The 72,089-nt window shown below is 36.3% G+C and overlaps 1 long non-coding RNA gene across 3 annotated transcripts; it reads right to left on the bottom strand.

Moving 5' to 3' along the window:
- Nucleotides 1-31,245: 31,245 nt before the first annotated feature.
- Nucleotides 31,246-52,265, bottom strand: LOC107865281. Of its 3 annotated transcripts, none has more exons than XR_007052970.1 (3): nucleotides 51,910-52,265; nucleotides 43,102-43,244; nucleotides 31,246-33,334 (listed from the first exon to the last, which is right to left on the bottom strand). It is a non-coding gene; the product is annotated as an uncharacterized LOC107865281 (long non-coding RNA). The 3 variants fall into 3 exon arrangements; XR_007052971.1 differs by lacking the exon at nucleotides 31,246-33,334 and adding an exon at nucleotides 41,921-42,103; XR_007052969.1 differs by lacking the exon at nucleotides 31,246-33,334 and having other exon boundaries at nucleotides 42,954-43,244.
- Between the last annotated feature and the right edge of the window lie 19,824 nt (nucleotides 52,266-72,089).

Here is a 72,089-nt window from a genome sequence, read left to right as displayed (position 1 = left end):
ATGGAATTTATTTCACTTATGACTCAACAACCTGAACCTTACCTTTATCCTTGAAACATCATCATTACCACCTATTGCCTTTCTGAATCTACAATAGGTATCTCATCAACAACAACTTCCTCATGCCTTGGCATTTCTGCAGTAGGTAATAGGGGATCCACAGTAGACATACCACTCTATGTGGTAATAGCAAGAACATGATCATCATTTTCTTGGATTTTGAACAGTGTTACTTATAAGGGTACTTGGCTGCCTCTAATTCAGCGTTGTTGACATCTGCCCAAAATGGTGCTCCAACTGCTTGATAGCAGTGGCATGAGATCCAACCATCTGTGTCAACCCTAAAACTTCAGCCTTAATTTCCTTAAGGATGTTCTCCAAATTTTCCTGACCCTTGACCAACTTGGTCAGCATCGCCTCCATTTTAGATTCAATATCCCTACTGCCTGGTTAAACGTACCTATCTACCTTCTCTATGTAGTCATTGTTTTTTATCCTATTACTATCTCACTCCCTACTACAATCTTTGTATCTGTCATAATAGTTCCAACCTTATTTTCCTTGCCCTTGGGCTTAAAAACCTGCCAACTGACGATCCAGATATTTTGCTTCCTCCTCTAACTCTAACTCATAAGCTTTGGAAGTTGAACCCTCAGCTCCTATTATGTTCATATTCTCAGAACATACTACTACAAACTGCTTTGACAGTATCTCAAGATTAGTTCTCAGCAGCACAATTTCTTGCACCACTTAATCATCAGTTACTTTTTGGTCGTAGGAGTAACCAACAACATACGTTCTAGATCCTCTCTCAACCTCCCAAGTTTGCCACCCTCGATTAGTAAGAAAGATATGATATAGGATATATAAAGCTATTTCTAAATGTAGTCTCATAAAAGCTCCTCTAGAAACAGTGTATGCTATGGCTCTAGAACTGATGGTCAGTGCTCTGTAGAATATCTCCAATAATCTCATCCCTAAAATCCGATGGTTGGGAAGCATACTCAGCTTTTTCTTGAACCATAACCAAACCTCGTACATAGATTCTGACAGCAGCTACCTGAAATTATAAATCTCATTATTAAGCTACAACATCCTTGATGGAGAAAAGAACTTGTTCAATAATTGCCTACAAAACTCATTCCACGTAGTGATAGATCCTCTTGGAAGTTCCCCTAGCCAAAAAGATGTTTCTCCAGTAAGCGAGAAAGGGAACAAACTCAATCTAAAAGCCTCCTAATTTATCCCTGGATTTATATGCGAACTGAATCCCAATGAAATTTGCAAGGTGTATGTTTGCGTCATCTATAGGCAAATCCGCAAATACACCCTTCATATTTAAGAGTTGAATCATTACACTCGTTATGTCAAACTTAATGACAGAGGGGAAAAATAGAAGGAATAATAGCTCCAGTCTTTGCTGACTCAACATACCCCAGATCCTCTTCATCATCCTCATAGGGATACAAATACTGATATGCTAGGATCACTTAAGCAAAACCACCTCTAACTCTATTCTGATTACAACCGAGTATTGCTTGGTGGTTTGTTTACCACCTCTAACTCTATTCTGATTACAACCGAGTGCTTCTCGGTGGTTTGTTTCTTATCTCTAAACAACTAGCTCTGCCTCTCAATCTATATCTTGAGCATCTTTTTCCCTGCTCTAATTAGCAACTTGTGCTAACAACGCCTTCATCTACTGGTCAATAATATCTTAAACTCTTTCAGGAGAATGGGGAGGCACCTGGTATGCATCATCATAAATTCCTTCAGGAACATTACCACATTTTGGCTCTATCATCCTACTAGGTGTTTGTAGGATCCGATCTATATTTAGATTAAATGGGAATAATGGATTTCCTCTACTATATGTGCTAGGCAGTGTACCCAACTAAGAATAAAAATAAAAGACTTGAAGACTACAACAACCTCAATTCACAACTCAACACTATATTCCTCAGCAATGATGCCAAAAATTGGATCACGCCAAAGCTACACCTTCAATCTGAAGATATACAATCGTAGTCAAATATAGTAACCCTATAAAGGTCGGGGTCGAATTCCAAGGGAATAAGTGGAATCGTGGATCCTAACTATTGTAGTCAATAAGCAGAACTGGAAAGTAAATGGGGTGTTTGAAGTGACAGTATGGAACAAGTAACTAATATCAATTTTTGTTGTAATTCAGTTATAGACAAACACTAGGGTTAGGTTCCCCCCGGCTGCTAACTCAATAAGCTTCTCGCACTCAACCTAACTATACAACTGTTGCACATGTAGAGTCTAGTAAGATAGGTATCACCAACTGCCTATTGGCACTATTTATTAAATTTCACTCATCTTTTATCGATCTCAGAGTGTCGCCTTACTAACCCTTACATTAGACCCTACTTACAACTATCTCCGCTCAATCTCAAGTTGATTATATGGGAGTTAACTGACTTAAGAAGATAGTACAAGTAAGCTTATTATGGTAATTAACCCTAAATCACCATTGCAATTTCCTTTTCCTAATCTCTACCTCCCTCTCGAGTTCATAGAGAATACAGGTTGGATCCTAATGTGCGCACACATTAAGAAATCAATAAAAGTAAAGGAACTCCAAATACAAGTAGCACCAATGGTTGAGAAGGATTGAACACCTCCCCTACTTTATTATGTAGCTCGGGTTCCCACAACCATAGGTAAGGGAGATTAGCCTCTCATGTTTGTATAACGATTAACGGAATTCCTATTTGAAAACATTCCACAATCACAAAATAACCAACAATTGAAAATCCCAAAGCTTCAACTTACTTAACAACCAAAATCAATACAAAATAATTCTAAGACCTAATACGGATCTCAAAATTAGAATATATGTTTGTGAGTATAAAGAGTTCATAAACTGAATTCAAAATGTCATTAGGGTATTTATAAAATACATAGAAACCCTAAAAATCAAATTCTGAATCAAAAAGGAAAAAAAGCTATTTGTTACTTACTAAGTCAACATGCTGACCGTATGTTGAACAAACGAATCGTATATTGGATTTAGTATGTTTCCACCCTTGAATCCTGGATTTTCAACTCTCTGGACTTTTGCATTTTTGTACAGAATAATTCCATATATGGACCGTATGCTAAACATGTCAACCATTTGTTGACTTAGTATGTTGATGTTCTTGCTTTTCCTGCAGATTAGTCTCTGGACTTTCAGATTCTCAACATGCTTCGCTCATATATACTAAAGTTTGCAGTACATACGCCCAAAGTTGACTTTGTATGTACTAAAAAATTTCACTTTTCTTCTTTTTCTTTAGAATTGCATCCAAAACCTAGTTTCCTGCAAAACATACCAAAAATGCGTCATATCTAACAAAATATCCTAAGAAACTTGCATATTTTCATAGTTTTAAGTATCAAAAGTGGTATATTTCTATAGCACATCATCAATTAACAAAATCTCAAAGAAACTAAATATAGTTTGAATACTCGGTTTATCAAATACATGAACGCGATTATGGAATTAGTCAACCCAAATTACATCACTAAGAACTTATAGTGACCATAACGGGTCCCAAAAGCTGTCTTTGGGATATCCTCATCCCGAATCCTTTACTAATGATAACCAGATCTTAAATCAATCTTAGAAAAAACTGTCGTACCCTAAAGCTGGTCAAACATATCATCAATGCGAGGTATAGGATAACGGTTCTTCTCCATAATCTTATTAAGCTTCCTATAGTCAATAACATATGCATGGAGTTATCTTTGTTTTACATGAACAACACCGAATCTCCAAAATATGATACATATGGTCAAAAAAAAACCTTACCAAGAAGATCCTGAACTTGAGAATTCATCTCCTTAAGCTCGACAGGAGCCATATAGTAAGGTGTCATAGAAATAGGTTGGGTGCCAGGCTTGAGACCAATAGTAAATTCAATCTCACAGACAAGGGGATTGCTAGGCAGGTTGGTAGAGAACAAATTCGAAAACTCACTAACAACAACAATAGAGTCAAGCAATGGACTCTCCACACTAGTATCACAAATATAAGTAAGATAAGACTCACAACCCCTCAAAATAAGCCTCCTAGCACGAACATAAGAAATAATCCCCATTGGCTCGCAGTTAATCGCTCTCTTCCATATGACAAGGGGTACGCCGGGCATAGCTAATGTAACGGTCTTGGCAAGACAATCCATGACTGCGTGATATTGGGATAACTAGTCCATGCTCAGAATCACATCAAAATCCATCATATCAAGAATAATAAGATCAATATAAGTATCAACATAACTAACAGTCACAACAAATTATCTAAAAACTTGATCCACTATTAAAGAATCACCCACGGTAGTAGATTGCATTATGGCGTAGATAAAAAGTCATAAGGCAACTATAATCATGGTACATAATAAGTAGATATATAAAAATAACTAGATCCCAAATCAAATAAAGAAAGGTCCAACTAGTGGCACACCAAAATCATACCTATCGCAATAATATTCAAAGTCTTATCCTCGAGTTTAGTAGGTACTACATACAACTGACCATGCCTGCCTCTTGGTTGGGCACCTAACTGTCCTCCTGTCCTGTTTGCTTGAAAACCTCTTTGAGTACCCTGAAAAAACCACCCCTACGACCTTAAGAACCACTTCTAGCTGAGGGATAAACTATTCAAATAGGGGGAACACTCTGAGCTGAAGCAACAATCACCCTACAACTAGGGCAATCTTGCGAATAATGACAAGGAGCTCTACAACTATAACATAATGCCAGAGGTAAACCAGAACAACAAATTCAGCTGACCCAAAATGACCTCTATTTCTAGAATTACTAGATGATAAACCTCTTAAAGACTAACCACTGGCTATATTAGGGGATCACTAGCGGTAGACTGACCTCTATCAGTAATTTAAAGTGTTTCCTAAATAAACTAACTAGGCTAACTCTGAGACTAATAGGATGGACACGGAGGTTACCCACCATGAGAAATACTACCTCTGAATCAGGAATTACTATGGTACCCATTAAATCTACTCTAAAACCTAAGCCTTTTATCACGACCTTTATGGTGCATCTCCTATATCACCCAAGCATGATCTGACACCTCAGCAAAAGACCTACCCACGACAACTAAACTCTTAGTAGACATACAAATGGGAAGTCTAATCCTCTAACAAAGCAATGAACTCTCTCATACTTAGTGTTCACAATAAAAGTCACATGCCTATCCAACTCATGAAAATAAGCCTCATACTTTGCAACTATCATAGAGCCCTACTCTAATCCAGAAAAATGATCTCTCAAATGATCACTAAGGCTGCGAGGTATGTACTTCTCTAAGAACACCTCAGAGAACTGAGCCCATGTTAAGGGAGAAGACCTAATTGATCTAGAATCCATATAACCACTTCATTGATGTCGAGCAGCCAAGTCCAACTAAAATATGGTTTAATCCACACCATGAGTTTCAATAAGGCTCATATTATGGAGCCTATCTTTACAAGCAATCAAAAACTCAAATGCATCCTCACTCAGTGAACCAGACCTAGGCAAAGCCAATCTTAATAATCTACCCAATATTTTCTAATCCTTAGCATATATAGTAGGCTAAGAAACCTTTGGCTGAGAAACTATCAATAAAAGAGGAAACACAACTCTAGGATCTATAAATATAGTCTGTACTACTGCCTCAGTACTACTCTGATCAGTAGTTTATGCACTATCAAATGGTGTACAACCAACTAAACCCAAAAGCTAAACCAATGTATCTCTGAGCACTAAAGAAAAAATAAACCCTAGTAGAGTATGGGCTTTCCCCTGGCATACTGCTAGCTGAGGTGGATGAATCTCTGGCTCAAGAGCTTGAATAAGACTTAGGAAAGGCAGTTTATCCTATCTCCTAGATGGATAAATGTCACACAGCTTTCCATGACCTCTAGGTCATCCAAGAATAGGAGTAGGATCCCTAGGCTTAGTCTTGGGACCCTTGTCTTATGTAGAAGTAGCACGTGCCCTGGCCATCTACAAAAGTGTAAAGTCAGGGGAATACTCTACAAACCAACTCAGACTCTTAGCATAGTATGAGCAAAAGAAGTGATGAACTCTTAAAAATATCCCATAGCCTTTTAAAGAAAGGAAACGGAAATCATCATTCTAATCTGCAAGACTCTACTAGATACTTGCTTTTGTCCTAATATTATCAGTGAAACCTAGGCTCTGATAACAATTTTTTATAGACTTGATTTATGAGTCATGATGGAACCTACTCTACTTGAAACACCCCGAACATTGGCCCTTGCAGAATTCTTGATTCTTGAACTCTCTGTCTATTATAGGACTCACACCATAAGTCGTATGGTATGGTAATGGGTCTAGGGACACTAGTAGTATGTGGTTTAGTTGTTGTTGGAAAATTCTGTCCTATTTACGAGGAACGATATGAGTCATATAGTGATATAACGAGAAGGTAGGGTTAATCATATGTTTTCTAGCGTCTCACCCTTGATGTTCTGCCTTGGATATGACTTGATGGTACTAGTCATATGGTGTTGTGATAGGTAAGGCTAGGGAGTCATATGTTGGATAGAATATAATGTCCGACTTTCTTATCTTGTGATGATATGGGGGTACTACTCATATGTTGTGATGACGAGTCGGAGGGTCCAATCATACCCACCTCTAAGTTTTCATAGCCTTTATGCTGAGGGTATTTTGGACATTTCCCAACCAAATCCCTTCAGTCCCTAAATCTTATAAAACTTATTGGGCATTCATTCTACACTTAAAAATACTAAAACACTCTCTAAACTCTCTCAAAAACTTCTTAAGAAATATTGGGCTAAGGTTTCTTCAAGGTGGTTATCTAAAGGCTTAAGGATCAAAATCTCTCTTTGAATCTTCATAATGTAGGCATGTGACTCTTCCTTCATTATTATTTCACAATTATCATTTGGTTTAAACATTATTCATGAATCATTAATGGTAGTTTTAAAAACCATGGAGGAGGGTTTGAATGCATAATGTTGAGTATTGTTTTCTCATGGTTTAAATTATGATTATACATTTTTATAATGGTTTTGCACATTAAACTAAGGGGTTATGGTTAACCCTAACTTGATGCTTTATGGCTTGAATAATGGTTTGATAATGCCCTCAACCTATTTGTAAAATTGCCTATGAGAATGATCTTGTCACATGTTGAATTATGTTTTAAATTAAGGCATTGGCCTAATAATGTAAGTGATTGGTAAATGGTTTTATGAATGCCTTGTTAGCCATAAATTAGTATGAACTGATAAATAGGTTTGAGTCCTAAATGTTTAATTAAATTGATATCTTTGTTTAGACGATGGGTTCTAGTCCCAAAGTTGATTAATAATGGTTATGGCATGTTGTATGCTTGCAAGTGGTGATGGTATGTGTAACGACCCAAAATCACCTCTCGGGAAGTCACACGATGCTTAGGGCAACAAATAGCCCAAAGCTAACCCTTTGAGCCTATCACTTCTCACAATAACTCATGCAAGAAGAAATATACAAATCACTGGCATTGTCATATCAAATAAAAGGATATACGAAGGTAATACTCAGTCCAAACGACCACAATACTGGAAATCTCAACAAAACCACAGTCTAATAACTAGTTTGACAAAGCCTCTATTACTCCATGAACTTGAGAGACGTTGGGATAGGTCCCCAACTGACTCAAACTAAACTGAAAGTAATAACATAAACACTCGAATACTGAAATGTTTGAAGATAGGTCCTCGAACTATAAGGACTCACCACTGTAGAAATATAGACGAAGGTACTCGGGAATCACAGACGAGGCTGGGACTGAGCACATGAACCTACATTATAAGACAATGTAGCACATAGACGTATATGTGGATCAACACTTGGGAATGTACTCAGTAAATGGGGTGTATGCATTTACATAAAACAATGTCAATACTCTTTAATCAAATCATGCATGCAAATAGGAATGACTCACATCGCCTGAATAAGTCTAAAATGTAAAGATCATAAATCAAGTAGAATGAAGCATGTAACAAAAATCTCGTGAGTCATTATACTCTGGCTTTAAAATTTGTGCTCTCCTCTTATTCTCCATTACCATAGGATGAAGGAAGCTTTAAACAATACTTTCAAATCATGAATATGTCTCATGGAGAGTAAAGCTTCTTTATTGCTCAAGAACTTAAAACTCTTTTGAACTCAAACACTTGGAGCTTGGAATCATATGATAATGGTTTAAAAACTGAAGATTAACTCTTATTAATAGAGAAACTACTTCCTTCTTTGGAAAATACTCAAAAGCAATTCATTCACTTTATAAAATATCAATTCTCAAAGCTTTAGGGAAAATATTCTATCTCAATGGAAAATACTGTAGTTTAGGGATGTTCTCTTAACCGACATAAACCATGCGAGCTACATGGAGTCCAACGTCTTGTCCTCCTAAGAAAGAAACCTCATGTTGGGGAGAGGCATCATACTCTTGCCAAGGAGTATAACCTCAACTCAGTGATCACTTATCTCGGCCTTGGGCTCAATAATCTCGGCCTCAGGCCCAATATCTCAAACCTACGGTGGTACGTAGTTAAGGGATAAGAAATCATGGTAACTTACCCAACTTGATGCTAAATACTACTCCCTTTAGTTTATCTCTCTCATCTTATGGAAATCCAATTTCAAAATAACCCCATGGTTCATAATAACCCAACAATCAAATTTGTAATCTTATGTGGTAGAGTGGATTTCAAAACTCTATGACCATTAGGTCAAAACATTTCTCATTAATCTCAAAATACTAAAATCATGGGTGCTTATAGCACAATGGTTCATAAAATTGCAAGTCTCAAGTAGGGCTTAATGACCTATAATTCAATCTCTAGTTAAAACTCATCATAATGCATAATAGATAGCATATAGATTCACAATTCATCTAGAAATCTAGAAGTTACAGCAATTTGTCTCAAAATATCAACATACTCATAGACTTCAATTTCTAGAACATTGAAACTCTTAAATTCTCAAGGAGTCACAACATAGGGTATAAACCCAATTTCAATTTCTTAAGAAAACATGGAAAATCATGCTATTTGACTTTCAATTCATGGGAAACATCAGGATATTGCAATCAATAACAATGGGAGAATAACCCTAATTCAATATCATGTAAAATCTCATAGATTGCAGAAAATTATAGTTTAAATAAGCCTTTGGGAACAAGGGTGAGAGGATTACCCTGATTCAAAACCCCACATACCTTAGATTATGAAATTGGATAAACAAGTTTGCTTCAAACTGTTCTTCTTGCTCTTGAGAGAGGGTTCTTGCAACCCTCGAACTTAGGGAACTTTAATCTCAAATCAATTTGTAGAATCTATGGTGAGTTCTTGGATTTCTTAGAGAAGGGTTTTTGATTTAATCTTAAGGGAGAAATCCTAGCTCTCTTGGGCTTTGGATGATGAATGAAGTAATTTGCTTTGTTTGGAATATATCTGGTTGATAAAAGAGTGGAAAATACCTAAAATTCCCTTTTAAAAATGAATTAAAATACTGAATGGGGGCTGCAACGATCGAAGCGATGGTCCGTCGCTAGCCTGATGGTCCGTCGGATCGTTCGTCACATGTCGGTAAGAAAAAGAAAACACTGCATCGATGTGACGTTCTGAGCGATGGTCCATCACAAACTTGATGGTTCATTGGATCGTCCGTCCCATGTTGGCTAGGATGAGGACACACTGCCTTAGCTGCAATGGTCTCAGCGACGGTCCGTCAAAGTCTTGACGGTCCGTCATCTTGGCCGTTGCACTTGGGCCAGAAAAGGGAGTTACTACCTTAGTTTCGATAGTCCGGGCGACGGTCCGTCGCACACTCGACGGTTCGTTAACCTGTCCATCGTACCTGGGCAGTTCTGATAACTCTCGATAAAACGGCCATAACTTCCCACCCTGATGTCGGATTTGGACAAAATTGGTATCGTTGGAAAGCTAATTCAATTCCTTACACTATAGGAAGTCATTTTCAGGAAAATTCAACAAGATCAAAACACTAATATCTTAGGAAGTATCTTCTCAATCTTCTAGAGCTGAAATTACATTTCACTTGACACACTCAACGCTCAAACTACAAGGGAGCTTTGCGGGGTCTTACAATATCCCCCCTGGGAAAAATTCTTCCTCGAATGTCGCTAGTTAGACTAGGAACACAGGAAAACAGAGTACACATAGCTAAAGCAAGTTGCTAAACGGGCTCAAAATCTCTCTAAACTCTTGAATACCTTGGAAATTAAAAGAACTCATGCAAGAATAGATATATAGCTGAACTTTAGATTAGAAGGGCTGAATTAAGGAAGAATAATACTTTCTGATCGATCTGAACTCGCAAAAAAGAGGTGCGGGTACCTAGCTCGCATATTAGTTCTGCCTCCCATATACCACCCTCAATTGATTAGTTCCACCACAATACTTTGACCAAGGGAACCTATTTGTTCCTCAGTCTACGGATCTGAAAATCTAGGATCTCAACAAGAATCTCATCAAAGAAATGATTGTTCTTAATATCAACACTCTCAGAAGGGTCTAATACAACGGAATCACCAATATGATTCTTAAGCATGGAGACATGAAACACAAGATGAATGGCTGACAACTCCGCAGGCAACTCAACCTTATAGGCTACTTACCCAAGACAGCTCAAAACTCTACACGAGCCAACATAACAGGGACTCAGATTTCCCTTCTTACCAAACCTCTTCACCCCTTTCATGGGTGAAATCTTCAAGTATACCAAATCACCCACTTCAAACACAAGATCTTAAGAGTTTTGATGACTTTGGGATGTCTTCAATCTCTCCTTAAGAAACTTAACTTTCTCCATAGCTTCAAACACTGCATCAGGCCCAATCACGGTAGCTTCACCCACTTCAAACCAACCTATGGGTGATCTACATCTCCTACCATAGAAGGCCTCAAATGGAGTCATCTCGATGCTAGCATGGTAACTATTGTCATAGGCAAACTCTATCAATAGCAAATGCTCATCCCAACTACCTTTGAAATAAAGAGCACACGCCCTCAACATATCTTCAAGAGTTTGAATAGTCCTCTCAGCCTTACCATCTGTCTGCAAATGAAAAGTGAAACTCAAAAGAACTTGGTTACCAAGACCCTATTGAAATGCCCTCTAAAACTGAGAAGTAAATTGAGTATCCTTATCCAAAATAATAGACGAGGGAACTCTGTGCAGCCTGACTAACTCCTGGATATACAATCTAGCATAATCCTCTGTTGCATAAGATGTATGTATGGGCAAGAAGTGGGTGGACTTAGTCAGTCAGTCTACAACAACCCAAATAGAATCATGATAACGACGCAATAGAGGTAACCCGGTCACGAAGTCCATATTCACTACCTCCTACTTCCAAGTGGCTATACCAAACTCTTCCATCATATCACCAGGTCTTTGGTGCTCTACCTTAACTTGTGGGCACGTTGCTCACTTTGCTACAAACTCAGCTATATCTTTCTTCATACCATTCCCCCAAGAGATTTTTGGCAAGTCACGGTACATCTTGGTAGTGCCGAGATCAATAGATACCGCGTGCCATGTTCTTTAGCCATAATCCTCTACCTCAAATCATCAACACATGAAATGCACAATCTACCCTGCAATCTCAACACGCCATCACCCTCTTGGAAGAAAACCTCAGCCTTTTGGTCCTTAACTGCCTCCTTCGGTTTGACCAAACTAGGATCTCCTTCACTTCCAAAACTAAAGATGATTCGGAACTACTTTGCAACAAAGTACTTACCTCAGCTGAATCAAGAAACCTAACACCCAATCTAGCCAGACAATGCACATCACGAGCTAACTCTTTCTTACCTTCCTCTATATGCGTAACACTACCCATAAACAATCTGCTAAGGGCATCCGCCACTACATTGGCCTTGCTCGGGTGATACAACACACTCATATCATAGTCTTTTAACAACTTTAACCACCTCCTCTGCCTAAGATTCAAATCCCTCTGAGTAAACACATACTGCAGGCTCTTATGATCAGTAAACACATCAACATGAACACCATAAAGATAGTGTCTCCAGATTTTCAAAGAAAAGACCTCATCAGCTAACTCAAGATCATGGGTTGGGTAATTCTTCTCATGCGGCTTGAACTGTCTAGAGGCATAGGCTATAACCTTACTTCTTTGGATAAACACACAACCCAAACCAACTCTAGAGGCATCACGATACACCACAAAACCATTTGTACCATAAGGAAAATTCAACATAGGGGCTGAAGTAAGTCGATTCTTCAACACCTGAAAACTCTTCTCACAGGAATCTGACCACTGGAACTTAACTTTGTTTTGGGTCAACTGGGTCATGGGAGATGCAATAGAAGAGAAACCTTCAACAAAACAGCAATAATAGCCCGCTAGACCTAAGAAACTTCTAATGTCAGATGGGGAGATAGGTCTAGGACAATTTATTACAGCTTTTGTCTTTTGGGGATCAACTCTAATACCTTCGGTTGAAACAATATGACTCAGAAAGGCTACAGACCTTAGCCAAAATTCACACTTACTGAATTTGGCCAACAATTGGTGACCTCTAAGAGTTTGCAAGACAATTCTAAGGTGATCTGCATGGTCATTCTTAGTACGGGAGTACACAAAGATATCATCTATGAACACTATGACAAACATATCAAGATATTGCTTGAACACTCAATTCATCAAGTCTATAAAAGTTATTGGGGCATTGGTTAGCCCGAAAGTCATGACTAGAAATTCAAAGTGACCATAGCGGGTTCAGAAAGCTCTCTTTGGAATATCATATTCCCTCACTTTAAGTTGATGATAGCCGAATCTAAAGTCTATCTTGGAGAAATAAATTACACCTTGCAACTTATCAAATAGGTCATCAATTCTCGAAAGAGGATACTTATTTTTTACTGTAACCTTGTTAAACTGACGATAGTCAATGAACATACGCAAAGAACTATATTACTTCCGCACGAATAGAACAGGTGCGCCCCAAAGAGAAATACTGAACCCAATGAAACCTTTGTCTAAAAGATCTTGGAGTTGCTCTTTCAACTCCTTAAGCTCAGCAAGTGCCATACAGTATGGCAGAATAAAAATGGGATGAGTGTCGGGGAGAACGTCAATCCTAAATTCTATCTGTCTATCGGGAGGTACCCCTGGGAGATATTCTAAAAAAATATTTGGAAACTAATTAACAATAGCGACTGACTGAATAGTTGGAGCTTTGGACATAGTGTCTTTAACTCTAACTAGGTGATAGATACAACCCTTGGATATTAGCTTTTTGGCTTTGAGATAGGAGATAAAATGACTTTATGGAGATACCAAACTCCTGGACCACTCAAAAACTGGCTCATTAAGGAACTGAAACTTGACCACATAGGTACGATAGTCTATAGATGCATAACAAGAATGAAGCCAGTCCATACCCAGAATAAGGTAAAAATCCACCATGTCTAACTATATCAAATCAGCAAGTATGACTCTATAAAGAACAGTAACAGGACAATCTCTATACACTTGCTTAGCAACAACTGACTCCTATACTGGTGTGGAGTCTAGAAAAGGCTCAAGAATCTTTTTAGGACTCATTTTGAAATTTATAGCCACAAGTAGTGTCACATAGGAGAGACTTCACCCGGGGTCCAACAACCTATAAACATCAAAACAAAAGACGCGGAGCATACCAGTAACAACATTGAAAGAATCCTCCTGCTCCTGACAGGATGGTAAGGCATAGAATCTATTCTAGCGCTGATCGCCAGCAGTGCTAGGTAAAGTGCCCTGAATAGGGGCGGGACGAGGGACAGGAGCTAGTGTACTAGTAGTCTATGCCTGAGGTTGGGCATCTCTGGTCCCCTGCCTAGCATGTGGATAATTTCTAAGTCTGTGGCCCTACTTGCCTCAACCAAAACAGCCCCTCTAATATATGAAACTCATACCGGGATGATCCCTACCACACTTAGCACAAGAAGGATAACGGGGCCTGTTACCAACACTGTTATGCGACCTAGACATAAAAGACCTGCTCCCTTGCTCCTACCTCTAGGCACGGGAGAACTAGCTGATGAAGGTACTGGAATAGAAAGACGTCTCTCAAACTGAGGGAGATTTCCTATATGGAACCTAGGCTAACTATACTCAGCTGCTTAGATCTATCTCTCTTGTTGCCCCTCACTCTATCTTTCTCTTTAATCTTATCTGCCTCTATCTGCTAGACAGATCTATATCCTTATACAGCATCTCAGTCCTATACTCTTTCAGCACCAAACTAGAAACACTATCACGAACTTGCTCATACTAGCTCAGGTGTCAGAAATCAAATCAAGAGAATATATGGCCAACTGGTTGAACTTCAATCAGTACTCCTTAACAGTCATGGAGACCTGCCTCAAGTTTATAAACTCCTTAATCTTTGCTTTCCTCATCTCAAGCAGAAAGAACTTATCCAAGAATGTATCTTGGAACATCTGCTAAGTCATAGGAGCAGCATCATCACTTCTACCCTTCCTCCAAGATACAACCTAGTCGTAAGCTATGTCTTTTAACCTGTAAGACTCTAACTCAATACTTTCTTCCTCAAAAATATGCATCACTTGCATGATCTTTCTCACCTCTTCAAGGTATAACTAAAGGTCCTCACCTGCCTTAGACCCATAAAACTCTGGCAGATTCATCCACATGAAATCATACATCCTAGAAGCATCTACATCACCCCCTATTAATTTGCAACTGTGGCATGGTTATTGGCCAAAACATTAGCGGTGATTGCTTAGCTAACGCCTAAAAGGCCACCCGAAACTCAGTATGGGATACAATCATATTCAAAGGATCAATAGGTAGGGGTTGCTCATCATCATTTCCATGGGCATTTTCTTTCCAGAGAGGCATTTTCTAAAATAGAAGAGCACGAATTATTAGATGAGAGGGACAACTATAGGCACAATGAGTCGAAAAGAAAGAAACAACTTTTTCCTAATACATCTTATAGCCTCTTGCTTATAGATGTGGCGCGCTACACACCGATGATCAAGAATCTACTCAACGCAGCTTGTCAGACTCCCTAGAAATCCCTTAGAACCTTAGGCTCTCATACCAAGTTTGTAACGACCCAAAATCATCTCCCGGGATGTCACACAATGCTTAGGGATACAAGTAGACCCAAGATAATCTTTTAAACTAATCACTTCTTACAATAACTCATTCAAGAAGAAATATACAAAACACTGGCACAGTCATATCAAATGAAAGGAAATACAAAGGTAATATTCGGTCCAAACGACCATAATACTGAAAATCTCAACACAACCACAGTCTGATAACTAGTTTAACAAAGCCTTTATTACTCCATGAACTCGAGAGACGTTGGGATAGGTCCCCAACTAACTCAAACTAAACTCGAAGTAATAATATAAACACTCAAATACTGAAATGTCTGAAGATTGGTCCTCAAACCATGAGGACTCACCACTGTAGAAATATAGATGAAGGTACTCGAGAATCATTGGCGAGGCTGGGACTGAGCACCTGAACCTACATTATAAGACAAAGTAGCACATAGACGTATATTTGGATCAGCACTTGGGAATGTACTGAGTATATCAGGGTGTATGCATTTACATAAAACAATATCAATACTCTTTAATCAAATCAGGTATGCAAATAAGAATGACTCATATGGCTTGAATAATTCTAAAATTTAGAGCTAATAAATCATGTAGAATGAAGCATGTAACACAAATCTCGTGATTAATTATACTTTGGCTTTAAAATCTATGCTCTCATGTTATTCTCATTACTCATAGGATGAAGGAAGCTTTAAATAATACTTTCAACTCATGCATATGTCTCATGGAGAGTAAAACATCTTTATTGCTCAAGAACATATAACTCTTTTGAACTCAAAAACTTGGAGATCGGTATCATATGACTTTGGTTTAAAAACTGATGATCAACTCTTATTTGTAGAGAAAACTACTTCCTTCTTTGGAAAATACTCAAAAGCAATTCGTTTACTTTACAAAATATCTATTCTCAAAGCTTTAGGGAAAATATTCTGTCTCAATGGAAAATACTTTAGTTTAGGGAGGTTTTCTTAACCGACACAAACCATGCGAGCTACATGTATTCCAACGTCATGTCCTCTAAGGAAGAAACCTCACATTGGGGAGAGGCATCATACTCTTGCCAAGGAGTATAACCTCAACTCAGTGATCACTTATCTCGGCCTCGGGTCCAACCATCTCGGCCACAAGTCCAAAATCTCTAACCTATAGTGGCACATAATACAGGGGTAAGAAAATATGGTAACTTACCCAACTCGATGCCAAATACTACACCCTTTAATTTATCTCGCTCGTCTCATGGAAATTCACTTTCAAAATAATCTTATGGTTCATAAGAACCCAACAATAAAAGTTGTAAACTCATGTGGTAAAGTGGGTTTCAAAACTTTATGACCATTAGGTCAAAACATATCTCATTAATCTCAAAATACTTAAATCATGGGTGCTTATAGAACAATGGTTCATAAAATTGCAAGTCTCAAGTAGGGCTTAATGACACATAATTCAATCTCAAGTTAAAACTCATCATAATGCATAATAGATAACATAGAGATTCACAATTCATGTAGAAATCTAGAAATTACAACAATTTGTCTCAGAATATTAACATACTCATATAGTTCAATTTCTAGAACATTGAAACTCTTAAATTCTCAAGGAGTCACAACATAGTATAAACCCAGTTTTAATTTCTTAAGAAAACATGCAAAATCATGTTATTTGACTTTCAATTCATGGGAAACGTCAAGATATTCCAATCAATAACAATGGGTGAAAAACCCTAATTCAATATCATGTAAAATCTCATAGATTGCAGAAAATTATAGTTTAAATAAGCCTTTGGGAACAAGGGTGAAAAGATTACCCTGGTTCATAACCACACATACCTTAGATTATGAAATTGGATAAACAAGCTTTCTTCAAACTCTTCTTCTTACTCTTGAGATAGGGTTCTTGCAACCCTCGAACTTGGGGAACTTAAATCTCAACTCAATTTGTAGAATCTATGGTAAGTTCTTGGATTTCTTTGAGTAGGATTTTAGATTTAATATTGAGGGAGAAACCCAAGCTCTCTTGGGTTTTGAATAATGAATGAAGTCATTTGCTTCATTTGGAATATATCTGGTTGATAAAAGAGTGGAAAATACTGAAAAGTCCCTTTCAAAAATGACTTAAAATACTGAACAGGGGCTGTGACGATCAAAGCAATGGTCCATCGCTAGCCTAACAGTCCGTCGGATCATCCATCGCACGTTGCCTAGGATGAGGCCATACTGCCTCAGCGGAGATGGTCTCAGCAATGGTCCTTCTAAGTCTTGATGGTCCATCGTCCTGGCCATCACACTTAGGCCAGAAAAAGGAGTTACTACCTTGGTTACGATGGTTCGGGCAACAATCCATCGCACACTCGATGGTCCGTCAACCTGTCCATCGCACTTGGGCGATTCTGACAACTCTTGGTAAAACGGCTATAACTTCCCACCCCAATGCCAGATTTGGATGAAACTGATATCGTTAGAAAGCTAATTCAATTACCTACACTATAGGAAGTCATTTTAAGGAAAATTCAACAAGATTAAAACACTAATCACTTAGGAAGTCTCTTCTCAATCTTTTAGAGTTGAAATTACACTTTACTTGACATGCTCAAGGCTCAAACTACAAAGAAGCTTTGCGTGGTCTTACAATATCCCGCCTTGGAAACATTCGTCCTTGAATGTTGCTAGTTAGCCTAGGTACACAAGAAAATAGAGTACACATAGCTGAAGCAAGTTGCTAAACGTGCTCAAAAACTGTCTAAACTCTTGAATACCTCAGAAATTGCAAGAACTCGTGCAAGAATAGATATAGCTGAACTTTAGATTAGAAGGGCTAAATTAAGGAAGAATAATACCTTTGGATCGATCTGAACTAGTAAAAAAGAGGTGTGGGTACCTAGCTCGCATATCAGCTTCTGCCTCCTAAGTAGCAGCCTCAACTAATTGGTTCCACCACAACACTTTGTCTAAGGGAACCTCTTTGTTCCTCAGTCTATGGATCTAAAAATCTAGGATCTCAACAGGAATCTCCTCAAAGGAAAGACTATTCTGAATATCAACACTCTTTGAAGGCTCAACTACAACGGAATCACCAATATGCTTCTAAAGCATGGAGACATCAAACACAGGATGAACAGCTGACAACTCCACAGGCAACTCAACCTTATAGGCTACTTTTAGAACACGACTCAAAACTCTATATGGGCCAACATAACGAGGACTCAACTTTCCCTTCTTACCAAACCTCTTTACCCCTTTCATAGGTGAAATCTTCAAGTATACCAAATCACTTACTTCAAACTCAAGATCTCTTCTCCTCACATCGGCATAAAACTTTTGATGACTTTGGGCTATCTTCAATCTCTACCTAATCAACTTAACTTTCTCCATAGCTTCAAACACTACATCAGGCCCAATCACGGTAGCTTCACCCACTTCAAACGAACCTATTAGTTATCTATATCTCTTATCATACAAGGCCTCAAATGGAGCTATCCCGATGCTAGCATGGTAACTACTGTTATAGGTGAACTCTATCAATGGCAAATGCTCATCCTAACTACCTTTGAAATAAAGTGCACATGCCCTCAACATATCTTTTAGAGTTTGAATGGTCATCTCAGCCTGACCATCTGTCTGCAGATGTAAAGCAAAACTCAAAAGAACTTGGGTACCAAAACCCTATTGAAACGCCCTCCAAAACTGAGAAGTAAGTTGAGTACCCCTATCTAAAATGATAGATGAGGTAACTCTTTATAGCCTGACTAACTCCTGGATATACAATCTAGGATAATCCTTCGTTGTATAAGATGTATACACAGGGCAAGAAGTGCGTGGACTTAGTCAGCCTGTCTACAACAACCCAAATAGAATCATAATGACAACGCGAAAGAGGTAACACAATCATAAAGTCCATATTCACCACCTCCTACTTCAAAGTGGGTATACCAAACTCTTGCATCACATCACCAGGTCTTTAGTGCTCTACCTTAACCTGTTGGCACATTGCACACTTTGCTACAAAATCAGCTATATCTTTTTTCATACCATTCCACTAATATATTTCCTGCAAGTTATGGTACATCTTGGTAGTACCGAGATGAATAGAACCATGCGCCATGTGCTCATCCATAATCCTTTACCTCATATCATCAACACACGAAATGCACTATCTGCCCTGCAATCTAAATACGCCATCTCCCCCTTAGTAGAAAACCTCAACCTTTTAGTCCTTAATTATATCCTTCGGTCTGACCAAATTAGGATCTCTATCTTTCCTCTCCTTTACTTCCAAAACTAAAGAGGATTCGGAACTACTTTGCACCAAAGTACTTACCTCAGCTGAATCAAACAACCTAACACCAAATCTAGCCAGACAATGAACATCACGAGCTAACTCTTTCTTACCATCCTCTATACGAGCAACATTACCCATAGACAATCTGCTAAGGGCATCCGCCACTACATTGGCCTTGCCCGGGTGATACAACACACTTATATCATAGTCTTTTAACAACTCTAACCACCTTATCTACCTAAGATTTAACTCCCTTTGAGTAAACACATACTGCAGGCTCTTATGATCAGTAAATACATCAACATGAACTCCATAAAGATAGTGTCTCAAAATTTTCAAAGCAAAGACCACACCAGCTAACTCAAGATCATGGGTTGGGTAATTCTTCTCATGCAGCTTTAACTGTCTAGAGGTATAGGCTATAACCTTACCTCTTTGCATCAACACACAACCCAAACCAACTCTTAAGGCACACAATATACCACAAAACCATCTGTACCATCAGGCAAAGTCAACATAGAGGCTGAAGTAAGTCGAGTTTTCAACTCCTGAAAACTCTTCTCACAGGAGTCTGACCATTGAAACTTAACTTTGTTTTGGGTTGACCGAGTCATGGGAGATGCAATAAAAGAGAAACCTGCAACCGAACGGCGATAATAGTCTGCTAGACCCAAGAAACTTCTAATGTTAGATGGAGATATAGGTTTAGGACAATTTATTATAGCTACTGTCTTTTGGGGATCAACTCTAATATCTTTGGCTGAAACAATATGACTTAAAAAGGCTACAAATCTTAGCGACAATTCACACTTACTGAATTTAGTAAACAACTGGTGACCTCTAAGAGTTTCCAAGACAATTCTAAGGTGATCTGCATGGTCATTCTTAATACCTGGAGTACACAAGGGTATCATCGATGAACACTATGACAAACATATCAAGATATTGCTTGAACACTCGATTCATGAGGTCCATAAAAGCTGCTAGGGCATTGGTTAGCCCAAAAGACATAACTAGAAATTCAAAGTGACCATAGCAGGTTTGGAAGGCTGTCTTTGAAATATCACATTCCCTCACTTTAAGTTGATGATAGTCGGATCTAAGGTCTATCTTGGATAAATAACTTGCACCTTGCAACAGATCAAACAGGTCATTAATTCTCAAAAGATGATACTTATTTTTGACTGTGAATTTGTTAAGCTAACGATAGTCAATGCACATATGCAAAGAACCATATTTCTTTTGTACGAATAGAACAGGTGCGCCCAAAGAGAAATACTGGGCCTTATGAAACCTTTGTCTAAAAGATCTTAGAGTTGCTCTTTCAACTCTTTAAGCTCAGCAGGTGCCATATGGTATGGCGGAATAAAAATGGGACGAGTGTCAGAAAGAAGGTCAATCCCGAATTCTATCTCTGTATCGGGAGGTACCCCTAGAAGATCTTTTGAAAAAATATCTGCAAACTCATTAGCAATATCGACTGATTAAATAGTTAGAGCCTCGGACTTAGTGTCTTTGACTCTAACTAGGTGATAGATGGAACCCTTGGATATTAGCTTTTTGGATTTGATATAGGAGATAAAATGATTCTTGGGATATACCAAACTCCCGGACCACTCAAAAACTGGCTCATCAGGGAACTAAAACTTGACCACATGGGTACGATAGTCTATAGATATATAACAAGAATGAAGCCAATCTATACCCAGAATAAGGTCAAAATCCACCATGTGTAACTCTATCAAATCAATAAGTATGACTCTATAAAGAACAGTAACAAGACAATCTCTATACACTTGTTTAGAAACAACTGTCTCCCCTACAGGTGTGGAGACTAGGAAAGGCTCAGGAATCTTTTTGGGCCTCATTTTAAAATTTACAGCCACAAGTGGGGTCACACATGAGAGACTTAATCCAGGGTCCAACAACACATAAACATCAAAAAAAAGACGCGAAGCATACCAGTAACAATATCGAAAGAGTCCTCTTACTCCTAATTGGATGGTAAGGCATAGAATCTGTTCTGGCATTGACCACCAGCAGTGCTAGATGAAGCTCCCTGAATAGGGGTGGGTGAGGGACAAGAATTGGGGTACTTATAGTCTGTGACTGAGGTTGGGCATCTCTGGTCCCTGCCTAGCATGCGGATAATCTCTAAGTCTGTGGCCCTACTTGCCATAATTAAAACAACCCCTCAAATCTGTGAAACACTCCCTGGGATGATCCCTACCACACTTAGCACAAGGAGGATAACGGGGCTTGTTACCAACACTGTTGTATGACCTAGACATAAAAGACCTGCTCTCTTGCTCTGCCTGCCTCTATGCGCGAGAGTACTAGCCGATAAAGGCAATGGAATAGACGAACATCTTTGAAACTGAGGGCAGTTTCCTTCATTAAACCTAGGCTAACTATACCCATGCTGCTTAGATCTAGCCCTCTTGTAATCCCTCACTCTATCTCTCTCTCTAATTTTATCTACCTCTATTTGTTGTGCATACATCATTAACCTAGACAGATCTATATCTTTATGCAGCATCACAGTCCTATACTCTTTCAACACTAAACCAGAAACACTTGTCACAAACTTGCTTATACTAGCTCGGGTTTCAGAAATCTAATTAGGAGCATACTTAGCCAACTGGTTGAACTTTAAGCAGTATTCCTTAACAGTCATGGAGCCCTCCCTCAAGTTCATAAACTCCTTAATCTTTGCTTCCCTCATCTCAAATGGAAAGAACTTGTCCAAGAATGTATCTTGGAACACTTGCCAAGTCATAGAAGCAACATCCTCACTTCTACCCTTCCTCGATGATACAACCCAGTCATAAGCTATGTTCTTTAACCTATAAGATACCAACTCAACACTTTCTTCCTCAAAAATATGCATCACCTGTGAGATATTTCTCACTTCCTCAAGGTACAACTATGGGTCCTCACCTGCCTTGGACTCATAAACTCTGGCAAATTCATCTTCATCTGCATGAAATCACGAATCCTAGAAGCAGCTTCATCACCCCTACTAATTTACAACTGTGGCCTAGTTATTAGCCAGAACGTTAGCGGTGATTGCTTGGGCTAATTCCTGAAAGGTGCTCGAAACGCAGCATGAAACACAGTCTCATTAAAAGAATCAATAGATGGGGGTTGCTTATCATCATTTCCGTGGGCATTTGCTCTTTGGAGAGGCATATTCTGAAATAGAAGATCACAAATTATTAGATGATAGGGACAACTATAGGCACGATAGAATCTAAAAAAAAATAAACAACTTTGTCTTAAGATGTCTTACAGCCTCTTGCAAATAGATGTGGAGCGCTATACACCAATGATCAAGACTCTACTCAATGCGGCTGATCAGACTCCCTAGGACTCCTTTAAAACCTAAAGCTATGATACCAAGTTTGTAATGACCCAAAATCACCTCTCGGGATGTCACACGATACTTAGGGCTACAAATAGCCCTAAGCTAACCCTTTAAGCCTATCACTTCTTACAATAACTCATTCAAGAAGAAATACATAAAACACTGGCACTGTCATATCAAATAAAAGAAAATACGAAGGTAATACTCGATCCAAATAACCACAATACTGGAAATCTAAACACAACCATAGTCTGATAACTAGTCTGATAAAGCCTCTATTGCTCTATGAACTCAACAGACATTAGGATAGGTCCCCAACTGACTCAAAATAAACTGAAAGTAATAACATAAACACTTGAATATTGAAATATCTGAAGATAGGTCCTCAAACCACGAGGACTCACCATTGTAGAAATATAGATGAAGGTACTCAGGAATTATTGATGAGGCTGGGACTAAGCACCTGAACCTATATTATAAGATAATGTAGCACATAGACATATATATGGATCAACACTTAGGAATGTACTGAGTATATGGGGTGTATGCATTTTCATAAAATAATATCAATACTCTTTAATCAAATCATGCATGTAAATAAGAATGACTCACATGGCTTGAATAAGTCTAAAATATAAAGCTCATAAATCATGCAGAATGAAACATGTAATACAAATCTCATGAGTCATTCTACTTTAGCTTTAAAATCTGTGCTCTCCTCTTATTCTCATTACTCATAGGATGAAGGATGCTTTAAACAATACTTTTAACTCATGCATATGTCTCATGGAGAGTAAAATATCTTTATTGCTAAAGAACTTATAACTCTTTTGAACTCAAACACTTGGAACTTGGAATCATATCCCTTGGTTTAAAAATTGATAATCAACTCTTATTAGTAGAGAAAACTACTTCCTTCTTTGGAAAATACTCAAAAGTAATTCATTCACTTTATAAAATATCAATTCTCAAAGCTTTAGGGAAAATATTCTATCTCAAAAGAAAATACTTTAGTTTAGGGAGGTTCGCTTAACCAACATAAACCATGCAAGCAACATGGAGTCCAACGTCTTGTCCTCCTATGAAAGAAACCTCACATTGGTGAGAGGCATCATACTCTTGGCAAGGATTATAACCTCAACTCAGTGATTACTTATTTCGTCCTCGGGCCCAATCATATCGGCCTCGGGCCCAAAATCTCAAACCTACGGTGGAATATAGTTCTAGGGTAAGAAACCATGGTAACTTACCCAACTCGGTGCTAAATACTACTTCCTTTAGTTTATCTCGCTCATCTCATGGAAATCTACTTTCAAAATAATCTCATGGTTCATAAGAACCCAACAATCAAATCTGTAATCTCATATGGTAGAGTGGATTTCAAAACTCTATGACCATTAGGTCAAAACACTTCTTATTAATCTCAAAATACTCAAATATTGGGTGCTTATAGCACAATGGTTCATAAAATTGCAAGTCTCAAGTAGGTCTTAATGACTCATAATTCAATCTAAAGTTAAAACTTGTCATAATGCATAATAGATAGCTTATAGATTCATAATTCATGTAGAAAGATGGAAATTAGAGTAAGTTGTCTTAGAATATCAACATACTCATATACCTCAACTTCTAGAACAATAAAACTCTTAAATTCCCAAGGAGTCTCAACATAGAGTAGAAACCCAACTTTAATTTCTTAAGAAAAAATGTAAAATCATGCTATCTGACTTTCAATTCATGGGAAACATTAAGATATTGCAATTAATAATAATGGGTGAAAAACCCTAATTCAATATCTTGTAAAATCTCATAGATTACATAAGATTATAGTTTATATAAGCCTTTAGGCATAAGGGTAAAAGGATTACCCTTGTTCAAAACCCCACATACCTTAGATTATAAAGTTAGATGATTAAGCCTGCTTCAAACTTTTCTTCTTACTCTTGAGAGATGGTTCTTGCAACCCTCAAACTTGAGAAACTTAAATGACAACTCAATTTGTAGAATCTATGGTGAGTTCTTGGATTTCTTGGAGAAGGGTTTTAGATTTGATCTTGAGGGAGAAACCCTAGCTCTCTTGGGTTTTGGATGATGAATGAAGTCATTTTCTTTATTTGGAATATATCTGGTTGATAAAGAGTGGAAAAGACCAAAAAGTCCCTATTAAAAATGACTAAAAATACTAAACAGGGGCTACGACGGTAGAAGCGATGGTCCATCGGTAGCTTGACGATCTGTCGGATCATCCATCGCACGTCAGTCAGAAAAAGAACATACTGTCTCGATATGATGATCTCAATGATGTTCCATCTCAAACTTGACGGTTGGTTATATTATCCATCGCACGTTGGCCAGGATTAGGCCACACTACCTCAGCAGCGACGGTCTCAGCGATGGTCCATCGTAGTCTTGACAGTCCGTTGTCCAGGCCATCGCACTTGGGCCAGGAAACTGAGTTACTGCCTTGTTTGTGATAGTTCATGCAATGGTCTATCGCACACTCGATGGTTCATCAACCTGTTCGTCGCACCTGGGCTGTTCCAATAACTCTCGATAAAATAGCCATAACTTCCCAACCTAATGCTGAATTTGGGCGAAATTGATATTGTTGGAAAGCTAATTCAATTCCCTACACTATAGAAAGTCATTTTTAGGAAAATTTGACTAGATTAAAACACTAATCACTTGGGAAGTCTCTTCTTAATCTTTTAGGGTCGAAATTACACTTCACTTGACACGCTCAAGGCTCAAACTACAAGGGATCTTTGTGGGGCCTTATAGTATGATAAGACCAGTGGTAAGTAATTATATTAATGGTTATTTATATGTGTAATGAATGTTTTAATTTGGGTTTAAAGCAGGATGTGTAGCAGGGCAGTGAAAGTGGAGTCCGAAGGACTAATATTGGAAACTACGCTAGCCAGTGAGGGTGTCTATATGATCGGTAGGTTAGAGTCCCTCAAATAGATATATGAATGGAAGGTTTGAGTCCCTCATATAGTATACATTGGTGCTTAAGTCACCTTGATTATGTTGGGAGGTTTGAGTCCCCCACAAATGCATATATAGATATAGATATTCTTTGGTTTGTGCGGCTACATGAACTGGGACCCTTCCAGCTAGGGGAGAGCTAGACCTATATAGCCCGTGGGTGCCTTAATATTTGGCAGTTATGCTACACATCCCAAGTTAAGGTTTTCAAAGTTCATGCTAAGCCTTGTTCCCTATCCTAGCATGATATATATATGTGTGTGTGCATATATGTGTGTGATTGCATATGATTATTTGAACTATTTTTTGAATGATGGAATTATTTTATTCCTTCATCCCTGAGTTGCATCCTAGCGCTCTAACTGCTAACTGTCTCCGAACGCTGCATCCCTATGCAATGCAGGTCTCAGAACTATTTCTACTTTTCCTGTGTAATGATCAGGTGCTTGAGTTAGTTTATGAGTTGACATTAAAGTGGTGAGCTTCCATACTTTAAAAGGCCTTATTTCATAGTCTTTATATTCTATGTTTTAGACTTTGTTTTGGCTACTATCAAGGGCATATCTCGATATTTTATTGACTTTGGATTTATAGAGTCTTTGTTGGATTACTGTGGAATTAGGTGTGTTGTTTTTTTGGGTTATCTCGATGATGGACGGTTGTATGGCTACCGATTAGTTTAGACATTTCATGAATAAATAGTTCTCTTAGATTACACTATCTTTTTATATATTTGGGATTCATTTGATACTTGAGGTTGTTAAGCTAACTAGGTTATGTGAATGGGGTAATCTCTAGTCCACGTGGGACTTGAGATACCCATCATAGCCAGGCCCTGGTTTGAGTTGTGAAAAAGTTGATATCTGATCCTAGGTTCATGGTCAATTGTGTGTCTACAAAGCCGTGTCAAGTAAAGTCCCACTTATAGGTTTGTAGCATGTGATAATTATAAGAGTTAGGCTACCAGACATTTAGGAATGTTTCCCTTTCTTGTTGTCTTACTTCTAGCTATAGAGTATAAGGTCTTGGGTTTCTCTAATTTTCCATTTGCTAGATTTTTTAGAACATGCCTCCTAAATGATTTGAAGCTCATAAAGACTCCTATGTTCCACTTGGGGACACTATTAATAGGGCACACCTTGCTTATGGGTTTCAAAAAAGAAGCTCTACTGGTTCCCTCCAGCCCTTTTCAAGCTCCTCAAGGTGATGTGACAAATGATGAGTTTTATCAGTTGATTCATATATTATCTCAGTTGGTAGCTTCTCAATTTGAGCGTGGTACTTTTTTTACTCCATCTTCTAAGGCCATAAGGGTTGGCAAATTCATGAGGTTTAACCTTCCAACTTTTACTAGTGTTAAGGTTGAGTAGGATCCTCGATCTTTTATTAATGAGATGGAGGTGATATTTCGGATTATGCGTGCGTCAGATGTTAAAGGTGTGGATTTTAATGCCTACCAATTGAAGGATGTGGCGTACCAGTGGTATGAAGAGTGGGATCAGTCTGGGGGAGGTGATGCTAATTTTGCATTATGGGATGACTTCTCTATTGCTTTTTTAGACCACTTCTTTCCTCAAAAGTTGAGGGAGGTAAAAGAAAAAGGAAGTCGATAAATTTAAGGGAGGAAGAATGATAGTCAAGAGTATGCTTGTAATTCAATCAGTTGTCTAGGTTTGCTCTTGAGTTGGTGTCTAGCATGAGAGCTAGAATGCATAAGTTTGACTTTGGGCTGTCCCATAAGTTAATTCTGAAGAGTAAGGTTGGCTTGTTTAACAAGGATATGGATATTTCTCAATTTGTGGTTTATATGCAACAGGTTAAGAAAGAAAAGAAAAAGCAGGCAAAGATTGGTGAGAGGTAAAGTAAGAAGTTTAGACTTTTTGATCAGGGAGGAGGCCAATAGTAGAGTGGTAAAGATGGAGAAAAGTGGCCTAAGAATAAATAGGGGATTTCTGGTTCTTTCTACGGTTAACACTCTGAAGCCATTTGGTGATCATTTCTCTCAGGCTGGTGAGGCTCAGTCCACTCCATCATATCATCCTTGTATATTTTGAGGTTAGCCATACCGTGGTCAGTCTAAAAAGGTGAGAAATGAATGTTTTAGTTGTGGCCAGATTGTCCATATGCACTGCGATGGACCTTTTAGGGTTGCTTCTGGGGCTAATAAGGTTCTTGTTTCCCCTTCATCAGCTCCTGCACCAAAGGGTGTTGCTTCTTCTTCTAGTACCAGCACTGGCCAAAATTGCTTATATGATATTATTTCTCATCAGGACTCTGAGGAATCACCTGATGACATGACTGGTATATTGAAACTATTTTCCCATGATGTGAACTATTTTCTTGATTCAGGATCTACTCTTTCTTATATGACCCCATTTGTGGCTGTGCATTATGGTTTGGTCCCGAGTAAATTTCAGACACTTTTTCTCTATCTACCTCATAGGGTGACTCTGTGGTTGCTAGAAGAGTAATATGCCTAAATTACACCTCTCTTATGAGCGAGTAAGCGGACGATTTCAAATATAGAACCCAACTAGGTTGGGTGTCGAATCCCACAAGGAATATCGTGTTCATTAAGTATTATGACTGTTATTAGACTGTTGATCTATGGTTCAAAAATAAAGGGGATTTTGAAATGTTAACAGCGTTCTTGCATATTTGTGTCACACAAAAGTCCAGCTACTGAGAGTTAATATAGATGTAATTTCAATGAGGATGAATTAACTAGAATTATGTTCACCAAGATATTCAAACAATTAGGGGTGTGAGTTTGTGTTTGAATTCTAACTTGTGTATTCAGTTTCAAGAATTATTGAATTCTAATGATTACCCATGTGTTTCTCAACCTAATGAGCATTTCACCCTTTACTTCTCTCGAACTTAAAGGATTCATGCATTATTCAATAACGCTCTCACGAAGGTTGATCCTGTTAAGGCATCAACTCGTTAACCCAAAGGTTAAACCTATGGAGTTCGTGTGAATCAATTCTTTTCCCAACATCCACTTTCTTGTTAGACAAGTGGAGTTCCTGGGCTCACTTCTCAAGTTTGCAACCAAGAGATGTCATTATAATGAAGAAAGATTCATGCAATTTCGATAGATGTTAGAAATCAAACCAATTCACAAACCCAAAATAGTTCTCTACATCAAGGCTCCCAGAACCCTAGTTATGGGAGTTTAGATACTCATCTCCATATAAGAAATAAAAGATATAGTGATGTTCATAAATGTATTCAAGAGGGCACTTACAAAAATCACAATATCATTTTTCTCAATCTTCAATGGAAATATAAAAACTAATAATTAGATCTCAATCTCTAGATTCAAATCTCAATGAAAAGTGTTACACAACTCTCAATAGAAGAGAAAGTATGAAACTAATGATGAAAGATACGGACTAAACCCTATTACTTGGTATTTATAAGATTCCAGAACTGGGATTTAAAAATTCAAACTCAAATTTTACGCTTTATGGTCGACGGATCAAGCAACGATTTATTGCAGGTTTGATGGTCCATCGACTGTACCGTCCCTGGGTCTCTAGTGACTCCATTCTCTGCTTTTGGGAGACGATTAGATTGATGGTCCATCGCAAGGTCGACGGCCTATCGCCTAGACCATCTTAAGACTTCCAATGGTTGTGCATTCTGTATCTCAGCGATGGTTCAGACTGACGGCTCGTCTCATAATCGATGGTCCATCGCCTGTTTCATCGTGGGATGTCCAGAGTCTTTGCCTTCTAATTTTGGATGACGGTTTAGACTGATGGTTCATCGCAAGATTGATGGTCCGTCGCATTAACTGTCGCTGGTCATTTTCCTTTGTTTTACTCAGATTGTCCATGTTATTCTACATTCTCAGTTCGTATCCTAAAAACACTAAAATACCATGTTAAATACAACACTGGTTGCTTGAAAATATACAATTATCATAAAAAAAAGACCTAAAATGTTCCGTCAAAAGCTGGAACATCAACACCCTCAACTTAAGGCAATTTCTTGTCCTCAAGCAACTCAACACTAGGATACATATATGAACAACATTATGATGGGCATTTTACCGTGAAACCAACACAATCATACAATCATTCCACTACCCATTTGGTTATGCTGTCTCAATATATATGGATCTACTACTGGCATTAACTACTAATCAGCATATTCGCAGCTACAGATACAACACCCCAAAGAAATAAATAAAATAGATATAACTTAACATATCCTCACAGCCAAAGAATTCTACCTCACATTACACAGTTAAATTGTGGAGGAAACTAAGTTTTTCACTCTCAGAAAAGAAGTTACCAACACAGTATACACCTATAAACTTTCCCTTATCATCTAATATTCTCTCATGATTGATTCACCAAGATCAAGTAGGACTTACTAAGGGTTGTAATGAGGGTTTAGGCTCGGTGATGGTTTTTCATTTGGATAAGTGATATAAGAACAAGGCTTCACTCTCTTTACCCTTTTTGATGGCTACTTACAAGAACTAAAGAACCTTTCATTCATTTGAAGTTATTCATCGGTGATCTTGTCATACTTCAGATATATATATATATATATATATATATATTCTATAAGAAGATAACATAGCATCAGCCACCTTCCACTTATGTTGATGCAAAAAGTTGAAGTGCATAATATCTATTTAGATTGCTAACTAGACCAGGTCCGGATACTACCCCTCAAATCAATTTCAACTCAACCTCTTAGGCTGCCAACAATCCAGCAGTAGCCACCCTCCACTTAGGCCTCTTGCCTAAGTTAAAGTGCACAATATCCATAATTGGACCAGGGCCAAAACTAAGTGCTAAGACCTTTTAGAGAGTGAATCAAACTTATTTGGATAGAAAAATACTAACACAGCTCAACAGGGTTGACAACAGAAACACAATATTTTTGGCGGGTCAATAATTTGGCTAAGAGGACTAACAACATAAGGAGGCCTACTATCCTTTCTTATTGGTTCAAAACACACAACAACATCTAATGAACTAAGCAAGTTATAGGTGTAACACTTATGTTAGAACTACACAAACACTCACCCACACAGGCACTAAGTTAGTTTCTATCCTACTAATTCTTAGGATCCAGATCACATAGTTATGCATTGCTTCATTACTAACTTCTAATGCCATTATCAGAGTCACACATGGTTGCATAGTACTTTACCACTTGGTAAGACAAATTAATTATACAAAAATGAAAAAACATAATTTTTCCACAATTAGTTGTCATCCATAAATATATATATGACAAGGTACTAACAAGAATGGAAATTTTATCTCATGCAACAACATTACCAACAGAACATGTCTTGAGGAAAAGAAATTTCAACCATACAGTTAATCCTAGACAAGAAATGAAAATGCAAAAACTTAATAACAACCTAGACAAGCTGATTCTCCTACATAGCACATGGGAGGAAAAGAATATCAGTAACATAACACTCCATGGTACAAGAACATCCCACCCCCATAGAAAATAATGCTTTGTCTTTAATGCATACAATTTAAGTACAAGGTAATGGAAATACTTGCAGTGCCACTTATTCATCTAAGGCATCGGTGAAGTGTGGTAAGGCTCCAGCATCCTCACCGGGTGCAATGTTAGCCCCTATGGTTGTAGGGGCACTCAAAATCTCTCCCTCCAGAATTAAAGGTATCACCTGCCTAACAATGTCTAAAATTTTCCCCCTGACTGGGGCAGAGCTTGTGGAAACACCTGCAGCTCCATCCTTCTGTATCTAGTATCTTCTAGTTCTTCTGGTGTCATGGTTGAATGTTTTCTTTTCTTCTCTTCTCTTTTTGTAGCACTCTTATCTTTTTCATATTTTTCAGCCACTTTCTTACCCCTAATCTTTAATTAGTCGCCCCATTAAATCAATTAGGCCTTCATCTTCATCACTTGCAATCTGAACAGGATCAAATGTGGGCTGCTGTGGTTGTTGATGTATCCTATCCACATCAGCCCAGAGTTTTCTAACATCCTCAAGTAATATTTTAAAATCCAAAATGGACAGGGCATCATCCTCTTGTTGATATGCTCATCCATGTTATCCATTCATAGCTAGATATTCCTAAAAGGTTGGTTTTCCTCCTCTATAATTCTCTCAATAAACAGTTTAAAATATGCCCCCATATAGCCAATTACTTTTCAATCCTTTTTTGCGCTAGTACATACTTTGCAAAATTTTACTGGTTCAGCCTGTATTCTGAGTATTGGGGCGGAACTAATGCAAAATCCATATTTCTACCCATGGGCATCGAAGATGAACCTGCAAAAGTAGCAGAAGGTACATACGTAGTAAGTGGTAATGGCATACCTGAAGGACCCTCTGATGATTTAGGAACTGGCGCTGATCGAGTTTGCAGAGCCAAAGGCATGGTGACTCGCATATCAAACTTTGAGTCATCCCTCATCTTTTTAATATCCTACTTATGTGTCGTTTGTATCTCATTATCAACTCTGCTAATGAAAGGTACCTTTGCTTGCTTGCACAATTCTATGATAAGGTATGGGAATGGTAGTGCAGTCTGAGTCTTATGGGCGTGAAAGAACAATTCATCAGAAATATTGTGGCTAAAATCCACTATAAGTCCCTCAATCAAAGTAGCTACAATCACGGCTCTAGTGAGTTCTAGCGGTCATCATCACTTGTTGGCATCAATCTCAGCCTTACAATCTCCCACCAGAACTTGGCCCTAAATTTTAGGGACGACTTAGATATTTTTTTGCCTGGATTGTGTAGCCACGTAGGCTCTCCTCCATCTGTCAGTATTTTGCCTAACCATGGCTTTTACTACGTTCGTCTAAACAATTGATGCTTTAATTCTAGAATTGGCCCAGGTATCTGATATTCCGGCCCAAACAAGATTCTATTCAGCGTGTGCTCTGAAATATCTATATTAACTCCACGAATAGGAAACGGCATCCCACTTATTTATGTCAGCCACTGATGTATCTGGAGGACAGTTTTTCTCAAGCAACGCCAAGTAATTGGCAAAAAAATTCATGGACCAAATTTGGTTGATAGGTCCCCAGCGGCCTACTCATCCATATCAGTTCGTACTCGTTGAATCGGCGCTCAATCTCTTGGTATTCATGCAAGGTCATGGTCAAAATTTTATGCTCTTCAAAAATAGCCCTCTTTATGGTTACCATGTCTATTGGTGCTAACCCATTGTAGAAATGCTCTCGGCGCCCTCAATCTGCCACCGTATAGCTTCCCATACTTGCGGATCTTTATGTCGAACCAAATTTGGGTCCGCTTGTTTAGGACTCCCCTCTTGGATAAGGTTAGGTACTTCAACTCCTTTCACAACCAGAATTGAACTTGAGCTGCTGTTGCTACTACTTTTACCCTCCTCATCAGAGTGGGAAGATAAAGAAATCACCTAGCAATTACGTCGGGTGTTGAGTGTCGGTGCATCCTCAACTTGTACATGCCCTTACCTGGACCCTTGGCCTCTACTTCTACCTCTGGTAGTTGGTAATTGCTTTCCATTGTACCTGCAAGTGATACGTTGTCAGTTCATGGACTTAAACCAGAAAATAAAAACAATTATGGACTAGCAACGGATAAGGCGATTGGTCCAGCAACGGTCCGTCAACTCAAACTATTGGGGTCATTCCAATAGCTTTAATTTTGAGAAATTTGCAACGGTTCAAGCGATTGGTGATCAAGTATTCGACGGTCCGTCGCATTGACCGTTGCCTGCCATTTTTATTTTCAGGCTTCATTTCGGCATTTTGTCAAACACCTTGCACACTTTAAATTCAAGCATGATTATTCATGGTATTTTCACCAATAATCCATTACTCATTTTGCTTTTCTTGATCCGTGGGCTACTTAGACTTCACCCAGGATTTTGTCAGGTTTCAACTTAGTTAGACCCACACACAGAAGAACTCAAGATCAAAAAAAATTACTTTAACCATTACAACCTACACAATCTTTCTTGATACTTAGTGTTGAGTAACATAAAAAGTATAGAAGAATTCATACCTTACTTTGCTGCACTTAATTATTACCTTGACTTGTACTCTAAACTTAGGACACAGTATGACATTTTGTTTTTGTTGAGAACTCTTGTTGTTTGTGATTGAAAGAACAAGTAGAAGATAGACTTTAAATATGTGAAAAAAAGGGAGGTGGAAAGTTTCCAGAGAGAATGAAAGAATTCAGGTACATTGAATAGTTTGGAAGTTACTCAACCGCTTCAAATTACCTATTTAAAACCATTTGGGTTGGATAAGAATGAAAAATTTGGCTATTTAACTTGATCCGACCTGACCCGCTGAAATAGGATTCAATGCAACGGTTAGCACGATGGTCCATCGCCTGTGTGACGGTCCATCGCCTGTGCGACAGTTCATCGGTCAAACCGTTGTCCCAGTCCAGTGAACCTACCTTGTGACATATTAGCGACGGTTCATGCGATGGTCCATCGACTATGAGACAGTTCGTCGATCAACTCGTCGCTACTTTTTCGGTCTCTTGGGTTTTGGACATTATTGCGATGGTTACCACGATGGTACTTCAAGATTGTGATGGTCCGTCGGGTGATCTGTTTGTCACTTGAAATTCTTTCAGCTTCTATTTTCCATAAACTATTGTGTCTGCACACTTCTACAAACCCTTTAGCTAGCATAAATCAACAAAACAAACAATAAAATAGCTTAAGTTAATGTTATACAACAACACAATATGGGTTGCCTCCCACTAGCGCCTGATTTATCATCGCAACACGACTTAGTTATCTCGATTATTCAGACTTCATCGAGATATAAAGTAGCAATACTTTTTATCGTGTATTTTGGAATGATATAAAGCTTGACTCATTGCCCATTGACTTTGAAGACACTTTCATCTTCATTTTCAAGTATGACTACTCTAGATGAGTAGACTTGACTAACTTTAAATGGGCCGAACCATTTGGATTTGAGCATACCTGGTAACAGTTTGAGTCTGGAGTTAAATAGAAGCACCAAGTCACCCTTCTGGAAATCTTGCTTTTCAATCCTATTATCGTGGTACTTCTTCATTCTTTCCTTGTATAGATCAGCCCAATCATAAGCTACAAGATGGAACTCATCCATCTCATTTAGCTGCCCTAATCTCATATTCATTGCCTCATTCCAGTTTATATTAAGTTGCTTTAGTGCCCACAATGCTTTATGCTCTAGCCCAATCGGCAAATGGCACACCTTTCCATACACCAATTGGTATGGCGATATGCCAATGAATGTCTTGAAACTCATTTGATATGCCTATAAGGCATCGTCCAGCTTCCTAGACCAATCCTTCTAGCTATCATTTACAGTCTTGGCAAGGATAGCTTTAATTTCCTGATTAGAGATCTCTACCTGCCCACTAGTCTGTCGGTGGTATGGAGTAGCCACCTTATGTTATTTGACTCCATATTTTGCCAAGGCAACTCTGAATACCTTATTGCAAAAGTGTGATCCTCCATCGCTTATGATGTTATGTGGTACCCTCAAAGCGAGAAAAGATATTTCTCTTTAAAAATATAATAACCCATTTTCCTTCATTATCCGCTAGAGCCAAAGCCTTGACCCATTTTAACATATGGTTAACAAAAACTAGTATATATTTCATCCCAAATGGTTCAGTTCTGGTGGTGATTATGTGTTCTGTATCTCGCCTGGACCGTCGCAAGATTTCCAATAATTGTGCGTTCTGTATCTCGACAATGGTTCAGACCGGTGGTTCATCACATATCAGGCAGTTCGTCGCCTGTTCCTTCATGGGATGTCCAGAGTCTTTGCCTTCTACTTTTGGCTGATAGTTTAGACCTACAGGTCATTGCAAGATCGATGGTCCATCGCATAAATTGTCGCTGCTTATTTTACTTTGTTTTGCTCAAATTGTCCATGTTATTCTTCCTTCTCATTTATTATCCTGAAAACACTAAAATACAATGTTAAATACAATACTGTTTGCTTAAAAACACATAATTATCCTAAGAAAAAGGCCTAAAATATTCTGTCAAAAGTCACAACATCAAAGAGTCTATAAGGGTTGTGTGGTATCTGTTGGTGGTCAGGGGACTTTGGTGGATCTATTTGTATTAGAAATGGTTGACTTTGATATTATTTTGGGAATGGACTAGTTGTACTCATTCTATGCATCTTTAGATTATCAGATCCGTAAGGTCATCTTTAAATTCCCTAATAAGCTGATTATTGAGTGGGAGGGTGGTTCCCTAGCTCCTAAGGGGAATTTTATATCATATCTTAAAGCCCAGATATTAATCTCTAAGGGGTGTCTCTATCATCTGGTTTGGGCTAAAGATTCTAACTCGGAGGTTCTTTCTTTACATTCTGTTCCGGTGGTGAATGAATTTCCTGAGGTCTTCCTTGATAACCTTCGTGGTATCCCTCCCGATAAAGAGATTGAATTTTGGAAAGATCTTGTTTCGGACACTTGTCCTTTCTCTATTCCCCCATATAGAATAGCCCCGATTGAATTAAGGAGCTTAAGGAGTAATTAAGGAATTTTGTAGACAAGGGTTTCATCCATTCTAGTATGTCCCAGTGGGGTGCACTGCATTTATTTATGCATAAGAAAGATGGTTCCCTTCAGATGTGTATTAACTACTGGTAGCTGAATAAGATGACAGTAAAGAATAAGTACCCTCTTCCAAGGATAGATGATTTGTTTGATCAGCTTTAGGGTGCTAAGTTCTTCTCTAAGATCAATCTTTAGTTTGGGTATCATCAGTTAAAGAATAGGGAGATAGATATCCCTAGGACATCTTTCCATACCTGGTATAGGCATTTTGAGTTCTTGGTGATGTCGTTTAGCTTAACTAATACCTCGACAATATTTATAGACTTGATCAATAGGGTCTTCTAGCAGTTTCTGGATCTATTTATGATTGTCTTTATTGATTATAATTTGGTGTACTCTAAGAGTGAGGAGGATTATGTCGATCACCCTTGCATTATTTTGCAGACCATGAAAGATCAGCAGTTGTATGCATTATAGTTAAACTCTATTATAGTTTAGGGTCATGTTGTGTCTAGTGAAGGGATCATAGTGGATCCTTAGAAAGTTATTATGGTTAAAAAGTTGCCTAGACCCATGTCTCCAATCAATATTTAGAGCTTCTTGGGTTTATCTTGTTATTATAGGAGGTTCGTGGAAAGTTTTTCTTCTATTTCTGTTCTATTGACCAAGTTGACTCGGAAGAAGGTGGAGTTCTTGTGGTCTGATGCTTGTGAGGGTAGTTTTGAGAAACTAAAAGATAAGTTGACTTCAGCTCCTGTCTTAACTCTACCAGAGGATACCAAGGGTTTCGACATCGATTGTGATGCATCCTAAATTGGTTTGGGTTCTGTGTTAATGCAGCATGGTAAGGTTGTTGCTTATGCCTCTAGACAATTAAAGGTTCATGATAAGAATTATCCGGCTCATGACTTGGAGCTTATGGCTGTGGTGTTTATATAAAAAAATTGGCTTTATTATCTATGTGGGTTTCATATTGATATCTTTTTTTATCATAAAAGCCTTCAATATGTGTTTACTCAGAAAGAGATTAATCTCAGGAAAATGAGGTGGCATGAGTTACTGAAGAACTATGATATAAGTCTTCACTACCATCCAGGTAAAGATAATATTATTGCTAATGCTCTTACCAGGTTATCCATGAGGAGTCTATCTCACGTGGATGAGGGTAAGTAATAATTAGTGAAGTATATTCACTGTTTGGCTAACCTTGGAGGTCATCTTTTGGATTCTAAAGATGGTGGTGTGTTTGTGCAACATATGGCTCAATCATCTCTTGGTTTGGAAATAATGAAAAAACAGGTATTAGATCCTCTTTTGATGAAGAACAAAGATGATGTGGGTAAGCAGAAGGTAGTGGCTTTTGAGATCAGTGTTAATGGTATCTTGAGGTACTAAGAGAGTTTGTGTGTTCCCAATGTGGATGGATTGTAAGGAAGGATTTCGAGGCCCATGAGTCACGGTATATGGTTCATCTCGATTCGACAAAGATGTATCATGACCTTAAGGAGATGCATTAATGTAATAATATGAAACAGGATATTTCCAACTTTGTGGCTAAGTATATGGTATGTCAGCAAGTGAAGGTGGAGCACATGAAGGACGGCGGGCTACTTTAAGAGATTGAATTGCCGGTTTAGAAATAGGAGGTAATTAATATGGATTTTATTATCGGTCTTCCACGGTCACGGAATCACTGTGACTCCATTTAGGTCATCGTGGATAGGATGACTAAGTCTGCTCACTTCTTTCCAGTGAGGACTACTTATTCTTTAGAGGATTATGTGAAGTTATTCCTACAAGAAGTGGTAAAGTTTCATGGTGCGCCTTTATCGATTATTTTGGATCTTCGTACTCAATTCTCATTCCTTTTCTGGTTCTCTTTTCAGCGTGGTTTGGGGGGCTAAAGTGAGTCTTAGTACGACTCTTCACCCGCGGTCGTATGGGCAAGCTGAAAGGCCTATTTAGACTTTGGACGATATGTTGAGAGCTTTTGTAATTGACTTTGGTGGTAGTTGATTCGACTACTTTCCTCATATTTAATTTGCCTATAACAATAGTTACCATTCTACCATTGGTATGGCCCCATTTGAGGCATTGTATGGGAAGAGGTGTAGATCTCTTATTAGGTGGTTCGAGGTTAGTGAAGCGGATATGTTTGGCCCGGATTTTGTTCACTAATATATGGAGAAGGTGAAGGTGATTTGGGATAGGATTAAGACCACCAAAAGTCATCAAAAGTCGTATGCGGATGTAAAGCGAAGGGACTTAGAGTTTGACGTTGGAGATTGGGTATTCTTGAAGGTATCTCCCATGTACGGAGTAATACGATTTGGGAAGAAGTGGAAGCTCAGTCCCAGTATGTTGGCCCGTACTTGGTTTTGAGAAAGGTTGGAATTGTTACATTTGAGTTGGATTTTCCCTCTAGCATGAGTTCAATTCATTCGGTATTCCATTTATTTATGTTACTGAAATACGTGGGTGATCCTTTGTTGGCTGTTCCTTGGAGAACATTGGTATTTTTTATTCTTTTCCTATAAGAAGGTCCCGATGAAGATCTTGGATTGGCAAGTTCGTTTGTTGCGAATGAAAGATGTAGCTTTGGTAAATGTTATATGGCGAAACCAAAAGTCTGAGGAAGCTACTTGGGAAGCTGAGGAGATCATGAAGTCCAAGTCTCTATTCCCATTCCCTATTTCGGAAGGTCATGCTTGAGGCATGTGTTCTTCTTAAGATCCTTATTTTCTGTCTTTGTTAAATAAAAAGGGTGGTTTGCTTGGCATCTTTTTTTTTTCTCTGTTGGTTAAAGCTAAGAGTAGAGGCATTTAGAGTCCAAATCATGCTTGTATGCCTTGTCCCATTATTTGAGGATGAATGATCCTTAATGGGAGAGACTAAAACACCCCAAACATCGACCCTTATGGAATTCTTGATCCTTGAAAGCTCTGTCTATTATACGACTTAGACTATAAGTCATATGATGTTGTAACGGGTCTAGGGACCCTAGCAGTATATTGGTTAGTGTATTGTTGGCCAAATTATGTCCTAATTATGAGAGGCACCATACGAGTTGTATGGTGATATGATGAGAGGGTAGGGCTAATCGTATATTATCCAGTATTTTTCCCTTGATGTTCTGCCTTGGATACGACTTGATGGTACTAGTCATGTGGTGTTGTAACAAGTAAGGCCATGGATTCGTATGTTGGACAGAATGTGGTGTCCAACTTTCTAATCTTGTGATGACTTGAGGGAACTACTCATATGTTGTGGTGATGAGTTGGAGGGTCCAATTGTACCCACCTGCGAGTTTTCTACAACTTTTAAGGTGAGGGTATTAAGTATATTTCCCACCCCAATTCCTTAAGACCCTATATCTAATAACACTTGTTGGACAATCATTCTACACTTAGCAAGATTAAAACACTCTCTAAACTCTCTCAAAAACTTCTCAAGAAAGATTGGGCTAGGGTTTTTCCAAGGTGGTCATCTAGAGGCTTAAGGATCAAAATCTCTCTGTGAATCTTCATAAATCAGGAATGTGACTCTTCCTTCATTTTTAGTTCACAAAAATCATGTGTTTTAAACACTTTTCATGAATTATTAATGGTGGTTTTGAAAACCATAATGGAAGTTTTGAATATATAATGTTGAGTATTGTTTTTACATGGTTTAAATTGTGATTATATATGTTTTGATAATAGTTTTGCACATGTGGATACTTGGGAATTGTTATTTAAACTAAGGGGTCATGGTTAACCCTAAGTTGATGCTTTTTGGCTCGAATAATGGTTTGATAATGGTATGCCCTTAACTTGTTTGTGAAATTACCTATGAGAATGATCTTGTCACATGTTGAATTGTGTTTTGAACTAAGACATTGGCCTAATAATGTATGTGGTTGGTAAATGGTTTTATGAAAGCCTTGTTTTCCATAAATTGGTTTGAATTTCTTAATGAGTTCGAGTCCCTAAATGTTGAATTAACTTAATGTCTTTGTTTGGACAATGGGTCCGAATCCCAAAGTTTATTAATAATGGTTTTGACATGTTGTATGCTTGCAAGTGGAGTTAGTATGACGATACCAGTGGGATCCTTTTGTAGGTAATTGGATTAATGGTTGTGTATATATGTAAGGAATGTTTTAATTGGGCTTTAAAGTGGGATGTGTAGTCGGCAGTGAAAGTGAAGTTCGAAGGGCTAACACTAGAAACTGCGCTAGTCGGTACGGGTGTCTATATGACTAGGAGGTTTGAGTCTCCCAAAGGGATGTATGAATGGAAGCTTCGAGCCCTCCATATTGTATACATTGGTGCTTAAGTCACCTTAGTTATGCTGGGAGGTTTGAGTCCCCCATAAAGGCATATACGGATATGGATACTCCTTGGTTCATGTGGCTACACGTACTGGGTCCCTCCCATCTAGTGGAGAGATGGGCCAAGATAGCCTGTAGGTGCCTTGATATATGATGGTTATGCTACACACCCCAGGTTAAGGTTTTTAAAGTTCATTCTAAGCCTTGTTCCCAATCCTGGCATGATATATATATATATATATATATATATATGTATGTGATTGTATATGATAATTTGACTTTGTTTTTGAATGATGGCATTATTTTATTCCTTTATTCCTGAGTTATATGCCAGTGCTCCAACCGAAAACCATCTTCAGATGTTGTATCCCCATGCGATGAGGTCTCGAAACTTCTTCTACTTCTCCTGTGCAATGATTAGGTGCTCAAGTTGGTTCGTGAGTTGACATTGAAGTGGTGAACTTCCTTACTCGTAAGGACACAAGTCATGGCCTTTATATTGTTCTTCGAGAGAGTGGTAACAAAGTCTTTAAATAGGATTCCCTCACTCTTCTCAAAGAGGTATCCATTCATTGGGACTATAGTGTAGCCTATTTTGTTTTTGCATACTTGAGTTCCTCGCTAAAGTAAACTCCGAAAAACTTCCCTGTTGGGAATACCAGAGTCTAATCCCCTGTTCGATAGGGGAGAAAGGGCCTTTTCATTTTCTTTGTCCTCGGGTAGACTATTCTATGTCTCAGACTTTGTTAGACTTTGTTTTGGCTACTATCGGGGGCATGTCCCGACATTTTATTAATTTTAGATTTATAGAGGTTTTGTTGGATTACTGTGTACTTGGATGTGTTATTTTGGTGGATTGGCTCAGTGATGGACGGTTGTTCGACTACTGGTGATTGGTTTAGACATTTCATGAATAAATATTTGTCTTAGTTTACACTATCTTGTTATATGTTCGGAATTCATCCAACGTGTGAGGTTGTTGAGTTAACTAGGTTAGGTTAAGGGCGTACTCTCCAGTACATGTGGGACTTGAGATACCCATAACGGCCAGGCCCTGGTCTAGTCATGACACTACCACGCCATTAGTAAGCCAAACCGTAACCCAAAGCTAAATGCAAGGGGTTAACTTGGTGGAAATAGCCTTATCATAGGAGAAAATTAACAAAACACTTATGAATAAGTAAAGAGTTCTAAATAGATAAAATACTCAATACAAGATTCCATCTCATGACAAGGTAGATCCAGTACAAGAGCATTGAGTTATATTACAATTTATAGACTTAGAATAGTCAACAACATCTGTCTCGGTAACAAAAGACAGAATATCTAAAGATAGAAGAAAATAGGTGACTCCGACTCTAAGAGCTCACCCTATCTCTAGAAAATCAATACAGTGGGATCAATGATCAACGATGACAGCTAGTACTTGGATCTACACCAAAAAGGTACAAAGTGTATCATGAGTACCAAAACAACATGTACTCAGTAAGCATCATCGATTGAATGAGAAAAATCATGATATAAGTATGATAAAATACAAGATAACATAACTAAGGCAAGGTACATAAATGAATTTGATTCATCTTTAATACTACTGTACATTATAAGTAATTTAACCCGAACAACTATATAACACAAGGGATCAACACACACCATCATTACCATGCAATATACGTAAATAAATTAGAATAATAACACATCACAAGGCATCACACAAGCAATCACAACTACAAAATTGGCTCCCACAAACTAATTGGTGTGGAAAGTAAATAACTCATCACATACTTCCATACGCCAAGAGAGTACACTCAAAGATAGAATAAAACAACTATTCATCGCTTATGTATAACCGACTCATTATTTAACCATCATTCCACAATTTACCATGAATCGGTCATTTACCAACATTTGATAATGTACTCACATTTCATAATATTAACATTATTTAACAACCTTATCATCGTTACTCACTAGTCACCATTTATTAGCTAACCAAGTCTTATGAATTAATCTATTTCATTACTAGTCATTATATAATCTTTGTTCATCATTTAGCAACTAGTCACCACATATCCGCTAATCACCATTTATTTGATAACCATTATTTTTCAACTAACACTTTTATTATCTAATTGTTCTTTACCAACTAACCCTCGATTATCAACTAGTCATTATTTTACCACTTAAACAACATTCACTAATCATCAATTATACCATCTTCTAATCATTTGCCACCTTTTGGCCTTATTCGGCCTCGCTAATACCAATTTCATGCCAGACTACATATAAGTGTGTGTATATATATATGATAGCAATACATAGTGCATATTTGGACTTAAACCAATAGGTGTACACATATGCACATTAATATAATCATTCTTTGGCCTTGTACGGGATTAATACATCAGCATAAACATCCTCCGACCTTACCGGGTATGAATATGTCATCAAAATCATCCTCCGGATTTATCGGGTATCAATATATCTTCATAATCATCCCTTGGCCTTGCATGTATCAATATATCATCATAAGCACTCTCTGAACTTGTCGAGTATTAATATATAATCACAATCTGTATCAGATATCAATATAAATATATTAATACTAATAATTGAACTCAAATGGATAGCCACATCATCATAGATGATGGAAAAATCAATAGCATGACTGATCATTTTATAAATATTCATGATCTCAAGCATAATTGATAGCATAACTTCCCATATAATCAATAAGTATGATTTCTAACTTTATTCATGGCACAATTTCTAATATCATCAACAGGGATGTTCTCTAGCATGATTACTAACGTACTTTCTTAGCACAATCATAATCATAAGAAATATCATGAGCAATGGCTTACCAATAGTATATTTAATGGCTTATCATTAGTATAAAAGATAGTTTATCATTTGAATCATTTTATAGTTATCAAAGTATGATTTATAGCGCATTCATAGAGAAATCCAACCATCTTTATCAATTAGTCCATGATCATTACTTCTAATATCGTTACAACTATAATAAATTACCATGGTTCCTTAATATTTCCTCAAAAGGTCATTCTCTAGGTATTCAAAAAATGTATAAGGGTTTCAAGGGAACTAATCATCAATCTTGACTTAAGGTGGGTAAAAGAGCCCACTTCTAAATCTCTAAAATACATTCTAAGTCAAATTCTACCCCGGACTAGGCTAAGGTATCTAAATCCACTATTACATGTATAGCAAGCCACAATTTGTCCTATGGTAATGGTTCTTCTCAAACACAACAACTAAGCCAATATATTAACTAAAGCAACCTTCCTTAATGAAAGAACTAAGGCCAATCTTACCCTAAGTATGGGTGTCTAAAGAATTTTTATCTAACTTGAGCGATCTAAGGTATTCTCATGCTAAACATGATACATGAAGCCTAATTCACCTAAGGCATAAGAAAACAAGTCAAATGTCTTAAATCTATGGTTTCAAATGACTTAAATGGTCAAACTAACCACTACCACCCAGTCTTGCATCTCATCAATCCAACATCTAAAACTCATTCCAATCTAACAAGATATCATAAACATACTATGACATAGCTTAATATAAGAAGCGATAAACCTAGCCTACCTCAATGCTGAAAAAAACTCAATGAACCGCTAAACCACCATTTTCACCTTTCAAGAAACCTCCACAAGAGTCCAAGATATCAAAAACACATTATACTCATCAATATGAGAATAACAATACCCATATTACACCATTGTGCTTTGGGTCCAAAAATCATACCAAATCCCCATGTGGATCCTACTTACGAAAATCACATTTCTGAAACCAACCCAACATAATATCAAGCTCAAGTAATCATTACCCTAAAAAATTGATGTAAACTAAGCTAAATTAGGGATAAAATCAAGCCCTTAAGGATTTGGGGTTTTGAGCAAGAAATAAAGAAATTTCACCAAGAAAAGGGTGAATTATTACCTCAAATCCAAATATAATTGCAAAAAATAAATGTTAGTCTAGCTTCTCAAACAACAACAAGCTTCAATTTTAAGCTATCACGCTTTTATGGTTTATTCTCTCAAGAAAGGGGTGAGAAATTGCTAAATTTGCAATATTTGGGGTCTATTTATACCCATACTAAGTGCTTGGGTCCCATTATCGCAGACCCAGACCTGCGATCATAACTTATGACACTAGGATCAAATGTTACGATCGTAACACCCCTTCTAACAATTGCACCACGTTCTCTGCTACAGGTATCGTAATCGCGACCCTTGGCTTGCGATTTGCAGCTTCACCAGATGATAGCTGAAACTTGGAAAATCTTCCAAGTTTCTGTCAAGCCCTCAGGATTCATCCAAAATCCCATATACAAAATTGAACTATGTAACCATACCAAATTAGATGTTACAGATTATATGAAGCACTCAGAATTTATATCCGAGGTCTTTTTGACCAAATGCGAGTCCCACACTCATATTTCATTTTCTTAACTTTTAGACCAATAGGTCAAAATAAGCTCGAGTGCCTTGGGACCTAAACCAAGGATCTACATAGCCTAAAATTGATATTTCAAGGCTGTTGGTGTAGTCAAAATTTGCATATGAGATCATTTTGCTGAAGTTTTTTCCCCATGGTCATTTGGAACAAATGAAGAATTCAAAATGGGGAATTAGCTCTAAAAACCAAACAAACTACCCGGTAATCAAACTGTCAAGTCCAAAAAGTCATAAATGTCTTGGGACAGCTCTAGAAAAGCTTTAGCGGCAAAAAGAAGCAGAAACATAGAAAATGACTTAAAGGGTCATTATAAATCCTAATCTTTGATATTATGCCAACCACTCACTCAGACTCATACTAATTAATGACCTCCACACATGATACATATTATTTTATTACATACTTTCCCATCCACCATGTTTATACCTACAATTCTATAACTAACTATACACAACTATGTACACATAACTTACAACTCTTCCAAACTGAAAAAAATCCCTCACAACACTCGGGCCTTTAGTACCCCCTCTTGATATCCCCAAACTAAGATTTACAGACCCCTGATCTTACTGAAGGTATACTCTGGGTCTAACACTCACTCATAACATTCATAGTCATCTGAACCATTCTTCTAACCATCTAATATGCTTATACTTATTGGCCAACCTCTAGATCATGCAAGACTTATATCCTAAGGAGCAAAATAATTCAATAACATATCATCTAATATCATACAATCTAGGCCTATTCCAGTTATCACATTCCATCCAACAAAAATCCATGCACGAAAGCCTAAGGAATGGAATGTCCCAACATTAATATCATTATTACATGCATCTAGGCCAAGCTACTATAATTAAACCATAACCTATTTGGTAGATAAATTTCATTACAAATAAGAGAGAAGTGTTGTCCCATATGTGCTTGGCCACTTCTAACATTGGAATTCTATCATAAATGCTATAGAATCACCCTCATGAAGCTCAATTTCCAATTTCTCATTATTCTAGGCAATGGGTTCACTTATGGTGTTTTTGAAAGAGCGAGATGACATAAGGAGGATCAGCTAAATGAAGGTTTCAATTAGCCCTTGGTTTAGGTACTCCTTGATTGCCGATGTAGTGGCAGAAGTGTCACTACAACTTAGATCTACCACTACAGTGGCAGGTCAGTGGCCTAGTGCAATTTGTCATAATCCCATGCCAATTAAATTTGGGATACTTTTTCCCATAAAGTATGTTTTACAAAGACAAAAAATGGATTTATTAATTGCTACATTTCCTGGGGATTGTTTTTAAAATGACAATGATTTGGGTTTTTATATTAGATACCAATTTACCCTCTATTTATCCTCAATTATAGAGAAAGGAAAATAATTTTAGCACTATTCTTAAAATTCAACGTGCATGGTGATTTGAAAATGAATGATATTAACTGCTAAAGAAAATTACTATCACAATTTATGAAATGTGTCATTTGAATTACTCAGTACACTGTAAAATACTGTAATTCATGAAAATTCATAGTAAATAAAACTTTAGGGATCCTGCCTCTACAGCGGCAGACCTATCATTGTAGCAATACTGCTACATCGATAGAATTATATTTATTGTGGAGTTTGGTAGTGACAAATAGGGGAAATATTGATTTCTCTTACTTTTAAATCACACTCGTCAAAAATCTCTGAATTATCTTTGAGGTAATGTTTTTTCAATGACAATACAATGTAATTTCATATCCTGACTACTTCTTTTATGCACTTATCATCATAGAATCACAAAATCAAGAGTAGAAAAAGAATTTTTTGGGTTGGTTTTCTTGGTGCAATTTTTAATTTTTAATTTTGGTAGCTTTCTTGCTTGATATGAAAAGCATGATAGATCTCCTGCGTAACACTCCAACAATATTCTAGGCTTAATGCTGATGTTGTTCATGGTGTCTTTTGTCTTAGAAAGGGTGGAAGAAGAACATTCACCCTTTCCAATGATTTAGAATAATTTGGGCATGATTTTGGGTGTTAGTCACCCCTATTTTTGTGTAAACTATTTCACACATACTCTACCAAGTACAATTTATACTTAGAAATAAAATTTGATGTGTAGTTGTAATTCCGCTATAAGAGGGTGGTTAGGACTGGCTGAGGATGATGGAACTACTTCACCAGTGGATTTTTTGTTGCAAAGACACCACTACAACAAAGCTTCTGCCGTTGTGACGTCAACTAATAGCTCCTCCAGATTTCTTTTCTTGTTTTTGAATTTTCTTCCCTTCCTAGCATTTTAACTCATTTTCTAATGTTGTAATATCAAAATTTTTAGGACTACTATGGATAAACAACCCTAATATAAATGGTCTCCCAACTCTGCCATTCATGAACATTATGAGGAGAGGTTTCTCAATAGAGGATTCCTTCGTGAGAGAGGATTTATGATGAAGGATGTAGAGGATGAGCCACCTGACTTCTACGACCAGCTTAAGGCTTTTAGTTGGGAAATGCTAGCGGAGTCAGTCCCTAAATGCAATTTGGATATAGTTTGGGAGTTCTATGACATACTCCTAATGATGGTGAGTCTATGCCCCTTCTACCATCCACATTCGAGGGAAATACATTCTAATGGATAATAACACCATCAACGATACCTTAGGGGTTCTAGACCCCTCTAATGCCCCCTTTACGGATAAAATTATAGAGTCAGACTTGAAATAGGTGGCACAAAACATAGCTCCAGATGATGATAAGGGTAAGGTAAAGTAGACTAGCTTCAAGGGGACCAAAAGAACTCCCTTTTCATTAGAGGTTCAAGGATTTCTGCAGTTGAAGTCTCGATGGATTCGACCTTCAGGAAATATGATAGATGTACCCTTCAATAGAGCTACGATAGTGTTCTCCACTCTATTAGGGATATATACTAAATGGTGGGATGTAGATTATTATCAAATAGCAGCATTTATAAACTAAGTGGGGTCCTTAAGGGATCTAGTTTTTCCTTCTATGATCACCTAGCTAGTGTACAAAGGTGTGGAGGTGCCAAGGAAGTGCATGATACCTTGAAAGAACAAGATGTGTCTTTCAATAAATTTAGTGGTAAATTTTAATATAGAGGGAGAAAGAACAATAGAAAGCTAGTGGATCAGAGGAGCGTGAGAGTAATAGGGTCAGAGAGGGATAGCAGACTAGCACCACTCCTACATCGACTCATTTATTCCTCGATGGTTGGGAGACCGACCTCTTTGTTGTATGAGGTTCCATTAGCCTCCTCTAGGTTTGGCTTCTTAAATCACCACTACTCCACCTTACTTGGCCAGAGCCAATGCGGAGCTCCAAATGGAGCTAGATAATAAGAAAAAGAAAAGGTGCACCCAGTATTTCTTGATGGTCAGACTATGGAAGGTTGTGTGAGTTATGTTTAAGCGTGTTTCCCTTACTATAAAGTTCCCAAAGTTGTCAAAGAAGGAGGAGAGGAGTTCTCTTTTCTTAGCATGAAGGAGAAAAGATCTGATGCTCAAGCCACGAAGATAAGGACACCATCTAGATCCCTCCTATTTCATTTAGTATTTTCTAGTTCTTGAGTTTTGGTATGTAACAAAAAACCTATTTCCTTTAATTTATTGCAATTTTAGGACATCAAATGTTACCATACATTTTTCAATTGTAATTAACAAACACAGGGTCATTTTTGCAATGAAGAAAAAATGTAAAATAGGAAGGTTTGGCAGTCTTACTGCCTAGCGTTGCTATGGTGAAGGAATAACCGCTATAGCGGCGAAAGTTCAACTGCAGCTATAGTGTAGAAGTGGAATAGAGCCTCTACAACAACATTGTTGTGACACACACTGGTGGCTCTGATTTTTCAACCTTTCCATGTACTTTCTCACATGATGCTATCTCATGAACATTTTATTCCCTCTACCCCTCATTCCTTAGAAATTTTTAGACCAAGAATGCCAAATTTTATAAGTCTAAGTTATTGTTAATACAGTTCTCAATCCCTCAACTTAATTCAACATACTAATAATTCTATTTCCACTCAACTTAAGTAATTACTCGGCATGATAACTTACATTAATAAAAAGCAAGTTGCCTAGGTAATTCGTCAAGAAGCATATGTTAATTAATGAATACTTCAAATCATAGAAAATTAAGACGTGTCTCAAAACATAAAAACAAAGATAAGCCCTAAAATCACAACTAGCCCCTTATATTCTTGAGTTCCTTTGTAATAACTCCCCCATATGGCTTATGATAATCATGTTCACCTTAGAAAGTTGATTCACACACATTAAGGCATCACTATAGCGAACAATAAAGATCCATATAATACGTATATGTAATAGCTAGTAGTTAAAAACAAGTAGTCTCAGCGAACATGACCAGTCACTAAGAGAAAGGTCTGCCCATTTTGCAATAATGAAAGATACACCAAGCAATATGTCCAAATCTAACTTAAAACATTAGAATACAAGTCATATGCCCCTTATTGACCTCTATTAATGGGAATAATACTACTTTAACTTTCCAAATATTTTTGAGTTACCAGTTGGGACTAACTAATCCCAATTGTGTTTGTTGAGATACTAATTGTAATTTGCTAGATACAATTAGACTCAATTGAGAGAGGCAACACCAATTAGAACTTTATGAAAGTTAAAAAGTGAGATAAATTCTTAAATGTCTTGTAGCTTTCTACAGATTCAGTACCGATGTCAACATACAAATTCACAACAATTTAATCAATATTTGCTCTTGTACTAGGAACCCGATAACTTAGGCTTTGATATCATCTTTTCATGAACAAAACCATAGATCATGCGGGCATTTACACAACTCTACCCTAGATAGGAGAACCCTTATTACCAAATAATTCATTAAGTGTGGAAGTTAAATGAAACTATATTTTGAAGAAATAAATCCCTTACACATGAATAAAATCCTATTCAAAATACAATTATTAACTATTTACAATGCAAAATAAGTTAATAATGATTGTCCAAAAACTAATCTAACCGGTACAAGAGTGCTAAGAAATGAAAGAGAGAATCTGGGGCACAATGTCCATGTAAGAATATGATTATATGAGCTACTGAAGAGTAATAATTGTCATAGCTATACAAATTCCAACTGACCTATAATATGGCTATACCCCTAATGGAGATATGGTAAGTGTAGTATTAGTACAACCACATGTAATGGTAGGTATCATTGACCAACCAGGTTAGAAATAGATAACAACAATAGAAAATAGGATAAAATCATGACACCAGTTAAAGATTCGTATAACAAAACCTCCCAAGGTATCTTCAGGTCTTTGACATATTCCCTTTAGCATCTACGTGGCCTTCCTGATATTTAACACTTTTGTGTATCTTGTCCTTTGATGATTTGGCCCTACTCAAGTCTATTAATTCTTCACTAACAAACCTATGATTCTGTTCCTAATTTGAGCATGATTCACTACCTTACCCCTAAAAATTACTAACGAGACTACAAGCTTGACTATCTAGAGTACTATAAGGACTAGAATGGGTCAGCCAATTATCTCTCATACATATATAATACAAATGCAAACAGAGGACAATCTTATCCCTACATCGAAATAGATATAAGAATAAACAACACCTTAATTACACTTAAGCAATTCTCTTTTTATAATGATAGCACCCTATGTATTTTTAATAAAATAATGTGTGCATGCATGCAAAAAGTACACAAATAGTAAAGTAAGAAAGGACTCTCGGATATGACCTGCAAGGGATGAGCTCAGTCTCTGTACTAGTATCGATGTGGTACCCGATCCAATAATAGTGTCTTTGTGACATCCAATCTATATAACATCTCACTATAATCTAAACAACAACATCGTCTCAATATCATCTCAACACAATCTCTTCATCATATAAATATCCAATTTTTAATGTAACAATGCAGTCAATACTCAAAAGTCATGCCCAAAGGCAATCACAAACATCTAATTCACATATAAGCATAGAGCCAAATAAATCTTTAAAACAAAAAACCAACTTCTATTCTACCGCAGATTATACAAATAGTTATCTTACATAATGATGCAAATATATTCTTATGTATATGTATTTACAAAAGCATATAGTAAAACTATCCCATGTGACGCTAGACAACTTGCATTCTCCCGAAATATGCTCATACACTTAGTTAGCACTCATGCCTCTGCTAGCAATTCCAATTTCAAATTCTATGCCTACTACTCACTGAAAGTTACACCAACTAATGACCTCTATCCTAGGTACTAAGTCCATTTGTCACTAACCTTACCTCCACCCCAGTTATAGATATAAACAACCACATACACAAAGCTTACAATTTTTTCAACTCTTGTAAACACCTCACAACATTCAGGACTCTACTACCCCTACCCTATTTTCCATTATCAAACTGAACTATACTAAACCCCCTATGATTCTGACAAAGGTATAATCTAGCCCTAACTCTCACACATAGAATTCGTAGTCATTTTAATCTTTTTTCTAACCCAATAATATGCTTAAATTGATTGAATTGCCTCTAGCTCTCAAAAAACTTATACACTTAGATAATTAAATAGTAATAAAATTTAATAACATATCATCTGATATCACACAGTCAAAACCTAGTTTGATTATCAAATTTTGTCCAACTAAACTCTAGGCCCAAAGCCTAAGGCATGAAATCTCCTAACATTAATATCATTATACATGAATCTAGCCCAAGTCTACTACAATTAAATCACAACATACCTCATAGATGAATTTCATTGCTACAAAGAGCGGAGACTTGTCCCAATGTGCTTGGCCTCATCAAATATTGGAATTCCATGAAAAATGCCTCAGAATCATCCTCTTTTGATCCTGAACTCCAAATCCTCATATATTAGGAAAAATATTCACTTGGGTTGTTTTCGGAGGAGGGAGACAACATAAGGATGATCAACGATATAAGGGTTTCAACTAACACTCATATTAGGTATTGCCCGACTACCACTGTAGCAGCGAAAGTACAATTGCAGTGGTGGATCTACCATCGCAGCGACATGTCAATGGCTTGACCTAATTTATCCCAATACCAACCCAATTAGATTTGGTCCATGCTTTTTCGTATGAAATAATTTTTACAAGGTATAAAATAAGTATTTCTTGGTCACAACTAAAGGTGTCAAACGGGTTGGTCCGGGCCAGGCCAACCCGGAACCGGCCCTTCCATTTTAATCGGGTTGAGGGCCGGTTTAGGGCCGGTTTTGACGTTAGCCGGGCCGGGTCTGTACGGGTCAAACAGTAAAAAAATTAAAACTCACCCTAACCCGGCCCACTTAACCCAACCCGATCAAACCCACCAAAACCGGATCAAACCCGGTTAAAAACCGGTCAAACCCGTTTAAAAAATAAATAAATAATCCAGTATAAACTATATACACTCCAATATACATTATATACACTGCAATATACAATATATATTTTTAAAAACATATATAAACAATTACACATATATACGTACCATTCAATATATAATTATATATGACTATACGTACTACTCTAAATAAAACATATGCTATAATAGTATAATATATATATATACATATACAGTACAATATATATATATATATATATATATACTAATTTATAAAATATATACACATGTATACGTTAAATATATATTATTTTAGAAGATATATACACATATATATGTACCATTCAATATATATGTACTACTTTAAATAAAATATATACTACAATATACATATATATATACACAACAATATGTATATATATATATATAGTTACATACTAATTTATAAAACATATACACTTGTATACTTTAAAGATATACGTCTATAGAAGATATATACACATATATACGCATTATTCAATATATATGTACTACTTTAAAAAAAGTATATACTACAATATATATACTAATTCATAAAACATAAAGTAATGTATACGTTAAATATACACGTCTATAGAAGATCCATTCACATATATACACTCTATTCTATGTATATGTAATACTTTAAATCAAATATACTATAATATATATACATTACAATATATATTTGTATAGTTATATACTAATTTATGAAACATATACATATATATACGTTAAATATACACGTCTATAGAAGATCTATTCACATATATACACTCTATTCTATGTATATGTAATACTTTAAATGAGATATACTACAATATATATACATTGCAATATATATTTGTATAGTTATATACTAATTTATAAATAATATACACATGTATACGTTAAATATACACGTCTATAGAAGATCCATTCACATATATACACTCTATTCTATGTATATGTAGTACTTTAAATGAAATATACTATAATATATATACATTACAATATATATATTTGTATAGTTATATACTAATTTATAAAACATATACACATGTATACGTTAAATATATACGTCTATAGAAGATCTATTCACATATATACACTCTATTCTATGTATACGCACCATTCAATGTATGTATACTACTACTTATAAAATATACTACATTATATATACATTACAATATATATAGATATACTTATATACTAATTTATAAAACATATACACATGTATAAGTTAAATATACACTTCTATAGAAGATATATACACGTGTATACGCACCATTCAATGTATATATACTACTACTTATAAAATATACTACATTATATATATATATATATATATATATATATATATATACTTATATACTAATTTATAAAACATATACACATGTATACGTTAAATATACACTTCTATAGAAGATATATGCACAAATATACAAACATATGCTACTTAATATAATAAATTAATAATATTTGGTAGTAAATTAATAATATATTAGAAGTAAGTTTTTAATTTAAAGTAGAAAACTAGAAATTTAATTTAAAATTTTAAATCGTTAAATGAAAAAAAATAAAAAACAAGGACTAAGGAGTGAATGAATTTGGAGAATTTTATTAATTGGAAAATGATCCAAAATTTATAATTTACGTGAATGAAAAATCTATAAATTATGCATCATTTTTTACAACTCATTCATGTTAATATTAATGGGAACTTGCATAGGATAGTCGAAGTCAACGGGGGCAAAACCATGCATTGGACTTGATTCTGCTGAGTTCTCCCATGAAGTCATAATTTCTTCAAGTTTCAGCTCGTCGCTCGGCTCCGGTTCCATTCCTTGGTTTCTTCTTTCCGCTCTAATCCAATCTCTGAGGCAAACTAGAACATTCATTGCATTGCTTCCCAATGAGTGTTGGTTGTCTCCAAGCTGCTGTCGTCCCTGACTAAAGGCGCTCTCTGATGCAACGGTTGACATTGGAACATTCAAGATATCTCTAGCTAATCTTGAAAGCACAGGATATTGTGTTTTATTACTCCTCCACCAATCCAACGTGTTGATCCGTCGTCTGAGATCCTCTGGTGCCGTTCGAAGATAATATTTCAGCTCTTCCCGATAAGTTGATGTGTAAGTTCTCTCATCAACATTGTTCCAACAATTTAAATCACAAAACGAATCAAAAAAACCACTATGTGCCGGCCTTTTAGAAGATGATGGCTCCTCGGAAGGATGAGGAGCGACAGTTGAAGTGATATTTGTAGGTACGGCTAAATCAAATAAATCAGCATAGTGATTATATAATTTTTCTATGTAATCCTTTGCATCAGCCGTAGCCGTCCACAAATCAGGTTGTACTTGTTCAGAATCATGGTTAGTATTTATTTCTAAGTTAGTATAAATAAGAGTACTAAAGTGACACATATGATTATATTTCATGCACGGATTTAGCATAGCACCAACTAAGTAAATAGGGGGAATCGGGAAAAAATATTTTTTAAATTTCGTAAACATGGCGCCAACAGCTTCTTTATAACCTTCTTTATTTTTATATTCTTTGAGCAAACCATAAATATCGGCTATATATGCCAAAATATTACAAACAGTAGGATAATAAGCACCGGAAAATTCAACTGTAGCTATATAAAATTTTTCTAAAAATTTAACAAGATCATTAATTACAACCCAATCAGAATTATGTAGCATGCAATCAGCAGAATCAGCAAATGAACCGCAATGTTGGTTAAAATCTAGTGTAACAGGAATTCTATATTTATAACAAGTTTTTAAAAATTCATACGTAGAATTCCATCTAGTATCAATTTCCTCAGACATCAAAATCGATGTAAGCCCATTTTCTTGACATTTAACTTTAAATTCTCTAATTCTCGATCTACGATTATTTCCTTGAATAAAACCAACGGCAAGACGAATTTTTTCAATATAAAGCTCAAAAAACTCAAGACCATCTTTTACAATTAAATTATATATATGACATGCACACTTAATATGAAAAATTTTAGGCAAGGGCGGAGATAACGTAGATTTTATTTTTGTTATGGAAGTCTTGTTGTTAGAAGCATTATCAAAAGCAATACATAAAATTTTATTTTCGATACCATAATATCCGGCAATTTTAACAATAGAATCAGCAATAAATTGTCCAGTATATTTACGATCTTTATCATATAAAAAAGCAAGAATACGTTTTTGCATCACGAAATTACTATCCATCCAATGACAAGTAATGGTTAAATAATTATTTTTATTTACAGCACGACCAAGATCAGAAGTTAGGGACAATCTACATTGAATATTTTTTAACAATGTTGATAAATAAAAACAATATTGTGAATGGAGTCTAAAAATATCAGACCGACAAGTAGTTCTAGGAATACCATTAAACATTGGATTATAAATTGCTTGTATATAATGAATAAAGGCATCAGAAGAAGGAAAACTAAAATGCAAACAACCCACAGCTACCATTTTAGCTATTTCTTCCCTGTCCCTCAATTTATTATAGTTCTTCGCTACGTGACCGGTTGCCGGGTCCATTCTAGTTTGCGTTGACCCACTAACATCCCCACCACCTTTTGCAATATTTAACTCTCTTTTGTGATCTTCAGCTATATGTCTCATTAACGTACTCGTATCCCCTTGCTTGCCTCCACTTCTATGCTTATATATTTGTTGACAAATATTGCATTGCACCTCAATATCTGATATACGTTCAAAAAATTGTCATGCAATACTAGTTCTTTTACGAAGTTTTGGGGTACTGGTAGGACGAGAAGGGAGATTAACTGATTCAAATCTAATGTTAGCATCTCCTACTGCGGGTGTCTCAGCAATATTTTCATTATCTTCATCTAAATTAACCGCATCTACTTCAATTTTCTCTTCTATACCGTAATTTTTCTGAGCTTCTACATAATCCATATCGTGAGCACCTACACTTATTTCTTCCTCAAAAGGTGTACCAAGTGGTACAGGAGGCGAAGGCACACGGGTATATCTACTACTTGAACTACCTCTACCGCTAGTAATTCGCTTTTTACTACCACTACCGCTTCCGGGACAAAATTTTTTAACACCTTTAGTAGCGAGGTTTCTTAATTTATCCATAATATAAATTAAATTAAACTAAAAATATTCAAAATACACAAATATAATAAAATTAAATATTAAATAATTAATACAATAAATAAAAATTAAACGTAAGAGATGGAACGACAATACCAAATTTTGGAAGTATCCGAAGATTGCGACTTTAGAAACTTCCGCTCGTACTTTGTAAACGAAAAATTAAAAAATTAAAGTGAACACTTTAAGAAATTAAATATATTGAATATTTGAGAATTGAGAATTGAGATTTGAGAGAGTGAAAAATTGTGTGAAAAATGATTTGAAGTTGTAGGGTATTTATAGATTTTTTTTTGGGATTAAAAAATATTTTTTAAAGTTTTTTTTTTTTTAATAAATGGGCCCAAACTAGCCGTTTGGACCCAAAAACGGCTAGTTTGGCCCAAAATCCAAAATATCTTCTTTTTTTAAAATTTTTCTGAGGCCGGGCCGGGCCGGTTAACCGTTGGGCCTGGACCGGGCTTGGTCCGGGCCGGGTTAGCCGGGCCCATTTTAACAAAATAATCGGCCTGGGATCCGAAACCCTAAAGCCCTAGGGCTTATCGGACCGGTTCAAACCGGGCTGGGTTAGGTACTAGAGCCCGGCCCGACCCACTTGACAACCCTAGTCACAACATTTCTTGGGCACAATTTTTAACATAACACCAATTTGGGTCATCACAAACATCCTTTGTAAAGTTTAGCTCCTGCACAATATTTTGAGATTTTTCTCGTCCAACTTGGGGGATCCTTCAAGATGTTTAATCATTCTAAATATCAAGTTTATGCATTTTAAAAGATGAATTGGAAAATATGAAGAGAAAAACATTGTAGGAGCATAATGGATAGGCAAATCACCATTATTCTAGGGTTATTTTATAAATTTATTTATGGTAAAAGCCACATTTTATTATAAGAGATCAAAATATATGTGCAAGCCTTATCTATATGCCCAAAACAAACCAGATTAGGAAACATAAAGCAATTCAAAAATAAAAAGAGTTAAGGAAATACAAAATGCAAAATTCAAAAAAAATATCTTGAATCCTTCATGAAAGCTTAGGTGTTTCGTAGAAGCTTCTCTGATGAGGAAATTGAAATAAACAACATAGGAGATCTCCACTGCATAGCTGACCAAGCTAAGGAAAGATGAATATGTGTACCTATGGAGAAGCAATTTATAAGCTAAAACAAGAAAGAATTGGGTTGATTTAACCTAAAACGTCAACAAGTCTCACTAACATTATGTAACGAGTCTAGAGAATACTTATTTGCCTAGTTGAAGGTATGTGTCCCACATCTTAACCTTAATTGGCATTAACTTTATCAAATGTTTGTCTAGATTGAATTTTCAATTTTTATCTTCTTGTTGACTAATTTCTACTAAACTCACTCAACAGGTTAAACATCAAATCAAAGTTAATAGCATTGTTAAAGTGAGGATTCATAGGACATTATTCCCTATTAGTTATAAGGTAGGATTTCCAATCTAGACACCCAAAATAGTACATATGAGATTGGATGCAGTCGGGTTTACTAATGTGAAAGTTCTTGCTTATGTAATCTTCGAAACCCTATTGTGTTGTTGTGGTGACTATTCATTCAACTTCTAATGTTAACTCTGGTTAGTATTTTTGTTGGCATGAATGCTAAATGTTGAGTTTTGGCATTTCTTAAATCCGATGCTAGCCGTTTGAGATTTATCTAGATATATTAGCCTCTTTGATTATACTAGAAATCATGTATATTGTGAAAAATTAATAAACTTGCAAAATTAACAACTAAGCTAGTTGAAAAATTTGCAATCTAAATGTGCTCCCTATATACATACTCCATAGTGATGTTCCCATTGTCCATTAGTCCTCTAATGCTCTGAACTTCCAAAAATGTTCTCCATGGGACTTCTCAACTATAGATCAACCTGCGCCTTTGAGTTGAGGCCGCCAACACCTTCTTTAGAATTAATGAGTCTATTTCAACCACTATAGGAAAGTTGATTATTGATGCAATTTCCATTCCTTCCTTAAAATCACTGGCTTAAAAAACTAAGCTAATTCCCTTATTCATCTTATTATCTTCAATATACCTCACATTACCTTCCCATTCTCTAATATGAAATACAATTGCATTAGGTACAATATTTTCTTTTAATAATCCATCATAGTCACGCTTAAAAGTGACTCTTTGAGGCTTTTCCCACATTACCACTTTACATCTAAACACGAGAACATATTCTTTTAGGATTAGATGAGGTGTGTCCATTGCATTGGTAAATGTCGCATTAATGGATGCCTAGTTTTAACAAAAAGATACAAATTCCTATTAATGTTCAAAATTAAGCTATTATATGACATTGTTTCCCTATGACATAGCTTTTCTCCTTCTTCATATATACAATAGTATAAAGGCAGATAATACATTAAGTACTGGCTTAGATTTAACAAAACAATACATCTCCCACTATTTATAAATAACTACCTTTAGTTGTAATAGAGGAATATAAACACTAGTAGCTTACATGAAATGCTTCCACATCCTCACAATAATAGGGCAAGTTAAAAACATGTGATTATAGGTTTCTAGTACACCTTCATTACAACAACAACATTTCATCTCATTCACCGCCCCCATTCTAACTAGTTCTTTCCTAATAGGTAATATTTTTCTCCAAACCCTCCACAATAAATAAGAAACCATAAAAGGAACCATTTTACCCATATATTTAAGAAAGTTTCTTAGTTAACTTTAGATCTACTTAGAATTTCCCAAGAACTATCAATAGAAAATTTACTTGATCGTATCAACATCCCTCATGATTTGTACCAATATTTTTGTCTCTAGTAGACATTGTAGTTCACTTTGAATGTGTTCTATGAAATTTCTATGGAAACATATGTTGTAACCCTTGATTGTCCCATTTACCTATTACCATTAATTATTGAACATACTTAATGGATCTATGTTTATGAACAACATGAGGTAGTACATAGTAAAGAGCACCTAAATTTGTCTAATTATCAAGCCACATATTAGAGTGATCATATTTGACTCCCCACCATATTCCTTGATCCACAATGTCCCTTTCTTCAAGAATGTACTTCCATATTTGTAATCATCCCTTCCATTCACCTCTTAAAGAATACACATCTTGTAAAATTTATTCCATATAAAATTAGTCTAAAGAAATTTTGTCCACCACAAATTTGCAAATAGTATTTTGGAAACATCAAATAGTGATCTAAAACCTAGACCACCCTCATCTTTTGGTAGACTAATATTTTTTTGTGAAACCTAGTGCCTTATTCTTCCCTCATAATTACTATTCCAGAAAAAACTTACAAAAACTATGTGAATATCATGAATTACATAGTTTTGGGGGGCTAACAGTTGATAATAGATTAACTGGTAAACTGTCATAACCCAAATCATGGATTGTAAGGGAACCTCCCCAAGTCTATCCTAAATAAGAGAAACCTTCCTAAGAATTTAATTAATATGGGAAACATTTAAAATAGCCGTAAGCATATATATACTTAACAAAGCTTTTATCAGACATATACTAATTGCATTAGTATGATGCAATAGTTAAATAAAACTCATGTACGAATAAGGAGAATCCTTAAATCATAAATCAATCTTTGTTCAATACATTTGAGAAGTAAAAATAATACTGAAATAATAAGAAACGATTCCAAGAACCTAATCTAAACTAGTACGAGAGCACTAGAAAAGGAATAGAAAAATCCAAGGCACACCTTCCATGTAAGAGTGAAAGGACAAGAGTTATTGGAGAGTGATCACCATCGATTCTATTGAAACTTCAACTAACTTGCAACATGGATATACCCCAAAAAAGGAAGTATTGTAAGTGTAGCATCAATACAACCACACGTACTGGTAGGTATCTTCATCCAACCAGGTTTAGAAATAGATAACAATAACAGTAAATAGAAAAGAAATCACGACATCAAATAAATTTTTGGTTATTGAACCCTTTAACATACAATGATTGATATATTGCACTTATCATCTCTTTGACTTATCTATCATTTAACATTTTTGTATATCTTTAACTTTTGACAAACTCATCCTTATTTGTGCTTCCTAAGCCATTTCTAACCTTATCCCACTACCCTAATATTATGATACTAGTTCTGCTAATTTTGTAATTCCACAGACTTCACTATTTTAACCTCGTAAAGGTTCTAAATCGAATAGCCCAATTCACTATCACTTTATAACTTGAATTATATCTAAATATAAATGTCACTTTTCCTTTGCATAGATATACATGCACATAATAAATCACTTATGTTAAGCAGGTCTACAAGATTAAGATCACTACAACATACACATATAATCACTATGTAAAGTATGTAGAATGGATGTATACAATATGCTCGTAGAATCTCATCACTCTAATCAACATTACCTCATCTTCACCTCATCAACATCATGCCATCATCTCAACATCATCATCAGAATAATATCATCATCAACTAATCACATCATCAACTCATTATCATTGTGATCTCAACATTATCATTTAATTAATTTCCATAACAACATAATATCCACCATTAACAACAAAAAAATGCAATGCAGTCAAATAACAACAAGTAGTGCTCGATAATAATTATAAGCACTTAATTTACATGTAATCATAGAGTCAACCAGGTCATCTTGCTACAATAACAATTCATGCAATATCAAAGGTTATTCTAATACTTTATCTTACACTTTCACATGACTAGGATTGCTATAGATATAATTCTGAACTAATAAAAGGCCTTACTTAGATGGCACTAGCAACTCTTCCTTACGGATGGATACTCATACTCTTAGGTATTGCTCATGCCCTTACCTATCTATTAATCCCAAATACTAAGTCCTTATCTAGTTTTCTTATATTTATTCATCCATAATTCTTAGGTTGTAATTCAATCATTCATGTCTACTTAAGTGTGTTCTTACGTCTACACTTTAGACTCTACTAAATCTACCAACTATACTCTTTCTTCCATTTACACTTTTTTCCCAATATCCAAACAACTTCACCGAGCCTTTAGGGTCCTACAAGCAACCTACCTTGAGCCCATTCTTATATTCCTTCCATTCGTCGATCACCTTTACCCTCATAATAACCCTTTAAAATTTCATTTAGTCCTCCAAATAAGTTTAGTTCATATAACTATACCTTTAATCCATTAAAATTCACACCTACTCAATATAATAAAAAATAAAATACATATTAAAGCCTAAATCAATTATCATCATTCCACCCAAACTCTATTCCGAAAGCCTAAGACACGAAAACTCCTGACATTCTTATTACCATAAGTACATTTATCTCAAATCTACTATAATTAACCATAACCTACCTCGTAGTTGAATTACTCTGCTATGGAGAGTGAAGAGTTGTCCTATATGCACATGGCCTCTTCCCACTTCAAAATCACATCCGATATGCCTCGATATCGATCTCATAAATTGTAGCCTTTGAAACCTTATTATTCTAGGTGTTAGGTTTGCTCTAGGTACAACCTAAGGAGGCTAAATAAAATGAAGAGTTTTAAATTAAATAGGGGCTGGCTATTGCCCGAATACCACCGTAGCGATTGAGTTACCATTGCAGTGGCAGATTTATTATTATTGCGATGGGTAGCAAACTGACCTATTTCTTATAATCTTTTAGCCAAATTATATTGGGCCCTAATTTTCCCCACGAATAATCTCTATCAAGTTCAAAAAAGATTTTCTTTGTTGCTAAATTTTTTTTGGAATATTTTTTGACATAACAATGTTTTGGGTGGTTACATATATTCTATAGAATGCTATTAATCATATTGTTTCCCCTTCACAAAAAGATTCTTCCCCTACCAGTCTTAAATTTTATTCTTTATCTTCTTGATTAATCCAGAGCAGTAAAACATACCTTTATTAAAACCTGTCAGCTTCTTTATTTGTTGAATAAGATTATTGGAACTGTTCCTATAAAAAAAGAAAATCTTATCTTTGATAATTATTTATCTAGATTGCTTTTCATATTCCTCCAATAATTCATTGTTAGCTCCAAAGATGTTTTGTTAATAGACACAAGTATGACAGTATGATTTATGTATGCTTCGTGGTTTAAACTAGAACTCAACTTAGGCAGGCCAAACCCTTTGAAATCACCATAATCAAATAGAGCATTCAAAGCTCTAGATAGAATGTCAACACTAAGAATAAATAAAGCTAGAGATAAAAGGATCCCTGCTTTACCCTTCTATTAGAGTGAAAGAAACCATGTGTTTATCCATTAAAAAGAACAGAGTGTCAATTATTTGCAACAATTCTCCATATCATATCTTCAAATATTCATTTAAACCCCATCTTCTTTGTATTCTAATAAGAAAATTCCAGGACACCCTATCATAATATTTGTCCATGTCAAGGTTAATAATCACATTTGCCTCTTATCTTGACATCAACTGTAATCTTTTAAGATAGTAGAACATTCTCTATGATAACATTTCCCTTCACAAAAACTTGATTGATTTAGAGATATCAAACTAGGCAATAGTTTCTCCAATCTATCATGAATGACTCTTGATATTACCTTGTTCAAAAATTTAAACTAATATATGTAAGGGATGAGAAAGTTTGGACTCTCTCATTTTTAGGAATTAAAACCAAAAGAGTATGAGTGATGGACATAGAAATAGTTTGATCCTCAATGAAAGCCTTAACCACCTGCAACACGTTCTTTCAAATGATATCCCAACTGGATTGATAAAAGCAACTACTAATGCCATTAGGACAATTACTATTCTCCCCATTTAATAAAAATCTCACACTTTTGATTTCCTCCAACTGGGATTGCAAATCAGCTTATCATTACTCTATTAATCTATCATCACTAAAACATGATGAAGGAAGGAATAATATGATAGGGCATTTTAGATTAGAACTTATTATCATTAAAATTAATTACCTCCACTACTTCTTCACTATGCTCAGGCCACCCACCGTTCATTTTTTGAATTCTATTGTTGTCGTCTTTTTATTCTACCATTCACTAGGTTATAGAAAAAAGAAAACCAAAAAAAATAATAAAAAAAAAAGAGGTAGAAGTTAGAGATAGAAGAGAGAGAGAAATCGTAAATAAAAAATTGAAGAAAAAATACAAAAAAAATAAGAAAGAAAAAAATACTGAAAAAGGAGAAAAGAAAAAAGAAAAAAATGATGATGAATATAAATATTCTGAATGGTTATGGTATCTCAGTCATTATTCATAATTTGTACTCGACTTAATAATGTTCTTCAAAAATAAAAAAATATAAAATATAAAATAAAATCAAAAAAGAAAAAAAAAGAGAAAGAAGTAAAAAAACCTAGAAAAAAAGAGACTAAAAAGGAAAAGAAAAAAAGAAAAAAGAAAGAAAAGCAAAGGGTAGAAATAGAAGAGAGAGAAAAAAAGGAAATGAAAAACAAAAAAGAAAACTAGAGGTTATATATAGAAGAGAGAGAAAAAAAATCTCAAAAGAAAACGGGAAAAAAGTCAAATTGATGATATAGAAGTTTTAAGTTTTTGATTTTAGGAGATAAAGTGGGTTGGAACCATTTTTACCCAATCCATATTTGACCAAATCCATATTTACCCATATTTATATGGGTGGATTGCAATCCAAACCATTTTTGCTTGATCCATATTTAACCCATCCAAATCCAATCCAATCCGCCCATTTGCCACCCCTAGTAGGATCACATAATCATGACCAGGGGCCCTCGCAATAGGGACGAGGAAACCCATGGTAGTATATAATTTTCCACTTTATTTTTCCAGTATATTTTTCTAAGTATTGGGCAACATTAGGGAGTTGAGATCTTTATATTAGTGTGGAATATAATATTTGGTGTTAGGATTAGCTTGGGACATTATTGGGAGAATTTTATCATCATTATTCTCATAAGTTTTCAATTAATTCACCATTTAGTTCTCTGATTAACTCATAATTCATAGATTATGTGTAATGATTTGAATTTTTAATGAATTATATGAAAAATGCATTTCTGTCTGATTTGATCATTTTACCACTCCCTGTGGTTGCTTTATGATATTTATGGGGTATGGGGATGATTGACATGGTTCCCGGTGTATTTTCGCATGAATTATGTGATATTGTGGTTGTAGGTGGCTTCGAGAACCTATAGTTGACTTTAGTCAACATCTTTTGCTCTGTGTGTCGGATGAAAAAACAGACTATACTAGCAGATCCAAAACATTGATTTTAGGGTAGTTATATGATTGGTGTGGTTTCATGGCTTTTAAATCTTATTTTGACCCTCAGTTTGAAAAGTTGTGAAATCGAGTTTCGGGGATCAACTTTGTGAAAATGATATTTTTTTTGAAAATTTGATATCACCATTGAATCTGTAGCATTTAATTGGATAGTTTAGCATTTGTCATTTGCATTCACAGGATTTCAGATGAATTCCGAGGGATCTGCGAAGACTTGGACCCTATATATACCCATGTTTTACCATTTTTTGCCATTTTTGAGACTTGGAGATTAGGGTTTAACACTTTTGAGCAACTTCTTCCATTTTCAAGCTTTGGAAAGCTTCTAAACACCTATTTCAACTACTTTACTCCAATTTTATCATCTAATTCTTGTTTTAACACGGATTAAAGTGAAAAAATAGAAATTTTAGCTTGGAAGACTTAAAACCTATATTTGTTTGATTCAGACCCCGTTTTTAATTTGTTTTCACTTGGATAAGTTTATAATCTTATAATTATTAGTTTTCTATCAATTTCATCTTCAGAATGACATCAGATTCTTGATTTCAAAAAAGAATTTTTGGGGATTTTGCCGGTAAAGCTTAAACTTGATTTTTATTTGATTTGGACCTGATAATACCCAAACTACCCATCCTTAGAAGGATAAAGCAGTCCTTGTCAAAATATACTAAAAAACCTAGGTTGGGATTAATCCCACATAGTATACGCTAGATATCATGCTTAAACTTGGTGAAATCCCCAAGCAGTGCATAAAATTATAAAGGGGGAATTTATAGTAAAGTAATAAGAATTTGATACTTTTGGCTATAAACAATCTAAGACGAACACTAGGCTTGAGTTCTCCCCGGATTCTAACTCTTTAAATTTATCGTGAACTATCGAACTATTCCAATACCTTGCACACAGAACTGATAAGTTATGTACCATCAACTATCTTATTCACTTATTGACGGTGTTCACCCTTTACCCTTTGAGTCTCAAGGTGTCACTTTATTGACCCTTATCCTAAATCTAAGTTAATTATCACCTTTTGAGTCTCAATTTATAAGATAAATGATAATCTTCATACGTGGATGATGCTGATTAGTCTAGATCGACAATTAATCTCCAAATTACTATCATGATCTTCTTTTCCTACTCTCTACCTCTCTTATGAAGCAAGTAGTGAATATAGGCAGGATCTTAACGTTCGCCTCTGGTAAGAAATCAATAAGAACAAATAAAACCCAATACATACAAGAATCTTTATATAGAATGACTTGGCACTTCCTTTACTTCATTAATCCGCCAAGGTTCCCACAACCCTAGCTAAGGGAATTAACCGCTCATAGTTATGAGATCTATCATGGAATCCTCGGACAAAATTAAAGAATCAATCTCACAATAATGAAAGAAAAAATTCTAGTCTTAAATTTAATAAAAAGCCAAGAATAATAAGATCCCAAGATTACAAGTCAATCGCCGAATCAAAAGATGTTTTGAATGATGTAAACATAGCCCCAAAGGGCTTCTCTCCGCCTCTCTAGCATCTCCCTACTAAAAAAAGTCTGAAGGCTATTTATAGATTAGAAGAAACCCTAGAAATCAAATCCTAAATAAAATAGGAAACCTTGACTAAACATACACAATAAGGTATAAAAACTTCATAGGAGTGTATGTAGGGTTACATGGAAACCCTAGGAAACAATTTTGAAATGATTCAGAAAAAATTGAAGTTGATGATCACTTACTAAGTCATATACGGATTGTACGTTGTCCTTAGTAAATGACACGCTTTTCTACACAACTCCTGAATCTCTCTGGAATTAACCCTCTTGCACTTACTAAGTCCACCTACGCTCGATAAGTAGCACTTATGCCCAAAATGCCTTGGTAAGTAGCCAAAAACTCAAACTTTCATCTTTTTCTTCAGCTTAGCATCCAAAACCTAGTTTTCTATAAAGTCACACCAAAAAGACATCAAATCCAACAAAATAGCTGTAGGTACATGCATATTCTTCAAGTTTAAGCATCGTAAGTTCTATGAATCCATAACACATCAAGACCCTTGATGAGTGATGATTTTACCACTCATTCTCACTAAACACTTGTGCACATTATATTATTTTGAATGAATAAATGAGACGTATTGGTGATAAAATACACTAACATCTACTCTTTGCAAGCATAGAGTTGAGGATATCAAAAGATGTGGATTGAAGCTGAAAATAATCAAAAGAGAGCATGAAAAGTGTAGCTAGAGACTTGGAGAAGAAAGGTCTCAGGTACGACAATCGCGATCTGCTGACCGCGATTGTAGTAGTCAAGTAAAAGTCATCCAACCACGATCGCAGAAGTTACCCGCGATCGCATAACCACATTTTTAGCCAGACCCGTGCGATCGCAGCTTAGCAGAAGAAATCAACCCAAGGGAAAAACTAGAAATGCACGTGGCTGATCCCAATTTTGATAAAACAAAGATTCAAACCCTAGAATCATGTATCATATTCCACCTTTCCCAATTTTTAGGTTTAGCTCTTGAATTCATAGCCTACATTTTTGGAGAAGAAAATATTGTATTATTTTTTAGTGAAGAATACATTAGAGACTTTCTAAGTGGACGATTAGATCACTTCTATTATTGATTTGTGGGAGTGCCAATTTTGAAGTAACATTCACTTAAGCTTCAATAAATTACTTCAATGGAGATTATGGGTATATCTGTAATACCCCAAAGTTTTCTAACAAAATTTTTTGTCCCAAGAATGTTAAGTGTTAGCTTCTAAATTGAATGATGTTTATTCCATGAGAAATTTTATGTGGGAAAGTCAATAAGCTTTTCATCAATATAAAATTCACCTAAATACGATAATTGGGTAAGAAGTTATGACTATTTCAAGTTTCCATCAAAAAATAGCGCCATATTAGTCAGTGGAATGTCGCGCCACAACAGAAAATGGCATTTCTCAAATTCTAGTAGGGATCCGCAATAGTGGCGTGTTGCACCAAACTTCCAGGTCACAAATAAAGTGGCAACGCGATGGCTCCGCGTCTGCCATCCCCCAATTTCCCAATTGTCAAATTACGTCAATCTTTGTTAAATCAAGAACTATGGTATGCCATATGTTGATTCATGGGTCTCTTTCACCCATGAAGCTCAAGAAACTCTTTTCAAAATCAAAGATTCGTATATTTATGAATTTTCATGATTTTATTGAATTGAAAAGTGATGTTCACGTTGTTGTTTGGTTTCATTACATGTTATAGACTATTAATTATAATAATTAATTCTAGTATGTGAGGAATCACGCGGTATTCATGATAAACCCGTCAATTCACAAGTAGATTGATGTATCCTTGATTATTAGATGTGTTGATGATTGTATAACCATAGCATGCTCCCCTCCCCCCTCCCCATGTTTGATTAAATGCCTATGTGAAGGAAAAGTGCCATACTAGTATGATAATAAGAAATCTCCATTCATGTACAAGTTATGTATGTCAAGTGTTTGATGAAATGTCTTAGCAAATGGATTACGTATTGTTGATGTTGCTCCTATACTTAAGAAAGTCATGCTTTGTCAGTTTTCTTCCATCGAGTCCTGGGGGTACCTGTACCCAAAAAATATAGCTGTGTGCCTAGAGTTTGTGTCATGTTTTAATGATATCCTCAGTCAAGCCATGATCCCTAGAAATCAAGCAGTCATGTGACTCAGGAAAGCTCAGTAATACAGTAATCTTAGTACTATTCCGCCAGTCAACGAAACTCAGTTAATTTAGTCTAGTTCAGTTCAGTAATCCATGATTAGTGTCTATTCGGATGAGAATAGGAATTAGCACCGAGTGAACCTAAGGATGGGAACACATACTGTCAGATGAGGGTGTGATTCTTAAAAGTCATACTTGAGTTCCAAAACTATGTAGCCAGCATAGGTTGAGATATCAACACTGTCAGATGAGGGTTGATGAGGTGGATAAGCACTGTCAGATGAGGGCCCCACCATTCTCTTTTGGGGAAACTATTAGATGAGGGTCACTGCAACTTGTCCTTACCAGTGGCACAGTATTGACACCCTTCCAATTGGAGTTACAGATTGGACCCCAACTCAGCCATAATAGTGTATTAGGGGCATGTCAGTTAGATAACTACTTCCCATAGTTTCAGTTACAAAATCAGGACTATCAGATACAGTCAGTCAGTCTCAGTAATAGAACCAGATAGTTCTACAGAATTTAGGACTGTCAGATACAGTCAACTCAGATACAGTATAGAACTCAGCTAGTTTCATCAGATTCAGGACTGTCAGATACAGTCACTCATGTCATTAATTTTATCATTCATCAGAATACAGTTATCAGTCATGTTAGTTATCAGTAAATTCATGTTATCACGATCTCAGATATAGTTACTACATATTCATGCATGTATTCTTATGTTCATATTAGTCAGTTAGCCAATATTGTTTACGCATATAAACCCCATGCATTCAGCCTACCTTCCATGTATACCAGTACATTCAAAGTATTGATCCATTTATGCTATGGTGTCTTATACCATAGGTTCAGAAACACGAGCTCCAGAGCATCAGTAGCATTCCAGCCTCAACAGTCAGAGTTAGTAGTGAGTCCTCATCTCTCGAGGATATGATTATTTATTTATTATCTCATTAGGTAATTTATTAGTTGGAGTTAGTTGGGGACATGGTCCATCAACTCTTCATTCAGACAGTTTAGTCAATTAGAGGCTTTCTAGACTACATGTTTAGACTATCATGCTATGTCAGTTTTGTTTTGGGTATTTCACACCCCATTAAGATGTTATATCTTTATCAGTTATGTTACAGTCTTGAACCTTATGGCCTTTAAGTTAATGTTTCTATAATCATATAGTATATTATGCAGTATACAGGTACAAATATCAGTCATGTGTTAGCTTGTGGTCCTTCGGGGTCATGAACACCGTGTAGCATTTCAGGTACCAGATTTGGGGCGTTACAAACTTTGTATCAGAGCCTAAGGTTCAATAGAGTCCTAAAAAGTCTAGAAGCCGCATCTAGTTGAGTCTTGTACATGGGTGTGTTGCACGCCACATTTATGTATAGGAGGCTATGAGATGTTTTAGGAATAGTTTCCCTTCTTTCAGTATTCATGTCATGCTAGTGAGCATAATCTCAAGTCAATCTGTCATACTAATTTGTTTCTCCGTTTCTTCTACAGAATATGCCTCCTAAAAGAAGAAATGGGAATTAGCCAGCCTCTCAGCCCGAAGATTCTTTAGGCGAACATGTTTCTTATGCAGAGTTTATAACTGCATTCACTACTTTTGCTCAGTCAGTTATTGCTCAAAATAAATGACCAGTTGTCATTCCATCCAACCCAGTGGCTAATTCACCTGCAACTAGGATTTAATACTTTACCCGAATGAATCGTCCATCTTTTTTTGGGTCTAAGTCAAATAAGGACCCTCGAGAATTCATCGATCAGGTTCAGAAGGTTACTGACGTTATGGGGGTGTCAACTGTTGAGAGTGTTGAGCTAGCTGCATATTAGTTATAGGGTATTGCTTATACTTGGTACAAGTATTGAAAGTCAGAGAGGTCGGTTGATGCAGGGCCTATAGAGAGGAGGAGTTTGTCACCACATTTTTAGAGAGGTTCTTTTCTCTAGATCCGAGAGAGGTTGAGGTGTTAGAATTAATCAACCTCAGGTAGGGCAACATGATGGTGAAAGAGTATTCTCTTAAGTTTACTCAATTAACCAAATATGCTCCTCATGTGGTTACATATCGCAGGGCCAAGATGAGTAAATTTGTTTCTACGGTGAATGATAGTATGGTCAATGAGTGTAGGTCTACGATGCTGAATAGTGACATGAATTTAGCCAGGCTTATGACTCATGCTCAGTAGTTAGAAAATCAAAAGATTAAGATGAGGGAGAAGCAAAATAAGAGAACAAAGACAGGTAGTTTCAACTTTGCTCAGCCCAAATTAGAAGGAGGAAATCATTCTCAATTTCATCCTAAGTCATCATTTTGAGCTCCTTCTTCATCTAGTGCTCCAGCTCCTAAGTTTAGGGATGGTAATAAAGATAGAGCGCCAGGATCTAAGTGTCAGGGCAGTGTTAGCAGTTCCCGCACCTATCCTCTTTGCCAGACTTATGGCAAGTACTATTAGGGTATTTACTAAACTAGAAGTGGTATTTGTTGAGAATATGGCAAGCTAGGCCACAGAGTCAGAGACTGTCCTCAGCCATGTCCTTAGGATCAGCAAAACTGTTCCTCACCTTAGTCCGGTCACCCAAATCAACAGGGTGTCACTTCTAGTTCTAATAGTGGTCAACACCTAAATCAACTTTATGCTCTCCAGTCCCGACAAGATTAGGAAATTTCTCCTGATGTGGTTATTGGTACATTACAGATCTTTTACTTGCATATTTACGCTTTGGTAGATCTAGGATCTTCTTTTTCTTTTGTTACTCCATATATAGCAGTTGATTTCAGATTCAGTCCCAAAATTCTAGCAAAGCCCTTTGTAGTCTCTACCCCAGTGGGTAAAACCATCATATCTCGACGGGTATATAGGAACTGCCTGGTTATGATATTTTAGAAAGTCACCACAGCAGACTTAGTCAAATTAGAGATGACTGATTTTGATATCATTCTTAGCATAGATTAGCTTTATTTCTACTATGCCACAGTCAACTGCAGACACAGAATAGTCCAGTTCTAGTTTCCTAATGAACCTGTACTAGAATGGAAGGGTAGTGTATTTGCTTTCAGAGGTTAGCTTATTTCTTACCTTCAGGCAAGGAAAATAATATCTAAGGGATGTGTCTATCATCTTGTTTGAGTTAAGGACACTAGTTATAAACTCTTATCCTTGATTCAGTCCCAGCGTGAATGAATATTCAGATGTCTTTCCTGAAGATCTTCCAAGAATTCCTCCCGAAAGGGGAATAGACTTTGACATTGATTTTCTTCTAGATACTCAGCCTATATCTACAGAATGGCACCAACAGAGCTTAGAGAATTGAAAGAACAGTTGAAGGATCTCTTAGATAAGGGGTTCATCAGACCTAGTGTGTTCCTGTAGGGTGCACTAGTCTTATTCGTGCTAAAGAAAGATGGTTCTCTCAAGATGTATATTGATTACCATCAGCTCAATAAAGTCATGTTCAAGAA

This window comes from Capsicum annuum, chromosome 3 (genome assembly GCF_002878395.1).
Source record: "Capsicum annuum cultivar UCD-10X-F1 chromosome 3, UCD10Xv1.1, whole genome shotgun sequence".
NCBI lineage: Eukaryota > Viridiplantae > Streptophyta > Magnoliopsida > Solanales > Solanaceae > Capsicum > Capsicum annuum.
This window is presented reverse-complemented; position numbering and strand designations above follow the sequence as displayed.